We start from the raw sequence: 72,089 nt of genomic DNA, 5'->3' as shown, positions 1-72,089 counted from the left end.
AAACACCAAGTCAAGATATCTTCATATTATTGCTGAATTATAGCAAAAAGACTTTCCTCCTATTGTGAAAAATTTAAATAATGAAAATGTTATGTTTATTAGTGCCCTGAGTGCAAAACTGGTAGAGACCGCAGGGCTATAGAGAATTCACACACTCAAGTCAATATGTAGGTAGAAAGTATCTTATTGTATCTTAAAAATGTAAAGCCATGTATGCACACGCCATCTGAGCTGCCTTCAGTTCCACACGACCCTCCGGGTGCAGGATTTATTAGCAGTGCTTCTCAAAGTTTGCTGTGGGCCTGACCTGCATTTAGAATCACCTGCGTGACAGTCACTGAGCACTTGTTAAACATGCAAGGTTCCTGAGCCCCAGAAAAAAAAATATTAAATTGGAGCCTCTAGGGATAGGACCTTGGAATTCTCTGTTTAACAAATATCCCCCAATGACGCCTAACTCATGCCAAAGTCTAAAAACCATTAACGTATACCATAGTGTGATTTGTAGAGCAGAGCCTTGGAGTTAGACTCTGAGCTAAACCTCGGTTGTCCAGGCTATCAAGCAATGAGAATCATACCCACTCCCTTAATCTCTCAGAGAGAGAGAGAGAGAGGGAGAGAGAGAGAGAGAGAGAGAGAGAGAGAGAGAGAGAGAGAGAGAGAATATTAAGGTGTAAGCATGTAGAGCCTCTTCTCTCTACCTCTGGACAGGACGCATTATGCTTCTACTCAGCTTCTGGCTCCACCCAGGGGACTGCTAAGCACAGGAAGTTGTGTTAAGATGGAAAGATAAAGTAAGGCAGGGGGAGGTGAAATAAAGTGGACCAGTAGATACTGGGAGTTAGGGAGAGGAGGTGGTGTGGGTTCACGGTGATGGCAACAGCCTGAGTCAAAATGTAGGACTTTAAGGAGAGGGATAAATAGAGACTTTTTGGAACTCATTCTGTGTGTTGTGCTAAAACTCCCTTTTTGCAGCTCTCTCAGAGAACTTTTCTAATTAAAAGACATTCCTCAAATCACTTAGGCGTCAGAGCTGAATTTCTTTGAGAAGCAATTACCATTGAGAATTCACCTCTACTTCTAGAAAGTCCATATTAGAGGCTAGAAATAGTTTGGCAGATGATAAATGGCATACAGATGATATATAGGTGATAGGTAGATAGATAGATGACAGATAGATGATATTTATTATTTATTGTATATGAGCATTTTTATCTGCAGAAGAGGGCATCAGATCACACTACAGATGGTTGTGAGCCACCATGTGGTTGCTGGGAATTGAACTCAGGACCTCCAGAAGAGCAGGTGGTGCTCTAAACCACTGAGCCATCTTTCCAGCCCCGACAGATAGATGATAAATAGAGATAGTTAGATAGACAATAGAGATATATGATTGATAGGTGATATAGATAGATGTTAGATAGATAACAGAGACAGATAGACAGATAAAGATAGTTGATAAAGAGAGATTGATTGAGAGATAAATGATATGGATAGAGAGTAGATCAAACTTGATTCAAGACTTAACAACTAAGCGCTAGCTTACCAAGCAACTCACTTATCACTCAGCGATCCAGTTACCTCTCCACTCCCTCACCCCACCAATTCCTACTCCTATTCTTTAAAACCTGTTCGACTCTCAGCTTACCTTCAGCTCTACTGCTGTGTGTGTGTATTCTACTGTATCTCCCCTTGCTTGTTTCTCCTTCCCCTTTTCCCATGGCTCTTCCTGTTATTAGTGTTTCATTTGCCCTTCCATGCTTCTGCCCTCAGTACAACCACCTCTGGAGCAGCCTCTGATGAGCTCCCAGAATCCACACAGAAAGCAGAACACCTACAGCCTGGCTTTCTGACTCTAGTGACTCCAGCCCTGGTGTTGAGATCATGTCTAAGTCTGATGTTTCTGTTTTTCTCCTTGGAAACCATGACCCTTGTCTCTGAAGACTCACAGGCATGAGCTGGGGCTCCTGGATTCTGGGGTAAAATCTAATTGCAGCTTTGATCTCCAAAGACCTTTTCTTTTTTTCTTTCTTTCTTTCTTTTTTTTTTTTTTTAATTTGGCTTCAATGAGACCTCTGTAGGTTATTTTTATTCTTCCTGAAATCATTGATTTCTTTTTCTCTGCCAGGTACCTCTTTTTGTACTGGACAAGTAACAGTTCTTTTCCCATCCCATGTGACTAAAGTGGAGCTGTCAATCATATCTTTAATAAAGCATATTGAGGCCTAGCCTAGCCTGGAGTCTTTGCCCACACTGATTGGTTGAAGGGTAGTCATGTGGCTAGAATAATATGAGTGTCTAATGAATTTTAATATTTGTACATTGTCATTTGGGATAGAGTATTGAGAGAATAAAGAAATTAGATCCACTTGAAGCTCTGTTTTCAAAGTCTGTGGAGACAGGTGTGCCTGATGAAGCAGTTAATACCCCTGGAGCAACCCTGAAATAGTAAACAACTGATTGCTCACCCCTTAGCCAGTTTGATGAGCCCTCTCAATGGCCCCCTTTAGAGTGAGCCCCGACTCTCCATGACAATAATTTGTTCATGAGTGCATCCTTTATTTGCTTCCACACTTCCTCATCTCACTGTCTTAATTCCTCACATTGCTTCTTGCAATTGTTTCTTAAATAAAATTCGCCTACATTTCTGTGTACTGTGAAAAGAATGAGTTCCCCTTGAGGGCTGCAGGGAGAGACATATCCAAATCTTTGGAACATGGCAAACGTGGGTCAAGATTGTTAATCAGATGACCTCAAATGTAAGGACACCTTCCAAATCACTGGGCAGAACCAAATGTTAGCATACTGCCCCAGTCTGCCTAGCAACGTATGATGTCATTACCTACCTGCCACTAGGTGTGCCCCTCCCCAGGAGTATATAAAAAGACAAACCCATCCAATCTTTCTCTCTTCTTCCTCTCTTCCTCTATTGCTCCTCTTCCACCCTCCTTTTCTGTTCCTCTCTTCCTGTTTCTATGTCCCTCTCTTTTTCTCTAGGGTGCCCCCCCCACTTGCCTGCTCTCCCGTGCTCCTTATCATATCTGTTGTGTGGCACACATTTCATACTTCATTGGTGGCCCATATGGGGCCTTGTGAAGTCACAAGGATCCTCGAAAGTGGAAGATGAGCTTGAAGAGACAGCCTGACAGATGGTAATGTGCAAAGAAAGGTCTTGCTCACATCCTGCTACCTCTGAAGGTGAAGTATGAGGCTCATGGATCTTGGAGTGTGAGAATCTTCTAGAAGCAGAAGAACAAACAACAGCAAAAACCAAGGAGATGATTTCCTCCTAAAGCCTTGAGAAAACAATCCATCCCAGAAAAGCTCTGGGGTTAGACCAGTGAGAGCATACAACACTTCTGATCTATACAACTGGTAGATAATAAACTTCTGTTGTTTCAAGTCCCTCAATTGGTAATAATACACCATAGTAGCAGTAGTATACACTTTCAGAAAAATCCTAAGCAAGAGAATTGATTTTCTTTTGTTATTGTTCTTGAGATTGCTTGGTCATATTTTCCCAAATATGCGCTGGGCAAATGCTTTCTGGGTATGGTTTGCCAAAACAATGTAGGAAACTGCACTAATTTGCAATGATGTCTGACTAATTAAATCAAACCTCTGTCTCTTTGGCAGAGGAGGCCTTACCTTGGAGTGCCAGAGAAGTCTCACCAGGGCACCCATTTTAATTAGCCGAGCTCTGTCTCATATGCCTGGTTCTGCATCTGTGGATTTTGTTTGTTTGTTTAAAATGTGAAATAATCTAAAGATTCTAGTATTGAGAAATCATTATTGTTTGAGACACTGGTGAACTCAGCTATTATCTGAATGCAAATGGTTTCATAATTTACTGTAGAGGGAATTCTTCTTAGCTTTAGAAATAGCATAAGATCTCTTTAAATCTCTTAGGGCTATAGTCCCTTAAAGTGGAAGTTCTGCAAATAAACGACCATGTGCTTCTTATTTATTTATTTTAAAAATCCTCAAAGTATTGGCCCATCTCATTTTCTTAGTCAGAGCTTGCCTCCCAGTTTTGCCCTGCTAATGACCTCGATTCTCTCTTGATGCTTTAGGACCAAGCTCTCTTTGATTAATCATTCTCTGTGTTAATATCAAACGGCCCTCGCATTCTTCAAACAGATCGCTGCTTCTGTTAAATAATGCCCTAAATATACAAAGCAGATAAATGACTCCGGCCATTGAGGCAACAGGAACGGAGCTCGGCTCTAAGATGCCAGTGCAATTATAATGAGAAGACACATAACTGATGAGCCCCAGATCTGAATGTAAAATGATCTGTGAAGCATAAGATCAGAGAAGTACAGTGTGAGGGCTCAAGTCAGAGTCACTGGACTGGAGCATAAACTGGAGTAGAAGGCATTGCCGTGTGTGTGTGTGTGTGTGTGTGTGTGTGTGTGTGTGTGTGTGTGTGTGTGCATTTTTCTTTGAAATGGTTAAATGCCTCAAGGAACAGATCTTCCTTCAGGGCAGAGGCACAGAATGATATGCATCAGGGTTTTATTTCATTTCAGTCTCTTGCTTATTTTAATTTATGAGGTGTAGAGAATATTAGTTTTTAGGATGATTTAATATTTTATGTTGTAAGTGATCTTCTGCAGTCAGCTTGTTAATTAGATACTGCAGACAGGCTGCTTAATATTATGTGTTGACTCTGCAGGAAGAAAGAAAGAGAGGATATCTCTGGTAGACAGAAAGAATCGAAGGCCCATGATCAAAGTTCTCGGAGAGACCATGTGTTGGAGGTGCGCTCCTGTAGAACAAATTGTATTTGGCCCTTCTAAAGGCTCCGCGAGTGGGCTGGGGATAATTGGAGCGCTCGCTTGCTTTGCTCTGTTAGAAGCTTTCTAGAATTAGAAGGACTGGAGATGGGGGAGCAGCCAGGAACCCGGGCTTTTCATTTAAATAAAAAAGCCATGACTGGGAAAAGTAGAATACTTTTGGAAGACTAGAATCTATTAAAATGGCTCTTCCTACCCTGATTTCCTTGGAGGACCCAGTTTGAAATGGCAGTTTTCTGTTATTTCCTGCTGGCCCTGTCCTCCATACCAACATCTCCCAAGTAAAAAAACGAAACGTGACTTCTCCAAGTACTATTTATGTATTTAGCTTTTAGTTGGAGAATCTGGGAGGAAGCAGGAAATGAAAAACGGAGAGTACATGTTTTCTTCTATCTGTGCCACAAAAGAAGGCTGTGCGGTGGGTGAGTGGCTTCTTTGGTTCCTGTGTGTTTATGTGGGTTGGATTTGCTGAGCAAAACTTCACAAGAGCTAAGGGAATTCACCAATGATTTATTCTGTCACACAACTCCATTATAGGTGCCTTATGTTGTATTTGTGAATATTCAGATTGCATCCTAAGGTAAAAAGAGATTAAATCAAATGGTTTGTTTTAGAGCATGAAATTAAAAATAAAGTAAATTGAGCTTCCTGGCCCATAGCGGTTGCTTTCTAAAGCAACTCTGCAAGAACAAATTATTCTGTGACATGATGTGAGGCTTTGAGAAGGCTTTCAAGCCACACTTTGTAAGAACAAAAATGGGGCATGCAATCCAAATTAAATAGTTAAAACGATCTGTCCAGTTTAGCAAAAAATTGTCTTCAGCCTTACAGCTATTGATGTTTATTCATTCCTTAGCATTTTGTACAGTTTATTCCCATCATAATCTAAGAATGTTTAATTTATTGCCTTGCCCGAAGTAAATGTTACCCATTTTAGCATATACTGATAAGAAACAATTTCTCCATCAAAATAGTATTTTTAAAAGAGAAGCAAACCAATATTTGCTATTTTTTTCACTCGAACTTTATAGCCCTCATAGCCCTTGATTAAGAAACAAGGGGAGCAAGATGCCAGACTTGGGGGGACGGTGTCCCCAGCTTCAGTCCTTCTCATAGAAATGCCAACTGGCAACTAGTAACAAACAAAAAGGCCTTTATTAATATCCCAGAACCTGGGGTGAGGCTGAAGCACCCACATTTTTAGAAAACAGAACAGAGTCAGGGGAGCACAGTCAACATGCTCGCTTTTCATTGTGATAAACACCATGACCAAAAGCGACTTGAGAGGAAAGGGTTTATGTTTATGGTGCGGGTCACAGTCCATCATACAGAGAAGCCAAGGCGGGAACACCAGGGAGGAGCTTGAAGCAGTACCAGCGAAGAATGCTTCTTATTGGCTTGCTTTCAGGCTCACCTCCAGCCACTTGTCTCATACAGCCTGGACCTACTTGCCTAGCATGATACTGTCCACCGTGTTCCGAGCCCCCCTTCCATCAATTAACAAGCAAGAAAGGGCTGCACTGGCAATTTTTCCATTGTTCTCTCTTCTCACCTCTGACAAGTTGACAACCAAGATTAACATCACAGAATCTCAAATAGATAGTCTCCCTCTGACCATGGTTCTCCTTCCTAAGAAACACACAATATCATGGGATAGAATTCCCTTTGGCCGGTAGTTTCTCCAGTGTGGGAATAGAGTCCAAGGCAGACATCAAAACTTTTCTGACATTCCGAGGCACTTCCTGTCAGTTTTCCATTGGGAGAATTGCTCCCTGGGATCATCTAGGAACAGCAACTAGACTCACAGTGACCAGCACGTGGGTCTCCGTGGTGGCACTGCCTTCAGGCTGGCAACCTTATTTGACAAGTCAGTCAAGTCAGCAGCACGTGCCAACCTCTTATAAGGAGTATAGTTTGCACTTCTGCCCATAGTCTGACTTGGCCGCAGACTCCCAAGGCAAAAATCCTGCTGATGTGTAACAATTTCATCTTGGAGGGAGGCCCATGAAGATACAGGCTGTTAAAAGGGAGATGTAACAGTGGGCTGTCTAAGGGAACATGAAACATTGTGTCCTGTAAGGGAAGCTGGTTAAGTAGGAATAAACAACTCAATAGTTTCAAGAAGCCACTGAAGCTGGCCAGATTCTTAGGACTTTTAGAGGGCTAGAGCTACCTAGAAGAGGCTGAGATCACAGAGCTACCTGCAAAAAGCAGAAACCAAAAGAGCTACCTAGAAGACTCTTAGACAAGCTGCTTGGAAGAAGGAGGGAGCAACTGAGAAGCCTACAAGAGGCTCTGAGTGTCTGGACTATCTGGAAAAGACACGTCTCCAACCTGTCGAGTTGCCTGTAAGTTGTAAGTGCACTTTAGGTTTTGAGCTTTAACAAGCTGTCACCCGTGTTAGGATGAACTTCTGGTGATTCGCCCATATTCCTGTAAGCAACCCCAGTAAAACTAACAGGTTCACTAGCTAGACTTTGGCATTAGTCTTACTTTAGTCTGTTGTCTGTTTGCTATCTGGAGTAGGTAGACATTTGTTCATGTTTCCTGGGAATAGTCACACGATACCTGCCTAGTGGATTCTGAAATCCTAATAGAGCAAGAGGTCAATGTAGCAGCACTCCTTAACCATGGGGCATGCATGCCCAGTGACACTAACCAATTGTAAGAAGACCAGCTATGACAGGTCCAGGGAAAATACCCTGGGCCTTCATATGAGCCATCCCATTTAAAACAACATGGCAGCCAGATGACAGGCTCACCTGGCTGTGGTGTACAGACTCACCCAACTTCATAGCATGGACAGTAGTCCTGCCTAACCTGTCATAAACACTCCAGTTGGCCAAATTAGAACTCCTGCTGCCTTGTGGAACTAATTCTTAAGCAAAGCATTTGTAAAATCAGAAGAACAGTTCTGCCCACATTAATGTCAGAATAGAAAGTCCGACACCACCAAAGAATGTCCACAAAGCTCACTGATTCTAAAGAAAGGGAGATATGTGAGCTGGCAGACAAAGACTTCTTCTTAAAATAATTCATATCTGAAAGAAAATAAAAATAGACAACTAGAAACCACAAAAATTCTAACATTGAAGATATGACTGAAAATCATACAGAAAGCTTCAACAGCTGACTTCATCAGTGGAAACAGTAGGATTTAAGAAAGGTCATTTGCAATTATCCAGCCAGAAAAGCAAAAGAAAAGAAATACAAAGTTCGAAGAAAGCCTACAGAACTCATGGGACACCATCATTTAGACATTCCCAGAAGGGGAAAAGAAAGGGGGGGAAAAAAGACGGATATTCTGTTTAAAGCAATAACGGCTGAAAATTTCAAATGACCATCCATATTCATTAGGTCCAAAAGTTCTCAAGCAGACTGAACCACAAAGGTCTGTATCAAGACACAGTATAATTAAATTATCAATAGTCAAAGACAAATGATTTTGAAAGGAACAAGAGAAAAGTAAGTTTCAAAGACATGGGAGCTCTGGTAAAACTATCAGTGGATTTCCTAGCAGACACACTGCAGCTCAAGAGAGAGGGGGAGTGACATTTCAAATGTTGAAAGGAAAAGACTCCCAACCAAGGACAGAATATTCGGCAAAGCTATCCCTAGAAATTAAGAAAGACTTCTACAAACAATGAAAAGTCGAAGTACCTCTTTGATAACAGACCTACCACATAAGAAATGTAAAGGGAATTCTTCAAGCTAAAATGGAAGCATGCTATTAACATACAACATATGGATGATTTAAGTTAACTTATTTTAGATTTGCCTATTTTATATGTCTGTATGTATGTATGTATGTATGTGCACAACATGTGTTCATGCCCTCAAAGATCAAAAGAGAGCATTCTATCTCCTGGAACCAGAGTTATGGATGGTTGTGAGCCACCGTGTGGGTCCTGGGAATCAAACATGGCTCATCTTGCAAGAGCAACAAGTGCTCTTAACCACTAAGCCATCTTCCTGCCCAAAATTCACTTCAAAAATTAAATACATAAGCCAGGCATGGTGGCGCATGCCTTTAATACCGGCACTCAGGAGGCAGAGGCAGGCAGGTCACTGTGAGTTCAAAGCCAGCCTGGTCTACAAAAGCGAATTCAGGACAGCCAGGATTGTTGCACAAAGAAACCCTGCCTCGAAAAACCAAAAATACATACATACATACATCATAGTCAAACTGAGAATTCTCCCATAGGATGCTATCCAAGCCATTTTCAACCTTTCATACAAGTTTTAAAAAACAAACAAAAAAAATGAGCTTTGAACAACTATAACTGCAGTAATATGTTAATAGACACAAAATGTCAAATATAAGAAATACTCTCAACGACCTGCTTGTAAGACTTAGTTCATTTGTGTGTATTGTTTTATAGGTTTATTTACTTAGTTGGTCTTATTTTTTGAGGTAGGGTTTCATATCTCCCAGGTGGCCACAAATTCTCTTCATAGTCACGGGTGACTCTGAGTTTCTGGTCCCCATGTAGAGTCCTGGAGTTACAAGTGTACACTGTCATACTAGCTGGGCAACGCTGAGGACTGAGCCCAGTGCTTTATTCATGTGAGACAAGCATTCTGCCAACTCATCCAGATCCCCAGCCCTTGTTTTCATACCAAGTAAGAATAAATAATTTTAATAATGCATAAGTGATAAAGGGTGCCATTATATAACGATAAGAGGGTCAATTAATCAAGACACTTATAAATATTCATACACCCAACATTGTATACCTAAAAACTTACAGCAAATATTAACAGAACTAACAGGAAAAATACAAATGAAACAGCAATAGTAGAAGATTCAAGTGCCCGTTCATTTTTATTTCACCTTTGGTTTTTTGTTTTGTTTTGTTTTTTGGGGTTTTTGTTTTGTTTGTTTGTTTTGTTTTGTTTTTTGAGACAGGGTATCTCTCTCTGTGTAGCTCTGCCTGTCCTGAAACTCACTTTGTAGACTGGCCTGATCTGAAACTCAGAGATCCGCCTGCCTCTGCCTCCCAAGTGCTGTGTGTGCCACCACTGCCAGGCTTTCAACATCTACTCTAAACAAGCTCATTTAGACAGAAAATAAGGAAATAACAAAGTTTAACTTTACAGGCCAGGTGGATCTGTCAGACACCCAGAGAATATTCTACCCTACAGAGAAGAATACTTATTCTCTCCTGGAACTTTCTTTCAGGTGTTAGCCCACAAAACAAGTCTGAACAAATTCAAGGAGCTTGAACTCAAGGCAAGTCCCACTTTTAACCACAGTGTAGTGAAACTAGAAATCACAAGTGCAAAGAAAACTGAAAACATTGATAAATTCAGAGAAGCCAAGTAACATGTTTCTGAATACCCATGGGTCAAAGAAGCCATAAATAAATTTTTAAAATGTTGTTTTTCAGGAGCTGGAAATAGGGGAACTAGAAAAAGGCTGGTCTGAGGTGTTAAGTTTCAGTTATAAACAAAATTAAGTTCCTAACCCCTACCATGCTGACTATACTTAATAATACATTTTAATTTTGATATTGTTTTTCTTTTGGTACTAGGGATGGAACCCAGGGCCTCATACAGAACCCAAGCCCTCTAACACCAAGCTGAACCCCACTTCATAGCCCTTACAATGAATAATACATTTTATACTTAAAGTTTAGAGAATAGACATGAAATGTTCCCCCTAAACACCATAAAGTAGTAATTGCATGAGTTAATTGATGTGCTAACTAACTTAATTGTGGCAATCACTTCACCATATGAATGCATATCAGATCTTTGCAATGCACACCTTAAAATATATGTAATTGGACAATTATACACCAATATAGCTGGAATCATGGCAGCACTACGGAACTGGTACGTTTCCAGTCGTATCTCATTTCATTCGGCTTCACTTTATTGCAAATCACAAATACTGCAAACTTGTTACAAGCTGAAGGCCTGTGACAACCACGTGTCCTGTGTGCTATCAGCACCATTTTCACAACATCGAGTGCACCTTCATGTCCTTGGGTTTCATTCTGATACTTCAAATCTTGCCATTATTACTATATCTTTATGGTAACATGCGATCATTATTCCTATATTTTATCAGTGCATTGTTTGGTGGCATCACAAATAACAACCATAAAGGAGAGAGGATGTGTCTGAGAAACATTGTCTATGTCTTGAGTACCCCCCTCCTCTGTTTCTTTCTCTCACTTCAGGCCCCTCTGAGATACAGCAATATTGGAAGTAGGCCACTTAATTACCCTTTAATGGCCTCTAAGTGTTCAAGTGAAAGAAGAATCCAAACATCTCTTTAAATTAAAAACCTAGAAATGATTCGGCTTAGTTAAAAAAAAAAAAAAAAAAAAAGCAAGTCAGAAGCCATAGTAAACCGAAAAAAATCCTCTTGTTACAAACAGTTGTCTAAATTGTTAAAAAAGAGTAAATTCTGGAAGAAAATTAAAAATGCTAATCCAATGAGCACACAAATGGTAAGGGAGTTAAACAAATCTGTGGTTGATGCAGGAAAAGGCTTAGTGGCTCGAATAGGTCATATCAGCTACATCCTCTTAAGCCAAGGCCCTGAGTCTCAGTTTCCAAAAGACACAGAGAGGAAGCCACAGAAGACGAGATGGAAAAAGTGGTTAATGGAATTTAAAGAAAGGCACTATGAAGGGCAAGGTGAAATAGCTAGTGCTGGTGGGAAACTGCAGCAAGTTCCTGAGATCTAGCTAAGACCTGAGGAAGGTGGCTGGTGAACCAGCCTGCCTCCATCTTAGGCTTGAAAGCCATCTTCCAGTAATGACAAACCAGGTTCGTTTCTGTTTATGACTAAATCTGTTTCTCAAGGATTGGACTGTGCCCCACTTGCAACCTTAGCTACAAATGGTTCTGCGCTATCTACTCCAGGAAATAGCAACTGTGTCTTTGGTACAAGAAGTTGTTATAACTGTCTTGCAACTGTGCCTCTGTTTCAAAAGACTGTTATCACTGCCTTATGCCCACTTTGCAGTATTGTCTTTGTTTCAGGAGGTTGCTATGACTAACATGTTCTGCTTATGTTCTGCTCCTATAACCCGGCCTATTTTGCCCACCTAATCCCCCATTTTGGAAGCCCCCCTAGCTCCTTATCTTCCTTATATCCAGTGCTGACCTCTTGAACCCCACCTTGGGATGAGGCAGCCCATGTACATGAATAAAAATTATGCTTTAATAAATTAATTTAATTACTGGTGTTTTGGGTCGATGGTCTTTCTCCTCACATCCTTGGGCCATACACTAAGCAACAGATTCTCAAGGGACTTGAAAAAGCCTCTTCTGAATATACCACACAGGACTTTCACAGCTAGAGAGAAGTCGACTCCTGATTTCAAAGGCCAGGCTAATGCAGCTGTTGGCTTTAAATTCCTTTAAGAATCATTCAGGTAGCAAACCGTCTCTGTCATCTTCTCATTTGGAAAGCTACTAACCTGCACTCCTGGCATACTCAGGTAATCAAGTTTATTCCTTCTTAAGTCTCTGATGGAGTTGAAGACCAGGTAGCTTAGTTTTACAATAAGCTTACCTGTTTAGGGATTACGATGTTTTTAAGTCTAGATAGATGTTCTAAGTTGATAATGACAAGATGTGATGGAGATTGATTTACAATCAGAATTTTAGATGCACCAAGATAGGAAAGATGCTTTCTTCAAGGCTGTCAAATACAAATAGCCAAAACACTAAGAATGTAACATTTATATAATTCCTGATTATGTCATGGTTCCTTTTGCTATAGGTAGTTTATTGTATGTATGTGTAATAATATAAGTGTATGTGTAAAAAATAAAAAATGTTTAATCAATAAAAAAAAAAAAAAAGAAAAGAAAAGAATCATAGTAAATTTGCTAGGCCCATGTAAGTTGAACAAGCCAGGATAAGTCTCTTTGCAATGTGGTTTACTGAATTTCATATATATATATATTCATTATTAGCTTACAAAGGAGCATGTTTTCCATCATTTTAATCCATGTCCGTCCAGTCCTGCAGTCTTCGTTGGCCTACACCACTGTTTCTCCCCATCTCCATGCTCCTATGCTTGCCTACAGTTTTTACCTTCAGTAGCCTCTACACTGTTTTCATATCACATGTACTCTACTACCTGCCCCACCCTGAAGGCCCCAATCATCCCTTCTCATGGGCCCCTTTCTAGGTTCTTCACGTACTCGCTCCCACATAAATACACACACACGAAAATTAGAAGCCACGATTATGTCAACTACTGAACCTTACTCCTCTGAAAAGTTCATTTCACAAATCCATAACTTCTGTAGTGATTTCTCTGGTGGATATGGTTGGAATAAATTGAAATTTGCTTCCAAAAGAATTCATTATTCCAGCTACTAGTAAGAAGAGTCACGGCTCACAAAAGGAGGGCAAAATATCGACTCCAAGAGGAGCTTGGGGGAAGTTGATTCCAGCCCTCACAGACTGCCTACTGTGACTGCATTTGAGAGCGCTGGGCAGAGGGAACTTCCGCTATGGTTGAAATAGGAAAAGAACAAAAATTAGATGTGGAGCTTGAAGACGGGACTAAGCGGTGCAATCTCGTGATAAAGCTGAAAGAAGAGGATTTGTTTCTTTCTTTCTTTCTTTCTTTTGGGGGGGGGCAGGTTATGGTTTTAAGTTGTGTCTTCTAGAGACAATCTACTCCTGCCCATGAGGCTGTAAACACTGTTGACCTAACAACAGAAGATTTAGACTATTGTACGAACCTAGCAGCAGGACTTGAAAGGATTGACTCCAGGTTTGAAAGAAGTTCTGCTGAGGGTAAAGCGCTGTCAATCAATATGCATGCTACAGAGAGATCTTCCCTGAAAGAAACAGTCAATCAATGCAATAAACTGCATTGTTGTCTTATTTTAAAGAATTTCCATGGCCACCCTAACTTACAGCAGCCGCCACCTGAACAGTCGACAGTCATATTGGCGTCAACAAAGACTCTCCACTCACCAAAGGATTAGAACTGGCTAAGGGCTTCAGTGATCATTAGCACTTTTCATGAAGTTGTGTACATTTGTTTTAGACATAATAGTAGGGCATGCTTAGCAGGCAATGGTGTGGTAGAAACATGATATATGCTCCTCAAAGTCCCAAATTTCATATACCTCACTTTGTTACAACAGTCACTTTGTTTCTGTTATCTGAAACCAAGCTTGCCATATCTCTGAGGTTTCCTGGTATTCTTTGTGTGTGTTTCTATGCATAGATATGTGGGTGTAGATATGCCTATGAGTGTATCCGTTTTTAAGTCCTCTTCTGCAAAGCAAAACCCCCTTATTGGCAGTAAAGGGAGAAATATAAAGAGCTAATTTGCAGAGCTCAGTGCTTGCACATGTAGCAACAAGAGTTTTTCAGCAAATGCTGGTGTGCAATGGCGCTACCAACCCCCACACAGTGCTGTTCACCTATACAACGCCAACTATACATTTAATAGAGAGTAATAACATGTGAATAAAAGGTTGTCTTGAGTCTTTGGAGAAAGCATTTTCTTTTCTTAATGAAGTGAGTCATTTTTTTGGATTGTTTTTGGTTTTCTTTTTGTTTTGGTTGGTTGATTGGTTTTGGTTTTTCAAGACAGGGTTTCTCTGTGTAGCTTTGGCTGTCCTAGACTTACTTTGTAGCCCAGGCTGGCTTCAAACTCACAACAATCTTTTTTTTGTTTTGTTTTAACCTGAAGAGTTTGTTTCAATTACTTACAATATACAGACCTAGTGCAACTCCACAGGCATATTTCATGGATTTAAAATATGCTTAATGTGGCGATGCCACCGACCAGCATTGCTCAAAAGAAGGCATCGAGTTTTTTTTCCCCTTCCTTTTTCTGTCTGCTGTTTAATTTCATTACGATTTCTAAAAATTCTCTGGTAGTGTACAGCTGTTCCACTGTTAATAGCCCTGAAATAGAAATGTGTTACTTTGCTTAGCGAGAGACATCTGCACACTGTAGAGAAACAAAACCATGTGATGTGATTAATACAGGAAGATGGTTATTGGTATTTTTAATGCACATTGTTTAAACTCAAATGTTTGCCTTCCAGCCATTTGTGGATATGTTGTTCTGATCTATGCTTTAAATCTGTGATGCTTTAAGAATCTACATAAAAAAAAAAAAAAAACCAAACAACAACAACAAAAAAAACCCGAATGTTTGCCAGTCGCTCCAACACCTCCCGCTGCTAGTTGGCTAGAGTGTTTTGTTTTTTTTTTTTAATGTTACAAGAAGAGCCTTTGATATGCTACCCCAGGGGGCTCTTTATCCAGGATGATGTAAATAACTACTCCCAAGATTTGGTCCTTCCACCATCTTTGATCTTGTCATCTTGAAATTTGCCCTGTTACAATGAGCATGAGCCTAACTTTCATACCCCATTTAAAAATGACAGAGCATTAAGCCTTCGGGGGTGGGGGTGGGGGCGATGGGACAGGTTCAAAAGTTTGCAGATAGATAACCACGGGCTTGGAAATCACAGTGAGACAGAACATGCACACCATCTCTCTTGAAAACCTCTTGCTATGTTATAAATCTTTGGGATCTGTGCCCTGTTCTCTAATAATTTCACAAATGGTCAGTCTCGGGACTCAGATTTACACTCAGGGCTCCAGCGCTGACCTCACCGGAGGACAGGATTTATGTAGTGGAGACTGACCAGGTATGGAATGCAATCTGGTCCTTGTGACAAGAGTCTAAAGCACTCTCATCAGAGTGCTTCCACTGACCATTCACGGGATATCGGTGTTTCATGTGTCCTTGGAGGAAACCTCCTTCAGGTCTCTCCTTTTGCTGATAGGATGAGAACCTGGCAAGCCAGTTTACCTGAGGGCTATGCATCAAAGAAAATCTCCTTTTTCTGCTTTTCTTAATCCCGATTGTGCTTTATAACACAATGCCTCAGACTGAGCAATGAATAAGAAGCAGGCATTTATTTTTGCTTGTGGTTCTGGGTGGGTGAGAAGTCTAAGGCAGAAGAAGCTGCATCTGTCAAGGACTCCCCTGCTCGGGTCATCCCACCGCAGGAGGTGAAGGGAGGCAGGCTAGATACATGTTTTGTAAGGAATTCACTCCCGTGTAAGTGGCACGAATCCATGGGTGAGCACAGTCTGATAGGTCCCACCTCTTAACAGTGCTGCAGCAAGGATTAAGCTTCCAAGACATAAAGTTTGGGATGGGGGCATGTGTTTTAACCATCACCGTACTCATCTGCAACCTGTGCCTTTATGAAGGTACAGCCTCTGCTCCCCACCTCAATCTGGAGCCCAAGGAGCACTGACTCCAGAGACCTTATTCCCTGCCGCTCTCACACGGAAGAACCACTGCCTTTCTTGCTCACGCCTATTGGAGACATAGAGGGACTGTTTCTTTGAGATCTTTGGCCAAGCTAGAAGACTCAGAAGATCTACTCTGGCCCACAATCAGCCCCAGGAAGTTTTAAAAACAACCAAAATAAAATGCTCATCAGACTCTATTCAGGAATATGAATCTCTGAAAGCCACACATGCTAAAATGAGCCCTTCAAGCCAGAGGAGGAGAGCAGAGCTATTTGACAAATGGCGCTGGGACAAAAGGGTAGACATGTGGGGAGGGGGGGGAATAAATTGGCTCTATACCTACCTCCCATCCCATGCAATGACCGATTCTAAATGGACAGAAAGTACAGATAATAGAAATATAAACATTAAAGTGTGAAAAGATCCTAACACAGTTTTTAATCTTTGAAACATTTTTTAACCCTTGTTCAGAATTTAGGGGCCATCAAAGGAAATGTTAAGAAACATGAATTCGCAATAATCAAAGCTTTTATATGGCAGACTCATACACACATAACATGCACGTGCACACAAACAGGTGTGTACACACAGACACATATGCGTGCATGCAGCCTTACAAGCAAAACCAAAAGTAGGAAAGGGCACAAATTAAAAAGCACTGCAACTTAAATACATAATAAATAAGTGAGGTTTATCTCGCTGGTAAAAAGCAGCCATACATAGAGAAAGAGGAGCTCAACAAGCTAACAGGATTTTTTTTTTCAAGTGGACAAAGGATTTAAACACGCAATCCATACAAAATGAAACACAAAAGGCTCTTAAGCATTTGGAGAGATGCTCAGCTTCACTCATAATAAAAGAAATGCAAATTAGAACTATATTGAGATACCATTTTTCTCCTATCAGGTTGGCAAAAATCCAAAGCTCTGATAATACATTCCAGTGGAAAGGCTGTCGGAAAGGAGCCCTCTTATACATTGCTTGTGGGAGTGTATGTTAGCATAACCCCATATGGAGTGCAACTTAACAGAATCTATCAAAATTATAAATGCATATATCTTTTGCTCTGGCAGTTTTACTTTTGGAAATTTATGTTACAAATGTACTAGCAAATAAATGAAAGAGCATATGACACTGAAGGTATTCATAATTGTATTGTTGTAGGATATATATATATACGTATATATATATATATATATTTGAATTCAGTAAGGTGCTAAAACACACAGATTGAAATAATTTGATAACTTCAAACAACACAATACTATAACAGTTGAAAAATATAAACTGTAATCAGACTAGAGTAATACAGAAGAGTGTCCAAGAGATCTTGATAAATGAAGACAAAAAGAAAAAGAAAAAATGCAGAACAGCATGAAAGTAAGCTGCCTGCTTCATAAGGGGACAAATAACATCACACAGGAGCTCAGAGCAGCTGGAGGCCCTTCATGGATGGGAGGGGGCTGATGAGGCCCCATCCCCTCTTTAAGGAACTATTGGGAGTTAATGTTTGCTGGGGAAGGGTGTCATTTTCTTCAGTGGTGTTGCCACACTGGCCATGAAAGCATTGCAATCCTAATTAAACTCAGCGAGTCCCAGCAGAGAAAAAGAAAGTAGGAGGGAGACTAGCTGGGAAGGATTCAACAGGAGAAGGAGAGGGGTGAGGGCGGCAGGCTAAGAAAAGGTACTGAAAGAAGTAAAAATGACCATAGGTCGTTACATGCAGGGATGGGGAAAACCGGGAGGGAGAAATGAGATACAGTCTTATAGTCTCCTAATATCCACAAGAACTGAAGGAATTTACAAGGAACTAAATAACTACTAGCGAGAGCTGAGTAAGAGTGGAGATTGTTCAGTGGGTGAGAGTTCTTGCTTTATAATCGAAAAGACCTGACTTCAAATCCCCAACACCCAAATAAAAAGCCAGGCATAGCTGCGCATGTCTGTAACTCCAGCACAGAGGTTGTAAAGCGGGGTTTCCTGAGAGCTGGATAACGAGGCAATCTGGCTGAGGAGGTGCTTCCGGGTCAGTGAGAGTGAGAGACCGCGTCAAGGCAATAAGCTGGGGCGTGATAAAAGAACACACCCAGCATCCTGCTCTGGCTTCCACCTGCACCTACGTGTCCGCGTGCATGCACCACACACATGCACCACACACACGCATCACATCCACAAAGGAGCAGAGTAAGGGAACTCAGCACCAATTAACAAAGCTTTTCACTGTTTATACTGATGTTATAAGCGCGCGCGCGCACACACACACACACACACACACACATACACACACACTCAATGGAATATATGTGAATATATAGAGACGTATACAAATATGTGAACTTTAAAATTACATTTTAAAATAAAAATTAATGAATTCTCCGCTTAACTTCGAGGAGGTCAACAGGTTTATCTCAGCATAAAGATGAAGAGTCTAGGTTAGCATGTTACTGCCCACAGTCTTGATGCATTCATTTGTTTTTTTTTTTTTTCATTCCTTCATTCAATAAATATTCATTTAAAAATTTCTGCATAGTATGTACTATACTAAGTTCTTGAGGTACATGGAGAGAAAGGCCGACTAGAACTGTGCTTCCCAGCATCTGCACTCCAGCCCCAGGCCTTTTCTGTATGAAGTGTGCGGTTTCCCATCAGGATGCAAGGTCTTTAGGTTCCATATTAACTATTCTTATTTTATTACATTAGCATTTTAAGAGTGTGTGTGTGTGTGTGTGTGTGTGTCTTAAATCTGCTTTGGCAAAGAGTTCAAGAATTCAATATCCTTGGTTTTTGTGAGCAAAGGTGTCTACAGACTGGATGCATTTTTAGTCTTTCTCAATGATATCTTTGTAGACGTCCACGACATCTATTACTGTGCATAATCCGATGTAATGTGAAAAGCTCTTCCAATTATGGCCCTTGCTTATGCTTATTCAGGGGTGCAATAATTTCTTGTGGTTTATTCTGATGCCTTTCATTAATGCTGTAGGTTTATGCAGCACACTGCTTTCTTTTCCTTTCTGTTTTCTCCTAGTTTTATTAGTTTATATTCCATGGTTGTGAATTCTTCAAATCAAATATGGATTCCATGGTCATCCCAGCATATTTTTAAAAAATATTTCTTTACTTATTATATACACAGTGTTTTGACTGCATGTACACCTGCACACCAGAAGAGGGCACCAGATATCATTATAGATGGTTGGGAGCCACCATGTGGTTGCTGGGAATTGAACTCAGGACCTTTGGAAGAGCAGCCAGTGCTCTTAACCTCTGAGCCATCTCTCCAGCCCCATCCCAGCATCTCGAATAGCATTCCCTTTCTCCTTTCTTCTTCCTGGTACCAGGCATATGGGTCTCTATGGAGAAACCATATCAGCTCACTCTGCATTTGTGATGGACACGTGTCTGTCTGTAACCAAGGCTGCATCCATCTTTTTTCCTTCCTTCCTTTCACTCTTTCTCAAGGCAGGGTTTCTCCGGGTAGCCCTGCCTGTCCTGGGAACTCAATTTGTAGACCAAGCTGTCCTTAGACTCAGAGATCTGCCTACCTCTGCCTCCAAAATGTTAAGATCAAAGGCACATGCCACCACCACCCAGCAAAGGCAGCACATTTCAAGGCTTAACCCATTTTTTTTTAAAGCAATACTTTCAGGGTTATCCTATAGAACCTTCCACAATGATTGAAATGTCTGCAGCTGTGTTGACCAATAAGGCATCTGTTAACACTTGTAGCTACTGAGCACATCAGTGCAGCCTGTGGAACTGCAGAATTGTATTTTCACGTTGTTTAAATAAATTTAAAATTTAAAAGCTAACAGAAAGAGGAGACTGTGTTGAAGTAAAGTATATAACATTGAAGAGAGTAACTTGCTCCTGACAGGGCAGGCTCCAAGAGGGGGAAGAGCAGTCTTTACAATCTCAGAGCCTTGTGTACCATAGATAATGGAAGGCTCCATACTTGGGGATGTGGAGTCCACAGAGACCGGACAGTTTTCAGCTAGCTTCTGAACCCAGTCAGAGCACAATGCATCCCTCTCTCACACCATCCTGGAAGTGTCAGTAAGCATGGAGAACCTTTTCTCTAAGCAGGCACTTGGGGGTCAAGGCTAAGTCCTTTCCCATCCTTGAGCACACAACAAGAACGTAGGAGAAAGCACCATCTCATGGACTGAGAGCAAGTCCTGGACGTCGTGGATGCAAGGCTTAGGAAGACAATCCTAATCTTAGACCTCACTCAAAGGTGGAAGTGAAACCCTCTGCACAGACCTCCTAGGCCCTCCAGGTTGCCTCATGACCTGCTTACAGTAGCGCTCAGGAGCGCAGTCTTTACTACCAGTAAATAGAAAGGCTCAGATAGAAAGGAGCTGGTAAGCTCCATGTCGGACTGTTTCACAGTCCTTAATTTATCATTTCTTAAATTACCAGGTGCACAAACCCCCTACGATGATGCCATTCAGGGTTTCCCACAACCTGAAGCCCACTGCTGTGCTCAGCCTTTGCAACTGCCACAGTCACCTAATGACCCCCACCAAACTTATTTGAGTACCTTCCTTAATCATGTCCCAGCTACTTCCACATCCAGAACCTTCCTCAGGCTATCGCCAGAAATGCCCCAACTGTAGCATCCTTCTCAGTCAAAACCCTTGCACTTGTGGCTTTGGGATGCATGCTCTCCGAAGCCATCTCTCCTGAAACCCACAGCTACATGTATGTTCCCTCTTCCTCAGTGCCCTGTGAAACTTGGTTCCGGTGTCTGTTTTGTCACTTACATCATCTGTCTCCTTTATGTTGTAGCATCAGTGTATACTTCTCTGATCCTGCCTCCTAGCTTGTGACAAGCTCAAGGATGGGACCTGTGCCACTCACGTTCTGCACCCCTGACTATGTGGGCACACTGTAGGACTCCGAGAATTTTCACTCCTGGAATGAATGAAAAATAGCTGTATCCACAGAAGAATTGTACTAATGATTCAGGAGAAGGGGATGCTCTCAGCAATGGTATGAAATATGCATACATGTTTTGTTCGACACACGGTATCGGTTTTCAGCAGACACTAATATTTAAGTTTAACGCAGATCATATCACGATTTCTGTCTCCAGGTTTTTCTTGAAAAGAAAAAAACATCAGATACAAGATACAACCTACTGGCTTTTTATTCCTCTCAGGAGATTTGCCAGCACTCCACAGTTCCTGCTTTGTTCTCTGTAAGGGCTGACTTTAGTTTCCCGTACTCAGATCAGGTGTGCGTAAAGCCTGTGTACCTTGAACAATGATAATGATTTATCCATGCCACTTATGAAGCTTGTGGTGCCTGCCTTCAAATCATACTGATTCTGATTACTTTAGTGGTTATGGTTTTGGCCTGCTTTTTTTTTTTTTTTTTTTTCTGTACCATTCATCAAAATCCTAAGAGTACAGCCCATGTCCAGATATAAATAAGATTTAAATCCTGTTAAAGGAGTGTGATAGCAGATCCAGGCCCATCGTCACTATCTGCAAGTGTGATTTTTTTTTTTTCTTTTTTTAGATATTAGGTTAGTCAAGGGGCTCCAGGTGGCAGGTCAAAAGGGTTACTTGTCGGAGGCAGAAGAGGCACACACTTGACAAATAAGAGGGAGTGAGGCCTGCATGATATTGGACGTTAACAGTTCATTTCACATCCCTTGCACCTTCTCTGTGAAGACTGTCAAATAGATGTCAAGCGGTGATTGAGTTTCACAGGATTTGGTGAGAATGGAGACAGTTTTCCTCATTGTCTGAAGGAGGAAACTGAGGCATTATCTCCTCGTGCTGGTAAGGACCTCTCTGTGAGAGACTTGGTAGTTAAATTTAATTATCCTCCTTTCGACCTTTCCTTCCCTCCCTCCCTCTTCCTCTTTGGTTTCAAGGGTAATTTATGTTAGATCAATTTAAACTCACTCCCAGCACTGAATCAATAGCACCTGTTAACTCCCAAGTCTCCTTAGCAAAACCTTAAGCTTCAGAAAAATACAAGCACTAAAGAACGCGAACAGGCAAAACGTAAAATCAGATAAGCCACTCTGACTTGTAGACAAACACCTGAATTTATTTATTTGCTTTTAATTTTTTGGTTGTTTGTTTTGTTTTGTTTTGTGTTTTTAAATAAGGTTTTTGCTATGTAGCCCTGCCTGTCGTGGAGCTCGCTATGTCGACCAGGCTGGCCTTGAACTCAGAGATCCGCCTGTCTCTGCCTCTGAAATACTGTGATTAAAGGTATGTGCCACCATGCCCTACCTGCAACTGAATTTCAAAATACTCACACTCCATTGTCAGCAGTCTCTCCCTGTCCTCTCTCCTTGCCTCTGCCCACCTCCCCCACCATTTAATAGTAGCATTAAGGGAGCTTCTGTGTTCAGGGTTCTTAATTCCTTTGGCCCATGGAGAGTTCAACCTTCTAAAAAGTAGATCTTTTAGCTAAGTCAAGGCTTCAAGTGCCCAACAGGTGCTTTTAGTTTAGGAAAGGCCAATACTTTGTCTTCTACTGTTAAGCCCATTAACCTAATCTTACTACAAATGAAGCGTTCCAGGGCACCCATTAAGCATGCTGTCCTCAGGAACAGGGGATTTCTCGAGTGTTCGCCTTCTTGGTATTTTGAGTAGGATCTGGCTGCCACGTCGTCTTTGAAATAATCAATCTCACCTCCCATGACATCTCCCTGACCAGGTAATTGAAAACAAGCAGCAAAGGCAAGAGGTACATACTCACTCACAAGTGACCTCAGTGACCTTTCACCCCTGGAAGGGTGAGATTAAAGGTCAGCAGGCAAAGGGAATTTAGAGATCTCTAGGCTATGCAATTGGGGAACCAAGAAAAGAAAAAGAAAGTGATTATTCAGCCCCACCTAGACATCATGTTTGTAGGGGGAAAAAAAAACACAGAACCTTTAGTTCGTGTTTCCTGATTCTTGTAGGGCCTTCATATCCTCAAAGGACAACATTTATCTAGTTCAACATGGAATTTGGATGCTCCCAGGGAACAACAGCCTTAGCTGCCATTTCCCCCTGGGGCATGTATCCCATATACCCCCAGCCAAAGCTCTCTCTGCCTCGCCCTACGGTACCCACAGGCTCTCTGTTGTCAGCTCCTCCCCCAGCATCCGCCATCATTAGATCATGCCCCTGGATCATCAGCTAGTTCCGCCTGTCATCTCTTCTTGTACAGGTGACCCCTCCTGGATCATTTCATGGTCTGTATTTTTCTAAATTACATTGTTCTCTGGAGTCTGTTGCCCAACTGAAAGAGTTGCATTTTCTTTCTCTGCTGGTTACTCGAGGTATCAATCATGTTGTAACCACCTGTACTAGCGTTAACCTCCTTCCTGTCTTCCAAATCAAAACCCATTTCTCACTTCCATATGTCAACACGAGCCACATGCATTGATTAAATGTCTTGCATTTGAAAGCACACAGTCCTGCCATCCCTGCCTGGGTCTGAATGCCTCCCATATGCTCCGCATGCAAGCCTAATTCTCATGTTCCTTTCCTCTGGAAAGTCATTCTTCATTGTAATAAGTCGCCCAAAGTAAATGTATTCATCATCTTTTTCTCTGACAACCATGTTTCTCCACTACGGGAAATTAAACACTGCAACATATGGCCCGAGCAGCAAACTTTAGTGCTCGCTCACTCAATTGTTTTAACACATTGCCGCCTTCCCATAATATTCTGTTTGCCACTCGCATGTCAGGCTTCTATTTGACATATGCATTGGACATGTTAATGGCAAGAGACAAACCAACTGAAGCTGACAATATGACGAAAGAAGGGCAAGTGCCTATTAATTACAAAATTCACTTTCCCCACTATTTAGCAGAGGGAAGAAAAATGAATGCCTTCAGAACATGCCATCACATTAGCTTGCCGTGGTGCCATCTGACAAAAAAAAAAAAAAAAAAAAAAAAAAAAAATTTAAACCCTAATCACAATGGAAACCCTTTGTAGATTTTGGAAAGATGGTGTAAATGACACTAGGGCTCTCCCTACTGTCATGGAGCCTATTGGCTCTGCTTTGTTTGCTTCCTCGTGTGCTGGTTACAAAATCAGTATGCTACCATGGCTGGCTTCCTTATGTGCCTACACACACACACACACACACACACACACACACACACACACACACACGAGCATATTATCCCCGAACTCTCTTTCCTGTTGGTAAGCAAAGCTGCTGTGGAAACCCACTCCAAGTGCTACACAGTCCAGAAAACAACAGAACACTGTTTCCTTCCGTGTCACTGTCACTGGGATTAAATCATTTGATTGATTATGAATCTTTGGGTTTCTAGTGTGAATCCACTCACCCTGAACTCATCTTTCAGTTAAGTCATTCTGACCTCAGCATTTGCTTAAAGACTTTAGTCATTTACTTGCAAAGCATTTTTTAGGCTTTTTTTTTTTTTTTTTTAATTAATCTATTTTTCAAAAAAAAAAATTTTTTTTTATTCTTTGGGAATTTGACATCATACATGTCCATCACACTCACTTCCCAGTCTTTCTATGTCAGCACCCTACCCCATCCTGTGACACTTCCCCAGCAAAATGATAACAATAATAATAATAATAATAATAATAATAGTAATAATAGTAATAACACATCCAATTTGTGTTGTTCTTACATTCACTGAAGCATGGTCAAACTCCCACTGGCCCCACCCACTAAGGAAAATCGAGTCCTTCCCCACCTACACCCATGTCAGGCGCCATCACTTGTGCAGAGCTACATTTTGGCATCTTTATCACAGTTATAAGACTTCTTCTTGATGGTTTCCTTTTTAGGGTATTGCTTTTGAGGGGACGGTTGTGGATAGGGTTTTTCATTGAAGTCTTTTATGTCCCTTCTTTCTTAGTTGAGTGTCTGCTGCCATCGATATCAAGGCCAAAATAGGTAGGGTCTTTGCTCTTTACAGTCAGCAGGAGCTCAGATCACGCACTTCCTCATGGCCCCTGGCTGCTGTAGGACCATGGGCATCCGAATGGCCTTTGATGGTAACACAAGGTAGAGGCGTCAACATACATCCCGGATGCAGTAGACCTTGATCCAGATACAGCCCCCAGTGGCAGCACAGGCCCATACATTTCCATGGCCTCAGGGGCCGCAGGCCACTCTGATGGATATGCCCCCGTCCCCCACCAGGGACATCAAGGTCCACGGTCATCAGCCTGATGCCTGGCCATATTATTACCACTGGCCCACACATGGCAGTCCTTCGAGAAGGTCCAATCCAGGAAGTGAACTATTCCTCATCTCAGGCCTCCACCATTGCCCGGAGCCAGGGCGATCCTGCAGCAGGTTGCTGGGGTAGGGGGTTGAGTCTGGATCTGTGTAAGCTCAAGGCTGCTGCACACCACCCATCGACTCCGCTGGACAATGACCTGTTTCTCATACCTTTCACCACCATTGTGTCTCCAGTTCCACCCCTCTCCACAGCACACGCACCACTCTGCTCTTCTGTCTTTCTTTCCCCCTTCTCTATCACACTTTCATCCATCAGCTTCCACTGGCCTATGGCATATGTTTTTAACATTAATCTATCAGTGCTTTAATTATAATTTTTAGTACACATGCATATCTTCAAACAGTAAATAGTTGTAAAGATTTTTTGTTGTTGTTGTTGTTTTTTGGTTTTTTTTGTTTTTGTTTTTTGAGACAGGGTTTCTCTGTGTAGCCTTGGCCATCCTGGACTCACTTTGTAGACCAGGCTGGCCTCGAACTCACAGCGATCCTCTTGCCTCTGCCTCCCGAGTGCTGGGATTAAAGGCGTGCATGGGCATGCTATTAAAGTTTCTTCTGTGTGTTGAATTTTCTTTATGCAGCTAGAATTATATGGTCTAAGTCGTGTGTTATATTTGACAGCAGAGAATATCCAACTGCCAGTATGTTTCCTTGACTCTCCCAGTCTGAGACTTCTGCATTCTTTACATTTCCAGAGATCTCAAAGATGATGGCCCCTGAGGGTATTCTTCATATCAATGATAGTCTTGAACTCGGTGTCACGTGACAGCTATCCAATGCCTAGCTGAAAGGGATAATTTACGGGAGGTATCCTAATGTCTGCCATGCCTCTGACTCTCTAAAAATCTTTTTTTTTTTTTGAGATTAAGATAGATGGTTGAGTTATGTCTCTATGACCTCATCACATTGCTCCTGTTGAATCGCTTTTACATTGAGTTCAGTGTCATCAGCAGACACTGAGGGACACTCTCAGAAGCAGCCTTTTCTAGAGATAGACTTCAAAGTTTACCCACTACATTACAAAGTGACTTGGCTATGAGGACCTATGGGACAAATTTCCCCTAGGTTGATATAACAGAAGGGCTGGGCCACTTCTGAGCTTAAGTTTTACCTTAAAAGTAGTAGGAACCTTGAATTCTGCCTTAAGCATTGCCTATTAGAGAACTTGGAGCACATACGTAAGCCCCCAGGACTTCAATTTTTGTATCCCAACCTCTATACTGCTTTTATCCCCATCCCACTCCAAATAGCCTCTACTTTCTTGCTGCTCTTACTTTCTCAACTCTTCATTTTTAACTGCACTATGTATCATAACACAAATGAACTTGTACAATGGCCTAATAATCTTTCTAGAAATGAATTAGCTATTAGGAAGTGAGTATGCGCACAGGACTAGTTGTTAGAATGTACTCACGTATTCATTTTTGCAGATTTATCTGTTCCATTTCAGGAAAAAAAAATCATATACTGGATGCCTGTGCTTGCTGTGTTTGAAGCCATGCAGTAGTAATGTGAATTTTTTTATCCATTTTATAAAGAAATACAGCTAGCCTCTTCAGAAGAGTGCTATAAAAGAGACATAGGAATGCACAAATACTATGATTTACAGTGTCACACAAACAACTGCATGTAAAAGTACATAAACATTAAGAGGCTACTGAGAACCGAGCTACCGAGAACAAGGAAAGCAATTTCAGATGATCTACCAGCCTGAATGTGACAGTAATAGTTTTGTTAATAATCCCCAAATAAATAGACTTGCCATGTTGAGAAGTTTGATATCATCAAAATCTGTATTCATTCATTGGTTTTATAAGCATGAACTAAACAATGTGTTAGGAAAGATGTCTTGGGAGCAACGGGACCCAGCTCACTGTGATAGGAGAAAGGAGCTTTATAGTCTGTATGCCAGAAGATGCACCCTGCAGGGTTTGATGTGTCTGTGGAAGATCTAGGCATCTGTGGAAGATACAGAGGCATCCCAGAATAGTCTAAACATCACAGCTCAACCTAACCATTGAAGGGTTCTAAATAAATGTCAAGAGGGCCAGGTGAGCACTTCTTGCTGGATGAGAGACATGTTCCTGGGGTGAAGGCTGGACACTGGAAATTGTTCCTTTTCCAGGCAGCACTGAGCAAGCGAGTGACTGAAATAACCCACTCAATGGCATCCCCATGACCACAAATACTCATGGTCCCCACACGGCAGCTGATAATCCCGAAACCATCACTGCAGTTATCTTCTTCTCTTTTTACCCACTAAGATCTAGGATCCTTTTTTTTTTTTTTTTTTTTTAAAGATTGACAAGAATCCATTTGGTTTATCTTTTAAGTATTTCTAAAGTTCAGTCAAATTATTTTTTTTTTTCTGATGTTTTCATTGTGTGAGTTTAGCAACACAGAGAAACTTCACACATGGCCTTGCAGAAAGTCAGAAAACCATCAACTTCTTTTCAGAATTTGTTACTCCAAGCCTTATCTTTAGATGAAAGGGTTGAGGGTTAACACTGATAGCCAAAGGGTCTTTTGTTTATTTCAATATCTAACTATAAACGGAGGGAGAAAGCAACCCATGAAATGGCTTGAGTGAGCTGGAAGATCAAAGTTGTTGAGCTGAACCGTGTCTGGAACAAGATGAGAATAAGTTTAGTCTTCGAGCACAGACGTAACAACCTCTGTATGGCACACTGATCAGATGACTGCTCAGCCGCACCTGGTGTTACCAAGCGGTGGATCAAGGGTGACTCTGACTACAAACACCTCAGGGATTCCTTTCCATGGCCACTAAAGTCTTAAACTACTTTTGAGTAGACAGACAAGAGTCCATTTGGGTTTTGTTGTTGTTTGTTTGCTTTTTATATACGATGCACCTTATTTGGAAAGCTTTGAGCATTAAGCCTATGCATACAAAGTGGGTCTCTAGTTCTGGGGACTTCAAATATGTTCCCTCACGAAGGCTGACTTGAAGGCTGTCTCAGGAGGGCTGAGCATTTACAGTCTGCGTGACTTAACAGCCCTTGCCACAAGACTATTAAAAGTAAGCAGGAAGTGTACAGGATGACTACTGTCAAATCTGATGTCTCCAGAAGATTCTTGGTTCTGTCCAGTGTATCTGGTTCCACAAGTACAGTTTAAGAACTCTATCTCAGATAGTGACCAGAAGTGGGGACGTCACCACATTCATAAACTAAAAATGTTCCGAGTTCCTCTTTCCCTGTCTCATTTTGACTGAAACCTTTTGTAGCAGATCCTCGTACTTGCTCGAGAGGATTTATTATTCCTTTCTCTCTTCTATGAATCATGTGGCTTGTTTTGGCTAGTGGATATGAACAAAAATATCTAAAGGATTGCCGTTCAACTGTCTGCCTTCTCCCTGTGACCACGTTGACATAGCATGACCTACAGAGCTGTGTAATTTGCAATGCTGAACTCATATGAAGTAAGACAATTTTGGAGTTTCCCAGTGCCACAGCAGTCATTGTATGAACAGGAAGTAAATGCTTGCTTGTGTTGAGTGCTACAGTTGCTTGCTATCCCAGCATGAGCTACAGTGCTTTGATTAATGCACCCTAAACTTTTGTTTATTGTGCTCCATACTAAATCCAACCCATGATCTCGTATTTTCCTAAGTACAAAGAAAACACAGAAGCCAGATTTGAATGTCAGGTTTTTGCCTTGCTTTTCCCGTACACACAGGACACAAGCCCTGTTACTACTGTGTCAGTTACAAATCTCGAATGTTCCAAAGGCTGCTGGGCAAAGCTATCTTTCTGAATAACGCGTTTAATCATTCAAATGATCAGATAGTCAGCAAGGGTTTAATAAGAAACCACTTTAGGACAGGAACCATTCTACACACGGACAGTACCTGAATAAGAAAGAAAAAAAGGATTATTCTTATATCAATATTTTGATCTATCAGGAAAAAAATTATATACCAAACAAACAAATAAATAAACTTAGTAACATACAAAAAAACAAATTGGAAAATCTGACAGTGAATGAAGAGGTGGGGTACACTGTTTTACCTAAGAAGAAATGACATTCGGGTTGATACCTGAAGGCTCAGGAGGCAGCAGCAGGAAGAGGCTTCCCGCAAAAGGGGCAACAGATGCCAAAGCTCTGAGATAGGAATTATCTTGGCGTGTCAGAGATCCCATGTAGGAGCCTGGAATGGCTGCAGTGCAGACCGGATGTAAAAGGCTTGAAGAGAAGCAATGAAAAGGAGCAAGGAAATTATGGCAACAGAATCATGAAGGCTTGATAAAAGAAGCTGGCTTTACTCGATGCAACAAAACACCACTGAAGCGTTCTACACCAGAGGGCAGCTTGCTATGACCGGCATTTGGAATAGATCGCTTTATCAACTATGTAGAAAACGGATGATGGAGGGAAAGAGTGAAAGAAAAAAAAAGTCATCCCAGCAGGGGTGATGGAGAGGCATGGCGTTCGTGACTCAAGACATATGTCAATGGTTCTCAAACGCGCCTGCAGCTACAAGCACCTGGGACGAGGCATCTTAAAATTCAGACCAATTAGATCATAATCACTGAGGATAGGATACAGCATCAATTAAAAAAAATTTTTTTTTCCCTGGGGTGATTGATTTCAATGTGAATTAAGCCTGGGGAACACTGATGTGAAATGTTTTGAAGGTATCTCACAGGCTTACCAACAGACTGCATGGAGAGGTGGGGGAGGGGGAGGTACAGAAAAAGAAGTAATGATGCTGCCTGAACTTATGACATGCGCAATTGTATGGACATTAATGCTAGTTACTGAAACTGGGAGGATCTGGATGGAGTGGGGAGGTTGAGGTGGAAGGTGTTAGAATTGATGGTTCAGTTTTGCATGTGGAAATTTTGACCTGTTTGCTGGACATTTTGTATGATGTACTTTATGGAAATTGACATCATTATGGGCAAAAGAACAATCAGGCATTGTAGAGATACCATTAAAATTCTGGAGGCAAAAAGAAGCCAGCAGGCAAGTGAGGGTATCCTGAGCAAAAAAGAATGTCCAGGGGCTGGAGAGATGGCTCAGAGGTTAGGAGCATTGGCTGCTCTTCCAGAGGTCCTGAGTTCAATTCCCAGCAACCCAACCATAGGGTGGCTTACAACCATCTGTAATGAGATCTGGTGCCCTCTTCTGGCCTGCAGGCATACGTGCAGACAAAACACTGCATACATAATAAATAAATAAATAAATAAATAAATAAATAAATAAATAGTCTCAATTATCTTTTAAAAATGTCCAAAGGACTTAGCATTTGGAAGCACCTGTCATCTAGGTATGAAGATCATCTTACTTATCTTGCCTTGATCCCTTGGTAAGAAATCAACGAAGGATAATTTTCTTTCTAAAACATTAATGTGGGCACAACTCTGCTGTGTACTCTGGCCACTGGTTCCAAATCCCAAGATATTCCTTTTCAAATTATATTACAAAGCCCTCTAGTCAGAGTCTTGAGAGCTCTTGGATTCTGGCTCAGTTTCTTCCTAACTATAGATCTCAAAATGTCTGTTCCCCAGAGTCATGCATATAGAAAGGGTTGCTGAGGCTACACCAATGCCAGGCACCAAAACCAGCCAATAGAATGCACCTGGCTTTGGCTCCTAGCGCCTCATGGAGCATCTTTCACACAGATGTGTGAAACAAGTAATTCTAAGATACTTAGATACAGCTGCCTTTTTTTTTTTTTTTTTTTTTTTTTTTTGTTTATTTTATGGCCCTCTGTAGAATTTATTTCTTGATAGAATGTATTTCCTTCTTATGTTCAAGTTAGTACTGTTCTTCTGCCGTTTTTACTCAACCATTCTTTCATACAAAGAAAGCCCTAAAATCAGCTAATCTGTACTTGAATCAACTGTGCTGTGGCAGTTCTTCACTTTGTGACTTTGGATTAGTGTTCTGGATCTTCCCCGAGCCTCAGCTTCCATGCCCAGAACAAAGGGCTACTGGCTAACTGGATCTACCTGAGAGTTATTAAACAGGCTGGGGCAAAACACTCAAGGAAAAGACCTTATGTAGAACTAAACCCTCCAGTGTACCCCACCAGTCCATGGTCTCTGTCCTCTCTGGGTCCTGGAGCCCCGATTCAAATCGGGTCTCAAAGTGTTGATAGCGTCTGCTAATGGCCCCAGGCCCATTTCTAAGACATTGATGCTTTCTGGTTTTCCCACAGAAGCTGCTGCAAGTCACTCTGCCCCTAGGCTCAGTTACAAATGAGGGTCTTGCCTTGGAAAACGACAGCTGCCCAAGTGACTAGCGTTGCCATTTTCTACTTCTTGGCTTCATCCCAGCAGCTGCATACAATTCCTATGTCGAAGCTAATGAATCCATCACCTATGGTTTTCCCCCAGGGTGACTTGCCAAAGTTACCTTATTATAAGATGGTATCTTTAATCATATTTAATCATACATTAAGATAGAATACAAACAGCTCCCAGCTGACCACGAAGGGGGTCTCTTTCCATATTATGTGTAGCTGTTTATGGTCTAATCAAAAACCAACACACAAAGAGTCTCTAGCAAATTGAATGGTAAAGGAGTTACAGGACCTGAGTGTCTAGGACCCTGAGAGTTATTGACTTTCCTGAACTCGTTAAATTATCTAATAATCTACGTCCTTGAAACCTTGTTGAGAATACCCCCCTTTTTTTCTGCAAAAGGCCGTGCTTATTTACTTGCACTTTTCTGAGAGATGGAGAAGGGGGTGAGAAAAAAAATGTTTTAACAACCTAACCAGAGGGGAAGGTTAATGAATGTGTTTTATGGTTTCCTTTTGGAAACTGAACCTCTCAGAACTGAGTTAGTACAAGAGGCTTTTTGAGGACATCTAAAGTCTTCTGGCCAAAAGTCTCTTATGATCTTCATCATTTATAGAGTAAATCTTGGTGTGGGCCAAATAATCTAAAACTGATTTGTGCAGTTCCACATCCACCATGGGTGTGGAAAGCTTAGAAGTCCTGCCGGCACACAGGTTTCCCAAGCCCAGCCGTGGAGCAGAGCCTGGGAGCTTGGCTGCACATGTTCTCCATCAACACAATCACGCTGGTGAGATGCCTGCATGTCATCATAGGCGAGCTGCTTAATAAAAACTGGTGTGATAAAAATAAACAGTAAAGTGATAGTTTGCTTTTTGATCCAACTTTTCAATCTGTGTTTGGGAGAGAGCATTCCCAGTGCCCCGTCTCCCCATAACATGCATGCATAACTTTCATTAGCCGCAGTGAGAGTAACATGTGTATGTGGAGGGGAACGCCAGGCCCTGAGGTAAGGCATAAGTGGACTCCATGAGAGCATTGAGGAACTTTTGTTACTCTGCTTACAGGAAATGACAGGAAGATTGTTTTGTAGGGAGACACACACACACATATTTATATATGTGCATAGGTGTGTGCACGGCTTATATGCTTACATGATAAATGCCAAAGGAGACCTGAATGAAAACAGAGAATACAATATGATTGTAAAGAGAGGAAAGGAAGACTGTGTGAGCACATGAGTGTGTGTGTGTGTGTGTGTGTGTGTGTGAATGTGTATGTTGAAAGTAACGCAGAACTGTGTGTTTTTGTAAAAGGCAAAGACAGAAATTAGTGTATTCTAACCTTAAATATCCTGGACTTACCGAACAAAGACAATACTTGGAAATCCCTCTTATCTATTCCAGAAAGAATATATTGGGTTCCAGGATGCTCTTAAGATTCCATTGAAGCTGGGCCCATGGGTCCTCTGGGCATAATTTGACCCAGTGGGTACCAGCCCGCTGTAATCTCTGCAGCACCCCTCCCTTCTTGCATATGACGTGGCAAGCACTACGAAGTAACATTCTCTTCTGTGTCTTCTCTACGTGAGTCTGTCAGATGAGGCTACTGACACCTAGGAGACCTTGCTATTAGTTTCAAATTAGAAAACAGTTCACGAGCAGTCTTGACAGCCAAGCTCTGTCAAGAAAAGGGGAAATACAACTCCTGCTTTGCCGAGGGCAGCCTGCTATTACCAGAGGCTCTGGCATGTGGCAGCGAGAGGCTACTTAACTAATGACAGAATCTTTACTGTCTGCAGCTCCGAGTTCTAGAATTAGTGCACCCTAGAACAGAAGCACTCGGAAGCACTGAGGGACGTCAGTAACCTTCAGACATGTTTCTGAACCTGAGATCAATGATCATTTTCGACACAACTTAAGAAATTTAAAAAAAAAATCAACTACAAAAAAAAAAAAAATGTGCCCATCAATGACTTATTTCCATGTAGGGCGTTGATGTGTTTCTGATACAGACACTCCACGCCTGCCTCTTAATGGTGAAGTTCCCTAATTTGATGGTATGAGAGATTATTTGAAGCAAAGCATCTTATCTGCTTTCCTCTGTGGTAGTTTGAGGAGGAGGAAAGAGAAGTATTACACCCGATAACAGTGTCTTTGATTTGCACTCTGCTATTATCAAAGCTGTTATCTCATCAACCTTTAGAACAAACCTCAGTGGTAGTGGTGCCCTTTATTAACTTAAGAGGGCGGTGTTCAACCTGCCCGAAACCACACAGATAGGGAGTGGCAGATTGAGATGAGCCATAAAACTCAGGGCCTCTCCACTGGTCTCGGCTTCTCGCTTCTCTAATACAAAAAGGCGTCTTTCTCGTTGCTTAACAAGGGAGGACTCACTGAGGCCCCTGTGAGATACTAATAGGATGTGAAATGCCCGAACCAAGGAGAAATTCTTTCACCAGGCCCACATTAGTCAGCTTGCCAGGTGCTGTCCACCCCGGCAAAGCCCCTCGGGTCTCTTTCCATTTTTAAGCATACCAGCTCACAAATTGCCCCACACCTGCATCTCTCTGTCAGAGGGCAGTCCTGAGGCTACAAGAGCCTGTTCTGTGCGAATGGACAGCTTAGAGTGCTTGGGAATTTATGGCCCCCTGGAGGCAGTAACGGACAGCTCTGGAAGCATAAATAAGGGCTAGTTTTCCCTTGTATAGGGCTCACTTGGTATGACCCGCTTGGACTCTAGAGCCCCACCTGCTGGGCAGAGTCAAGATTACCCCGTGGGATACTTCGATAGTGTACCCTTATTGATTGTTATTGGCTTCCATTTAATAGTCACAGTGTCCTCTGAATATAAAAGTGAATTATTAGGCATAATCTTAGGGGTTAAGAAGGAGGACGGACAGTTCACATCATTGAAAATCCTGGCTATGCTCAGAAACACTAAGTTTTCTCCTTCTGATCTCTGTGGTGTACCAAGCAAAACAGACAAGCCATGCAGGGTAAAAACCACAACAAACCATAAGAAATACCAGGAAATTTTATTATAATTTATAAAGTTCTAAATCTATCAACAGTTTCTAAAACTGAAACTGCCTCTTGAATCCTTAGAGATGTTCAAAGGGAAATAGACAGCTACCCTCGTTGCTACCATTGAAATAACAAGGTTTGTTTGCTTATACAACTCATAACGAGTTCAGGTTTTGCCCGGTAGTGCCTCTACCTCAGTTTCCTACTCTGTAAAACCAGAGTCAAGTGAAACCAACACGATATGCAATACACCTAGTTTTTCTAACACAGAGCAAGGACTCCATCAATGGTGGCCTTAGTGTTGACTTGCATAGCGTGGACCCTTGAGGTCCTTTTCAGGTCTGTAACTGTATGTCCCTTCCTACCTCAACCGAAGGACTGATACTGGAAACAGCATCCCCTGTGCCTTGCTACCAAGCATACAAATACCAGGAAGAAGCAGTCAGGAAGTACCACCATCAAACCCGAGGAGGAGGAAAAGTTTGTGAATGTGTGTGTAGCTAAAAGCAATCGCTGTGTACTGGTTCCAGAGAATATTAGTCTCTCAACGATATGTCACATAATCATGTCACTTAATTGAGTTTCTCTTATGTGCCAAACACTGTCCTAAGTACCCTATAAGCCCCGCCCCAACATATTTAATCCTTACAGCAATCATTTGAAGTAGCCATTATCCTAATTTATAGAGGACACTGAAGTCTCAGAGAAGGCAACCGGTTCCAGATCAAGTAACCGAGACACGATCTGGACCAAAGTCTTCGCGTCTCCAATTATTCCCACCACTGCCCCTCCCGCTGCTGCTGCCACTGCATCCACCGCCACCTCTGCTGCCACAGCTATACTCCGTTCCATGCAGAGAATACGCCTTTCAGGAAGATTGACTCCTACACAGTAGGAGTTTGTTCTGGGGAGAGAAAGTACGTGCATGGGTCTTGTACTCAACCTAAGGAGCCTCAGTTATTCGCAGGAGAAGTGAGAAGTCCAAGGTGGTTATTAAAATAAAGACATCGTTTCTTCCCAAATGTAAGCGTCTAAAATCGTGACAACACCTTAGCTTAGTATCTTGCTCCTTTGGGAGATAAGTAAACTTAGCCTGATAAGGAAACGCTGTCCAGTATTTCCAAACAACCGTTTAAAACCTGTAAATTGTCTGAAGTGCCCACTAGCAATGAGCCGATGGGTGGCCTCCGAGTCCTTTAATTTCTGCAGACTGCTGGGGGAGGGGGATGCTACGAAATACAGTTGTGGGGAGGATCAGGATCAGGAGGCCTTTCCTATTTTCCTAGCAAGCCCCCAAGCCACGGAGCCCTAAAGGCAATCCTGAAAGACCCACAAGAAGATCTCTACTCTCCACCTCCCACCCTCAAAAGACAGTGCACATGCCAGGGCTTGTTAGCGGCATGAGGGGACGGCCGGATGCCTCTGGCAGAGAGACTGGTACTTCCATTGATCCAGCTCCTGCCTCCTGCTGAAATCCTGGAGAAAGAATATAAAGGCGGCTGCTCGCTCTGATTCAGTTCAGAGGCCAAGTGTTCCTTGGTGACTTCTTTAGACCAGCGGTTCCCATAGGGCCCACGTGAACCTAATGCAATTGTCGATAAAGAAATGATTCTTGTGAAAGAAGCTATGTTCTATTCAAACAGTCAAGCATTTGGGTAGTAATGGTGGGGTTTGGTATGAAGCCTGAATTTGTACTAAAATGAGTAAGGGAGGGGGGAGATTTGCTTCTCACTTCCTTCCTTTCTTTCTTTCTTTCTTTCTTTCTTTCTTTCTTTCTTTCTTTCTTTCTCTCTCTTACAAGTATTTCAGTTAAGACAAAGAATTAGTATTAAGATAAGTACAGTCCAACTCCCTGCCCTGTGCTCTCCTGTCAGGAATCCATTCTTTTTTTATGATGCCATCTGCATAGCTGGAGGTGATATTGGAATGCATAAATCTCTTGTGAGCCACAAAACGTTAAGCTGCCGTTGTCCTCATAATTTCATTATCTCAGTTTCTGCCCTAAAACGTTTAACACTAATTGAACACCCGAGGTTTTCCTGTGAGTTTATTTTCTGAACATTATTGAAGTGCTGTTGATAAAAGTCAGAATTTATGGAGTCAGCACTCCTTAAACTGCCATGATAGATTTGAGCATATATATATATATAAAAGCAGGAATATTTTTTTATGATTGTGCCTGGAATTTCAAAGTCTTTCAATCATTCTACATTATAAAGCTGTCGATTTCAAAGTGCACCACCGAGCTCAACCTTTGCATGCACGGGTCCAAGTTGGACACATGGGGCTATCAGATTCAGCTACATTGCAGACTGACTCTCTGTGTTTATTTGTTCTTGATTAAAAATACGTGACTTCTCCCACCCACCCTCTCTTCCAGGCTACCCAGAATAATGTCCATATTCGCAGTGGTTTCACCAATGACAACCCATTCTTCTTCTCTGAAAGAAGTGCATTTGCATGAGTCAGAGCCATCAAATGTCCTTTAGTCCTTTAAGGAAAGAATGGTTTCCTGTAAGTTTTTTGGTAGATTTTTTTGTGTTTGTTTGGGTTTTTTTTTTTGGGGGGGGGAGCTTGCTTGTTGTTCGTTTTTGTTTTTTATCATGGTAAAGAGTAGCCATGTGCTAAGTCTATCTCTTGGATATTGTTTGCAATTCCATTAATTTCACATGTCTCTGTCAGAAAGCAATTTAGTTCAAAAAGGAGCTATGATCGGTGTCTCTTATGGATTTGTATTAATATTTATGCATCCATACACATGCAAAAATTACCCACACTCACAGACACACAGTTTATGATGTGCAATTCATAGGCAGAGTCTTCACAAAACATAGGACTGTATCCTGGCTTCCAAAAATGAAGCAAAAAACTTAGAGTTAAGTGTCCATCTTCCAGTTAAAAGAAGTTGCTCCTGGTTACTATGGTAACTGCCAACAGACTGGCATTTTTATGTTATTATTGTAATTGGGAAAGCAAAGAATCTATTTTTAAATTATAAAGCATGGAGGGAACTGTGAATCCCATGTGGATCCCTTACCTGGCTGAGAAGCAACACAGCAGATATTTGTCCCACCTGCAGTTCTGACTTCATTCTCCTAGACCAAAAGATGGCCTCTGAAGGGCTAAGCTAGGGTAAATTGTCCCCATCCTGAAACTACAGCTACAGGAAAGAAAAAGGCAGTACAGAGATTCCAACTAGGCCTGAATATAAGTTTTTAAAATAAAATCCAAAGCTGGTTTCACGAGGTGAAACATGACTAAAATCTATGGGTATTGCTTTGTTTTTGTCCTGTGGAAGTGGAGATTGTGTCTCAAGCTGCCTCCAGTCTGTACCCTTTCCTACCATTTACCATCATCTACAAGGAATCCTTAACTTGGGGGAGAGACTTCCTCTCACCACTCACCTCTCTCTACTCTCACTAGTTTCCCCTTTACATTTTTTTTTTTCTTTCTGTGCAAGAGGAAAGCTGAAAAGAAAACGTCCAAATTGCTGACAACAGGCAACACCAAGTGAAATTAACTTTTAGGTTCCAATGTAAAATATTAATTTTCTGCCATAAATGCACACTCCTTTCACAATATGAAAAGCAGACATTATTTTTTTTTAATATAATTTAACTCCCTGTGGATTTAAATGACTTTCTCCCAGAAATAAAAATCTCTACATAGCCCAGATAGAATCAGAACACTACATATCAGAATTTACATGATAAAACTGGCATGGTTTTTTAAAGGGATAATTCTCACCTTAATCACTATATCAGAATATAAAAAGTGGAAAGGAATAACCTAGGGATTTTTTTTTCTTAAAGGATGAGTTATGGATGAAAGACATTGAAAGGATATTATTTCTTTAAAAGATGTCTCTCTTGATATTTCCTGTGTACAGCAAGTAGACCGCCGGCTACAAAAGTTTTCTCTACAGTGGAGTTCCCATATGTGCCTTACTACAGCTCCAGGGGGAGTGGCTTGGCCACTCATCACATTACACCATTCAAGAAACGGGCAATAGCGGGGAAAGCCAAGAAGGGAGGTGTGACCAGTATGTGTTGGAAGGATGAACAGATAAAGGGATCCAGTTGCCCTAAGTCCATCTTTACAGTACTGACAGCTTAGTGTTTAAGAAAAGGTAGGAATGGAGTGGGGCTGGGTTGGGGAGCAAGAGGCAGCCCTAACTAAACAGCCCTGGTCAAGGTGTGGTCTGGTCCATCATCGCCTCATCTAGGTTCTGCACCTCGGTCTGGGGCAGTCCCTTCTGCTTGAGGGGACCACGTGCTTTTCCGGAGCTAATTATTCCCAATCCTGTGTGCCCTCTTTTGTCCTACTGTCCTATTGGTTCTGCAGGTTTAAGACAACTGCTAGAGACCTTTCAACACGTTTTGGGAGTCTGGAACAGCATATTGTAAGAAGATGCATCTGTTACTCTTTTGTTCGAGTCTTTAGTTCTTACGGGAAATGAGCCAGGTCAGGTACCACTGCTTTCTAGATGGGTGGTCCTAGAGTGACTAAGGCGCCTATGTGCACAGATAGCAGGGGCTCAGAGTAAAGGAGACAGGTGTACAATGAAAGCAGAAAAGCTAGATTTTAGCATGAGTTTAGTTGCTTTGTAATCCTTAGTGAGGAGTCAATACTTTTTTTTTTTTTTTCCTAAAGCAGTTCCTACGTGATTTTTATGCAAGAGACAATTTCTATGTTTTTCATATGCTTGGGGTCTTTCCATAGCCTGAGTTCTTATATGTTACCTAATATTTTACAAGGGCAGATGGACAGATAGACTCAAATTCTCTTCATCCACGTGGTTCATCCACATTGGGGTATCAATGTGTACAATAAGATGGAAGGGCTAGGGAAGGCCTCCCCATCGTATGAGATCTCCCTGTCTTCAGGGAGATAGGTCACGTGACATCTGAGTATGCTCCTTAGAGTCTGATGGCTTATCGCTAATGTATATGAATCTTGAAAAGTCATTACATTTTCCCTTCAGTTTTCACATTCACCACTGTGAGTCTTTTCGCGACTATTGAGACACTAACGTACTAGTTATCAGTTACCGACAGGTGACCACAGCGTACTGGCTTAAAACAAGGTGCCTTTACTGTTCCTCAGCTTCTGTGGGTCAGGGTTCTGGGTGAGGTTTACTGTGTCCTTTGCCTCAAGTTTCTCTCCTGGGCTCTTACCTAGACATTACAAGGCTGGAGTTTCCTCTACCGATTCAAGAGCAGGACCCCCGTACAGAATCATGCAGTGGCTGCTGGCTTTCAGTGTCTAGCAGCTGCCCTTTCTTCTCCAAGAGCTGAGTGAGTAAAGGAGCCCCTATCCTTTACCCAATGGGACTCTTTTAATATGTAAGTTTTAGTTAAAGCCAGTAGAGCCGACTAGCAGAAATCAAAGCTCAATATCACAAGGCCAATTGTGGAAATGATTACTCTGTCATGTTTGCTGCATTTTGTTTCCTAGAAGCCAGTCATGACTTTGACATGAACTCTGGTGCTCCATATCTGACCACCTCCCCTTGGTGGGGAGACCGGGTGGCACTCAAAGAAAGAATAAGCAGGCTACCAAGATGAGACTTGATAGCCTATGACCATGTAGTCAGGGAGGAGGTCCCCCTCAGTCATAGCCCTAGGGGAGGGGAATAGGGTGAAAGCTGGAGGGAGGGAGGAATGGGAGGATACAAGTGATGCGATGGCAATTGAGTTGTAATCTGAATAAATTAATAAAATTTTAAAAAAAACAAGAAAATAATAAATAATGCATTAATCATTAAAAAAAGAAAAAGAAGCCAGTCATTAAGTCAGCCCAAACTCAAAGAACTGAATTATCCAATGGTATGTGTTCCAGGAAGTAAGGATTTTTGCTGCATCCTTGAAGAAGTGTTTTCCCTTCCCCCTGTAAGAACAGTCGTAGGATGAATGTGGTCCCCTAGGATACACAGAAGTCTTTCGTGCCTACATAAAATCTCCTGGAGTGCACACCGTTTGTCCTGAATGGTGGACAGGAGCAAAGCCCTCTGAAGAAGGAGGTGTAGTTCAGCAGCAATCATGGTTGCAATGTTCCTTAAAGCCAGAGAGAGGTTTCTTTGCAGGGATGAGGGAGTATTCAAAGCAGCTGGGCTGCCATGATGACAGAGCAGCTGTTTGCCAAAGCAGAGGCTACTCGGCTGACAGCTGCCACTCAAAAAAAAAAAAAAAAAAAAAGTCTGTCAGCTGTCATTCAAAGGGCCCAACACCCACGCTAGACAGCTAGACAGTTTAACTCACTCACAGAAGAAGAAGAAAAAAAAAAAAAAATCAAAGGATACAATAAAGACCTAGGAAATTAACATTCTTAACAAAGGTTTAACAGTGTTTAGCCCCTAGGCAAATACAGCTTAGTGAGCACTGGGTCCCTCTGATCTGTCACATAAAAATTACTAAAGACCTCTCTACGTTCTTTATTCATATATGTGTTAAGTTTTCCCCATGTGACCTCTGACATGTACCCTAAGGATGTGGAACAAGAGGAGACTTTCCCACATTCCTTGCATTTACAGCATTTCTCTCTATTGTGTCTACTTCCAGAACTCTTTAAGTACCAGGAACAATAGTAAGCCGGCCACATTCCTTACACTCCAGAAATGTGTGTTTAGGTTAGGATCTGCCAGGAGTCTTAAGGAATGAATGACCCATAAAGGCTTTTCCTCATGCTGCAGCAACGGAATTTTACAGCAGGGGGGTGGGGGCGGGGCAGGGGGGGGCGCTGAGGAGTGGGGGGCAGGGGGGAGGGCAGGGGTTCTTAGCACAGTGAAATTTGGGAACTCACTGGTTACAGTCATTTCTTTTACAGAGCCGCTCCAAATCAAGACTGCCTAAATGTCTCTCTTTGTTTCGTGCCAAACTTTAATGATATGTTATTCCCAATTTTCTCCTAAAAGGGAGAACAACCAAGAGTCATTCCTTAATGCTCTATTTTCCGTTCACTGAAAAAAAAAAATTTTTTTTTTCTATGACTGTTCTGCTGAGCAACTGACTCTGTGGGTTTTTAAAATCGAACTCCATCATCTATGTAACCAGGCCCCTGCGGCATTTTCCCTATCACTGCGTTGCTCCGTGAGCGCTCCTTTGAGAAGAACCTGGCGAATAGTGTTCCTTCTAAGTCGCTTGCAAAATCACGTCCTCAAAGCCCATCAAGCCCACTTCCTGGCTCAGCTATTTGTTAGCGTCTTTGGGTGTCAGCCCTAAAGTCCAAAAGGAGAGAGGAAAGCTGGCAGAGTCAGGGCCACCTGGGGCTAATGTTAGGGAGCGTGTGGCACTCAGGCTGGCAGAGAAGCTGTGGTTTCCACGTTGCAACGATGTTCCTGTGCTCACTTTTTAAATCTTCTATTACAACTCAGCTTCTTTTTTTTTTCTTTTTTCTTTTACTTACATATGTGTTTATGACCCCTATTTATTTTGTTTTATCAATATATTTCTTAATTCTTGTCATCACTCTTGGAAGTCCATTATAGTTGAAGAACTCAGGCAAGGTATACTGTCCTCCTTAGTAAGAATCCTCGCTAACATCTTCAGACATAGTCCAGGAAGCAAAACTCCAATCTCCACCAGCAAGTCACCCCACACAAGCAGAACTGGCCAATAGTTGCCAGATTCTCTATTTTTTGTCTCCTTTCCCTCAACTCAGGACCGACAGAGACAGCCAAAAGTTTGGCCTAAATCAAGTGAAATGATACACACTTTAAATTAAACTTCCCCGTGCCAGTAGCATTAACCTAGACCGGCCTGTAGGAACAAAGGAGTGTCTTTTCTTCCCATAGGCTAAGTATCTGGCTGAGGCACCCAATAAAGATAAAAATGAACAAGAGAAAATTGTACCATCTGTATGGCAGGGGAACCTTCGTAAAGAGATGAAGACTCAAAGTCAAAGGCATAGGAAAATGTATATTCGTATTCTTGGGTACCCTGAAGAGGTGGAGGTCTAAAGAAGTAATATTGGACCAAGTAGATATGACCTAATGGTAGGAAATGCGACAGAGAGGCCACAGCAAGCGGTGTCTATTCAGATTGGTTTCGGTATCCATGTGTCTTCAGACAAAAGACGATTCTTTCCTCCAGGCACAGGAAGTCCAGCTTTAGAATGAATGAGCTGTTACCCGCTTCTGGGGGAGAAAGGCAAAAAAGGGAAGTGGCTTCTTCCCTTCTACCAGTTTCCCAAACATTTAGATACTATATATGGAGGTAGCTTATCCCGAAGCTCATAGATACCTAAAGTCTTGCCTGAGGTCCTGGTCCCCTGCCACCTTTTGAGATTCTGCCAACATGCAAGAGATAATGGCTAACTCCCTCATTCTGAGCTCTAAATTGGTGTTAGAAATAAGTGTTCCTCTCCCCTTCACTCCTTTCTTCTCTTATTCCACAGTTTACCTATTTAGTTACACATTTTATGCCTAATTTATTCCATGTATGTGTGTGTGTGTACATATGTGCATGCCATAACAGATATGAAAAGGTCAGAAGACAACTCACAGGAATCATTCTCTCCTTCGGTTATTGTCAGGCATGGAGGAAAGTGTCTTTATCAACTGAACCATCTCACTCTCTTATTTATCTGTTTACTTGCTTGTTTGTTTATCTCTACAAATAAAAATACTGGTGATTCAAAATACTTTAATCTTGGGTAGCTCTCACAGCTGAAGGAAATAATAAACTTCAGATTTAGAAAACTTGCATCTGTTTTACAAAGTAACAAAACTGCAATGTTTTACTTTTTTCATATTAGACAATGAAGAAAACTCAATAGAAACAAGTAAAGCTCTTTATCACCTGGTTTTTTCTTTCCAGAATATTTGATACTTTATAGAGAAATAGAGATACAGAGATATAGAGGTATATGTTGTTGTTGTTTCAAATTTCAGGACACACAGGGTTTTATCCATCCCTGACTGACGTAATTACAAAAGCAAGCATTTCTGGAGTGCTTAGTATATGTAGGCAGCCTGCTGCTGTTCCCTCAGAACCACAGCAGTTCTACGCAAGTGCTGTATTCTCACCTCCCTTTCCAGTGGGGAGACAGAACAACAGAGCAGAATCTTGTATCTGACACTCTAGGAACCAAGGCCTGGGGCTCCAGCCATCTTGCATTAGAGCTTTTCCCTGCCCATTGCACTTCTCAGGCCACTTGAATTTTGCCACATTTTGTTTTTATTAGTCCACTGTACTTTAATACGGCACTGAGGACATTTTCAGTAAAGAGCAGGATTCCTAGGTTTTTACCTCCTCACTTATAGATGCATTGATGAACCAGCCTACTTCCATCTTAGGCTGAAAAACCATTTTATAGTAAAGACAAACTAAGTTTATTCCTGTTTATGACTAAACCTGTTTATCAAGAATTGGGCTATTTCCTACCTGTAACCTTAACCACAAATGGTTCTGTACTGCCCTATTCCAAGAAACAGCAACCATGTCTTTGTTTCACAAAGTTGTTGTAACCATTTTGTAATCGTGCCTCTGTTTCAAAAGGTCATTATGACTACCTTGTTATGACGGCCTTATGCTCGCCTTGCAGTCCTGTCTGTGTTTCAGGAGATTGTTATGACTAACGTGTTATGCTTATGTTCTGCTCCTGTAACCCAGCCTAGTTTGCCCACCAAATCCCCCATTTTGAAACCCCCTACCCCTGAGCTATAAAAACATTGTCTTCATGTCCAGTGCTGAGCTCTTGAATACTGCCTTTGTGGGAGACAGACAGCCTGTACTCAGGAATTTAAAGAAAAAAAACTTGCTTTAATTAATTGCCTGCTTTAATTAATTTGGCCACAGTGATTTGGGTCTGTGGTCTTTCTCTTTGCATCCTTGGGATTAACAGTAACCCCTCATCCCTCCTCAATCATTTGAGCTCTATAGAGTATCTGATATTTTCACAGATGATGTAAATTTCTCCTATCAGTTGCTACATGAGTGAGCTATATTTGCCTCTCCTCATTTTGAGACGGAATTCTGCACCCCTTTAATTATCAGTGCCTCTCTCTTCCCGCCCTCCTCCCTCCCTCTTCCTCTTCCCCTCTTACTCAGGAGTTAAATCTCCTACTTTTCTTTTATCCTGTGTTCTTCACATGCTCACCATTTGTCTGAATACTTCCAAATAGTGCTTTCATTGCAGCTGGTGAATCTCTTCTCATGAAGAAGTGGGGTGTAGGTTAGTTAGGGTAGAAGAAAATAGCCACCATCAGACCCTATGCGGGAAGTCATCATCTACTTCCCAAACTACAGCCTGACTTCCACAGCAGAAGTTTGGATGAATAGAATCAAATGTTTCCAGCAAATTAAGAGTTTGTTTTGTATGGAGCTCAGAAGGGAGTGCCCCAGAAGTAGTGGCTGAGCCTCCATGAAGGAATCCTGCTGGCTGCTGATTGGCCTCTGTGCTGTGCTTGTCAGGAGTCCCAGAGTACTAATCTTACAGGAGTTTTAGGCTGGTTGTTAGCAACTGAATAGCAGTTAGGCTCTGAAGATTCCCTCTTCTGATTTAGCCAAATTTAGCTGCTAAACTAGTGGCTGAGATTGGCCCTGTGCACTGTGAGATTTGTTCAAATAAGAGGCCAAGAACTCCCAGATTCCCTGCGTGCTCTGGACAAATCGTGGAGAAGCAGCCATGCTCACCAGGCACAAGAGGCAGTGAGTAACTGGAAATGTCACCTTCCTGGTCCCCTCAGTCACTCTGCAGGAGAGGAAGCCTTACCATCAACCCCTCCTGTGAGCCAGAGGCACTAATCTTGCTGATGGAGCTTTGGTGCTAGGCAAGGCTGTGCAGGCAGTTAATTATACCCAGAGTTAATTGAGTGGTCAGATTAACAGTCTGGTCTCAGGAGGTCTCAAAGAGGATTCCAGAAATTTAGGTATAGAACACGCTCACAACAATGTCAAATGAGACATCATGTTCTTTTTGACCCTCCCTTTCAATTTGGGATGATGATTTCATTAATCAGGAGTCCTTTCTCTACTGTCATTCTAATTGACAGGTGCTAATTAAAATAGCAAATGGGATCCTTGAAGGCAGTTCCTTCTGTGTTTCTTAGATGACCATTGAGTTTTTGACTGATTTAGCATGGCTCTTTCCCCTCCATTAACAGACAAGTTAAACTTTATATTCCCTTAAATTTTATTACTCATAATTAGGAAGTGGAAAAAATCAGTTTGCATTTTACAGCTTTAAAATGTAAAAGTAAATTGGATACTCAGATAATGTGGGACAGATTGCTATTACCAGGTAAGTCAGAGTGGGGTGGTACATCCCTAGACCCTGGATCCCCAGATCGTTCATCTCAGCAACCCCGCCCAAGCCTATCTACAATGGAGGCTCCTTGTAGGAGATTTGATTCTTTTTTAACTTTAAATTCAAACATAATATAATTTTTGAAATTCCCTAATTGTAAAATATAAATGTAAAAAAAGACACAATAAGTTGGCTTTCTGGGCTTCGGATATAGCTCAGGGATACAGTACTTGCTGTAGAAACATGGAGGCCTGCGTCCCTAGTTCCTGCACACACACCCCTAGTTCCTGCACACACACCGGAAGCTGGGTGTGCTGGCACACAACTGTAACACTACCACAGGCAGATCGAGCAGAAGCTCTCAACCTGTGGGTCTCGACCCCTTTGAGGGTTTCCATATCAGATATCCTGTATATCAGGTATTTACATTAGCAAACAGCAAAATTACAGTTATGAAGAAGCAACAAAATAATTTTATGGTTGGGGAGCCATGTCACCATAACATGAGGAACTGTATTAAGGGGTTGCAGCATTAGGAAGGTTGAAAACCATGAGAACCACTTTCCTAGTAGATAAAGGCTTATGAGCCAGCCAGCCTAGTGAACGGGCGGGCTCTACGCCCAGCAAAAGACCCTATTTCAAACACTAGAGTGGAGAGAAATTTAAAAAGACATCTGACATCAGCGGTTGATGTCCACATGGGTGCACACACACACACACACACACACACACACACACACACACACACACGCACGCACGCACGCACACATACATACACACACACACACACCTCCTCCCCTCACAAAACAAGCTGCTTTTGTTCTATAGCCAAGGTGGTGCTTTATTTCTGTACAGTCTCATATATTGTACAGTCATATTCAATATATAAATGTGGAGGGACACACATTGGTCTACACTCCGTAATCCTGAACAGTATGCCAAACCGTGTGAATACTCAGTAACTTATTAAAGTGAATGGCTCTATTGTATCCCCCTCTGCGTCACACATTCCTCACGCATTTACATCTGTTTTTAAGATCCAGATACACCCATAATGAGAAACTGGAGCACAGAGAACCAGACAGTAGACACTTGAATGGCCTCCCCTGAAAGTGCCGCCTTAGTCTAGTCCCACAGCAAAAAGAGTATTAAATACTGATTATACCTTATGTCCAAAACAAGAAAAAGGAAATTAGCCATGAATGAAATAATTTACAGTAAATCAAAATATGCTCAGTAATTACCTTTAATGATATTAATTTTCTTTGACATAATTTTTTTTATTAAAATGCAATTTTAAGTTCTTGGCCAATTCATAGTTCTTTCTCTGTACAGATTATATTAGATTTCAGTAGTTTGCATTTTGACTCTGAGATGAAATCATACTCTTTGTCTCAGAAGTCACTCTCTCTCTCTCTCTCTCTCTCTCTCTCTCTCTCTCTCTCTCTCTCTCTCTCATACACACACACACACACACACACATGCACACATGCACATGAAACTTAATGGACATTATTTTGAAAGGAAAGGAATGCAGAATGGTAGGGAGAAAAGGTGAATTTCTGGTTCTTCATTCATCCCTGGTAAATGTCTTACCATTAAGCCTCAATAGAAGCTTCCATGGTACGTCAGGAAGAGACAGACCGCTGATACAGTCCCCTGCAGTGCCAGTGCAGCCAAGGATGTTCACCACTGCCTCGGAACTGCAAGTGAGATACGAGCTGCAGTTACACAAGCGTATCCGGGAGAACCAGATGGCCACCTACATGTCTCCAGAGATGAGAGGACAGATTTTCTTGAAAAGTAGCCCAACTTCAAACTAGCAGAAAGGCCCCTCCCTCCCTTAACTCACAACTAGTCTCAGGGTAGCCCAACCCTTACAGCCTTTCTGGAACTGGAGAAAGTTCCAGTGAGCATTTACAGAAAGACTTGGAAATGACGTTTCAAAATATGTAACTGCAAGTCTCCTTCAATGTTATAGGATCCAACAATACAATGAGGGATATGAGTGTCACAGGCCAACACCAGCCTCACTCTAGGACCAAGGTAGTCCTAGAATTGCGAATTTCAAAACTGACAGTGTCCAGTGAACTGAGACAATTGCTCACTCTACATTTGACAAGAGTTGTTTATTTCTACTTGTAAGTGTTTGGGGCTTCCTGGAGTTATTCATTCTTTTATAGAAAATAAGGGTAGTCCAGGATCTTTGATTTGGTGTTTGTGGTAAAAAATTAGTCAAAATAATACTCTGGTATGAGAAGGAAATTGGCCAGATGAAATGTTTAGGAGGATACAAAGATGCTACTTAAATATATAAATAATCATATTTAAATACACTCATCTCAAACTGTCCCGGGAGACTGCTCACCCTCTTGCCTCTCCTTATCCCTCCACGCCCCCCCCCCCAAAGGAGCAGTTTCCTTACTCTTTCTTTTGGCATCAGGGTATACTTTTCCTCCATAAACCGGGCTTCATAACCCATTTAAATTTCCACATATAGATGGTGGTAGTGGTACCCTACAGTGGCTCAGGCGCTTTGTCCTACAGGGCTCCTGGCATACAGTCATCTGATACTGGCCAGGGAACAGATAGGCAGAGGGATGGGGTCAGAGCTCTTGGGTTAAGATTTCCTTCCATTCTGTATCCTTTACCAGACAATGACTCTGCCCAACATCATCTTATGGTTCCACGTGTAGCAAATAGCACAGTAAAGATGTCTTTGTGACACAGTGTTAGTGGGAGTCAGGGTTCATCTAAAATCTCTTCAAGGCTCTGGGTAGATGCTATGTGCTGCTTACTGGAACTAATGACTCTGAAAACTAATATAACTTGAAACCCTAGAGACTGAATTTGTCCTTATGAATGTCCCCATATCCAATAATGTGGAGGGGGTTTGAAACTACCATTGAAAAGGAATTTCCCATGTAAGCTTTGATCTCTCTGTCTCTATTGGAAAGTGTTTGGCAACATCTGTAGCTTCTATGATGGCATATTTAAAAAAAATCTCAATGGCATATTAGTATCTTCTTAATGTTCTTGCCCAGACTTAAAGGATATACAGGGGTCAGTGTGTGGCAGCTTTAAAGCTGGACATTTGTGTTCGTTTCTGAAGGTGTTTGCAGTGCAGGGGTCAGTGTGTGGTAGCTTTAAAGCTGGACATTTGTGTTCATTTCTGGAGGTGTAACCCTTCGGCAGCTTGCTCAACTCTATATTGTCATCTATAAGACAATGATGGTTGCAGTAACTACCAGCTCTCTTGAGAGATTTAAGAAGAGAATTTGCATGGAGTAGACTACATTGAACAAAGCCCAGAGTGTTTTGTATTTCATTAGTTCCCTTTTGGAGGGCTGTTAACGAAGGTGCAGGCACAGACGTATGTTCAGGACCTAGGCCAGCATCCCTAAAACCTAGGACGCATTTAAAAACATGCTAAGAACTGCATTGCCCTCCAAACCAGTTAAATGGGAATTTCTGGAGAGAGGGACCTAAACCTTGATCTATGCTTTTAAAGCTCTGCAGGTGACTGTCAAAGGCAATCAAGACAGAGAGCAACTGATTTGTGAACCTTGATGCTTGTGGCTTAAGAACTAATGACAAGCAGCTGCTGTCTGACTGCCAACCATCGGGCGGGTTCCCAGGTGACTCCGCTTAGGCTGCCTGGTTCTACAGTTGGTGGCTAGAGTCCGGTACAATTGCATGACCTCGATCCTCACTTTGGGCTGGTAAGTTCTCAGTGACATATCATGAGGAAGCAAGGTAGCAAAGGCTCCTAAGAGTTGAGAGACCAGGATGGTCGCAAATTGAAGGGAACCCTGGGCTCCTAACGTGCGTCCTAAAGGGCTCCTTATGTCTGAATGAGAGATGGGCAATCATGGAGCTAAGAGTTTGGAGTCCGAGTGACAACACCGGGTGAATCATAGCTGAGCAATAGAGAAACTGAACCCGAAGGTGAAATCATCATATCCAGCTGTGAAAAGCAATGGTATGCGTTTCTCATCCATGGTCTAAGTTCTGGGTCTCCTGTAACTTAGAACTCAACCTCTTTGCCATCAGATGGCTTTTGAGGGCTGCTTTAGCTTTTTCAGGCTGACGGTGGATATTTGAACTTGCATTTAGTTATCACTCTCATGTTAGAACAATAGAACCCACTGGGCATTGCCAAAGTTTCCATTTCCCTGATGTTACTACAGGAATCGTATTCTTTGTCTTTGGGATTCCACGATGATAAAGAGAAACAGCAGCCCACAGAAAGCCTAGTTTGAGCTCCTAGAAAGAAAAGGGCCTAACTTAAGTCATCATAATACAATTGCCAGGGAGGAAGATGCTGGAAGAAGGTAATACTCTTTTTCTTATAAAGGTCCCATCGTTCTGGAAAAATCACAATGTTTTCCTAGGAGAGATTTCAACCCAAGAATTATCCAGTAAATCATAGCATTCCATTCATCCCAATGAGCCACATGTTGAAACTTTCTGCCAAGGCCCATGAAGCACCCAAGTGTAACACAGTGATTAAAGAAAAAGTTTGTTAATCCGCAAATGACACCCACTCTAGACCCTGCCATGCTCCATAATGTTCTGTTTCCTCCAGCACCACCACTGCCCCACTGAGGTGGGCGTATGGCCTAAACAACTGCCCCACTGAGGTAGGCAGTGGGTGCATAGCCTCCATGACTGCCCCACTGAGGTGAGCAGTGGGCACATGGCCACCATGATTTCCCCATTGAGGTGGGCAGTGGGCACATGGCCACCATGACTGCCCCACTAAGGCGGGCAGCAGGCACGTGGTCACCATGGCATCATGACTGCTCCCACTGAGGTGGGAAGTGAATTCCTATTTCTGCATGATTCATATTTATTTTTGGATTTTATTTTCCAAGCCAATGCCACTTTTCTATGAGGTTAGTTTAACAGCCCTATGAGGGTTTTGATTGCAGGTAATAATGTTGACTCTAGCTTCTACTGAATCTTAAATGCTTCTCTTTCTGCAGTGGACAAACCCAACTAACCCAGCATTATTGAACAGTAAATTTTTTTTTGAGCACACTTCAAAATTTGTGTGCTTTTCCCCCCACTTAAGCTCATGATATCTTTTTAACTAACTATTCATCTCATAAGCTCTTATTAGCATTTCAAACCTGATAATATATTACAGCTTTCAGGCATATCAGATCTTTTGTGCAGCCTGTCTCCAAAAGTGTTCTCAAGAATTAAAATATGAGCACAAACAATGCACTCTAATTTGTTGACAATTCTACTTTGTAAAACTTAGGTATGCAGCATGAAGCTAGAGGGAAAGGAAGAGATGTTTGTGTGGGAGAAAGTATAAGATGGGACTTTTTCTTTAAGAAATGAGAAGTCAAGAAAGTGGCAGATAGCAGGTAAAAAAAATTACATATGTGGGCGCTATACTGGGCACAGTGACTGAAGAGTGCCTTGATGGTTTTTTTTTTTTTTAGAATGATAAGACACTCAGAAATTATCATGACCTTTGCTACATGTCCACGTTGAGAAATATCCTATCAGAAATTGGCAATCTACTGACTAATCTGAATGCTGTTCAGCCCCAGGACTCCAATTTTCCTCTTCAGTTTCCTAGGAGAAGGGCAGTGGACTAATGTCTTCTCCAAGGAGAAGAGCATGCTGGTAGCCAATGTCCACTCACCACCCAAAGGTGCACCAATTTCCTTTTAAAGAACTGCTTGTTCCTGTACGTCCCATGTTGGTTGGGTGGCATGGGAAGGAAGCCAACCAAAGACTTGCATAAGCCACAGTAAGCATGTGACCCAATGGCGACCAGCATGGTTTGATCGTGAACTGTATCACGTAGGCTCAAATGATAGAGCATTTAGTCCCCAGCTGGTGGCAGGGTTTTGTCACAAGGTGAGTGAGGAGTGGGATACAAGGGGGCAGCACTGAGGTTTGTCGCCCAGCACTACTTCCTGGTCCCTGCTTCCTGTGTCACCAGGATGTGAGGTGAGACATCGCAGCTGCAGGATCCTGCCAACAGAGAGCTTCTTGTCACCTTGCATCCTCCATGATGAACCGTACCCCGAACTATAAGCAGAAATAAACCCTTCCTCCTTTAAATTATTTGTTGTCCAGTATTCGGCCATAACAACAAGAAAAGTAGCTAATACAATAGCCAATGAGATTGCATGAAATGCTGTACATTTGCCCATGGGCTGTGCTGCATCTTTGGTAAGCAGCTTACATATCATTATCCCTCCATCCGTGTTCTTCTTCCTTTCTCTCTCTCTCTTTTCCCACAGTGCTGGCCCTAGAAGTTGAGATATGGTGCTTATCAGCCAAGCACTCCACCCCAAGCTGGATCCCTAAAGTAGTTACTATTTGCATCGCTGGTACAGAGTAACTGAAAACCGAATCTTAAGGAAGGATGGGCTTATTTTGGCTCACGGTTCCAAGGTACCGTCCATCATGTAAGGGAAATCATTGTGGCAGATGTTCGAAGCAACTGGTCACATCGCATGTGCAGTCTGGTAACAGAGAAACTGGAGCTCAACTCAGCTAGCTTTCTCCTATTTGTTCAGTGCAGGACCGACCCCAAGCCTATGGAGTGATAGGGTGGCTCTTCCCATCGTTAGCAGCAAAACCTAATGAATCCCTCATACCTGTGTCCAGAGGGTTGTTTTCTAGATGATTCTAGACCTTGAGGTGGCAACTAATATTAACCACCATAGTCACCAGTCCCACTCCTTTTAAAAGAGTCAACAGAATAAAAGGTGTGGAAGAGAGAGGCTGGGACCCGGTGCCATCATCTGAACGCTATTAAGCAATACCCTAAACTTCAAGTTATGTGAACTACTAAATGTCACTTTCTGCTTAAGCCTGTTTGCAGTGGATTGTAGACTATTTGTGACTGAGTCTATCTAGTGTGGACAAAGTCCATGTTGTACTAGCTTACTTTCATCCTTCGGCATGTCTATACATGCACATAATGACCTTAGCCACCCCTCCTTGCTCTTCCTCGTCCCCTTCTCTCCCACTTCATATTTTATTTCCATAGAGCCTAGTTTAGTAATCAGTATGTAATAGGCACTGAGTAAACACACATGAAATTGGATTGATGTTTAAACATCCCTGTCCACAACAATATTGTTTTTTCTCATCTCCACTTCATTTGTAGAATTTCCAACTTTCTCGGCCACTAAAGGACTCTATGTCAAGACACTGAGGAAAATGAAAAATGTATGTCCTCACATGAAATTGAAGACGCTCATGACTCTTGTTTCTGTGTGTATAAACATTGCCCTGGACAACAGAAAAATAGCTATGTAAGGTCTTCGATTTCCTTTTAATGTGGTCACATGGCTTTCATCACCAGTGGACGTAATCCTCTGCTTGGCACACTTCCTGCCAACATATCCCCAAATAAATTTCCAGTCATTCCTGAAGGTATTACTCTGCCATCTTCACATTTGGAGTTTAAAACCTGGAGTCCTCTAACACCAAATTGCCAGATACATCAAGAAATAACTTTTCAAATTTTTTATTTTTTTAATTTTTAATTTTTTTGTTGGCAGAATATGGTAACTGGGAATTGAAAATTAACAGATTCAGGAAGCTTGGTCTTTCTTCTCAGCTTCCAGAGACTTCCAGGCAACCTTGGGAAAGCATTCAGGTCACTGGTTTTGATTTTTTTTTTCCCTGCTTCTCTTTAAAGACCTACAAATAGCTCAGAATAGAGTGGTCACAGTGATTCAGCAATGAGAAGGGAGGCTTAAATATTAGGATTCTTGCTGTAGATAGATGAAGGTAGATACATTGAACACCAATTTAATCACTAAATCCCAGGGAACTAGGAGACACACAGAATTTTCAAGGGGCACATTGAGGAATAAAAAGAGTATTGCACTTCATATAGTAAGAATAGAGTCTTTTTTAAACACCACATGAATAAGAGATCCATAAATGGATTAAGAGAAACCATTGGTGATTTATAGTATATTACACACACACACCAAGAGAGAGAATGCTGGACTTTATTAATCTGTGTCTGACCCATAAAAATCTTGTATTTATGTTCTTTCTCTGACTGTAAAATAAATCCAAAAATTCTCATAAGGCTTTTGTTGCTGAGGGTCTGAAAATGCTCAGCAGCAGGAAGAAATAAATAGAAATGCTTTTATTTCGGTGCACACATGTTCATAAATACAGGCTCCTGGAAGTTGTGCCCTCATCTCTCACCCATTTCCTTGTCCAATTTGGTTCAGAGTGGTACTAAAGTACAGAGCCAGGTGCCCTGAAAATTAATCCCCAGTCTTCTAATAAATAGTACGGAATTTGTGTGTCTTTGTTTGTGGGTGTTGTATGCATGTGGACGCACATGTGCTTGCTGGTATACCCACTCATGCTGACACGTGTGGAAGCCAGATGTCAATATTGGTTTTTGACACAGGGTATCCCCCTGAACATGGAGTTTGCTATCTGAACGAGGCAGGGCTAGTCAGTGAACACAGCCCTGGGGCTCCCAATGCACACTTCTGCATCTGACTTTTACATGGGTAGTGGGGAACTGAACTCAGGTCTGTGGGCGTGTGTAGCACGCATGCTCACTGGTCATCTCCCTAGCCTGCCCCCTCCCAGTTCAGCAATCTTGAACACATCATTTTTACCAACTTGGCTTGAGAATCCTCATCTGTTAAAAAAAAAAAAGTTTAGATTTAACTATAAGGACTCCACTATCTCTATAATCCTTTAAACCTAGCAAGCAAACCCCACAGGACAGGCAGTAGAATTTCCTCCCTGTCAAGGAGTTGGCGAATGCGAGGGTTCTCAGCCATCTTTAACCCTGAGGTGATTTGTGTGTGGTAACACACTATGGACAAAGGATCATCATGTGGGGAAAATGGAGCAAGGAACCAACTAAGTGGAAAGTAAGCCAGCACCCACTCTTCCTCTCAGCTCTCAGAGAAGCTATGGGCTGCAAAGATTGGGAAAATAAGAGTTAACATGGCTCCTGTGTGATTGACAGTGCTGCAGGCTATAACAAGCAATCTTTCATTGCTCAAGCAGATAACAATGGAAATAAGACATCTTCTACTTTTTATCAAATACAATATTTGCCATCTCCTGTTAGGGAACATGATACAGTTAAACCACCAATCTTATGCTCTGTCTGCCTCGCCCCCGACTCACAATATATCCAAACAGTGTTGGTTGATCCTTTGGAAATCTCTTAGGCGATGTTCAACATTGAAAATGTTTGCCTCATTCTGTCTTCTGTCCAATTTCCAAATTAAAAAAAAAAATGAAGGAGAAAGAGGGTTTTCCTTGATTGCGAATTCATCAGGGAGGTTGTAGGGTTTTTTTTTTTTTTTTTCCCCAGACAAATTGCTTGAGGTATATAGACTTTGTAATTTGTGTGTGGCTAATTGGATTGCCTGATTAAAGGACATAGCCGGCATTTCAAGGTAGCAGTTGCCGGACTGGCGTGCTTTGGTGGCTGAAAAGGCCTCTGGTGTGTGAAACCCTACACTTCTGACTTGATGAGATTAGTGGTGTGCAAACTACAGGAGAATCATGAGACCTCTCAAAGCAGGGTACTGGTAAAGAATCCACAGGCTTCCACAGCCTTCGGGATCCTCTAAAGCCCGCCCGAGGCACTATACTGAGTCTTAGCCTTGATTCAGGGTCTGCATCCCAGGAGCAAGATCCCACACTATGCCAACATGAGCAGCACGTTAGCTTTGAACTCTGACTATGTTCTACATTCAGTCCCTCAATCAGGTCCCAGTAATGGACATGTGCCTATCTCTATTAAACCATCTGCACTGACGAATAATGATTATCAGCAGCGCAGAATGTAGAGTCATCTAGGGAACAAGCCTCTGGGCATACTGAATGTGAGAGGTTATCTAAATTAAGTTAATTAAGATGGAAAGACCCACCCTGAATGTGGGTGGTACTGTTCCACGGGTTTGGGGTCCCCGAATGGGGCAAACAGGAGAAAATGTGCTGAGCGCCAGCTTCCATCTCTTTCTGCTTCTTGAGTGTAGATAGAGTGTGAGCAGCCAGCATGGTGCTTCTGTTGCCTTCTTCTGCAGCTGTAGCTTCCCAGCCATGATGGAATGATCTTCTAGAACTATAAGAAAGCATAGACTTGCCTCCCCTGACATGGCTTCTCGTCGGGTTTTTGGTCACAACGATGAAAAAAGCAACTGTTACACCATTCTTTCTGAACCTTAGCAATGTTGATATGCTAAACCAACAGGGCTAGATCAGTTTTTGCTTGAACTCTTACCTCTAATGCTTTGATGATGTAATGTCACATAATCCTTGATCCACTCCAAGTCTGCCATCTGACACCCGTATGTAAGAAACGGTGTGTCCAATTTTGAACTTATTTCTTTTTCTTTTATCCTAATTTCTAGGGTCTCCAAATAAGTGTCAAGGGAATACAAAATATTACCTAAAGCAAAGCTAAAATTGCCCGTTTTAAATTTTTATGTCAGGAAATGCAAAATTAATACTCTCCCTGAGATATTGCTCATTAATACTGTACTTACAGTAAGCTATAGTTTTAATGGCCTAATTCAAAAGAGTGAAAATTTTATTTTACTTCATTTAAATCATTTAGATGTATGAGCTATTTTATTTCCACTGGCACTTCTTCTTTTTTTTTTTTTTTTTAACAATAAGTATAACAGGGAAGAAAGTGATCTGAAACTCTCTCATAGAACATAAACTCTTGCTGGATTGGAATAGAGTTGAGCCTCTATAAATACTTATGACATAATGAATCAATGGATTGGGAGAGGGGGCCATCTGAACAGTCCCAGGAATGGGGCAGTCAAGTCCACATGGTCAGATCAGAGAGAAAACTGCAAGTGGTATGGAGCTTTTTGCGTCTCTGTATGAATTACTCATTTGGAACAGAGCGAAAATGGTCAGCAGCTTGTGAGAGCTACACAATTTCAGAAGCGTGAAGGTGGCGATGACACTCAGAAGGGCCATTAAAGAGGCAGGTGGGACAGGGGTTGACAGAGGAATCATTAAAAGAAGACACTTTTTCAAGGCCCAGCTTTTAATCAAAAGACAGTCCCCATATGCCCTCAGCATTTTGGGGCTGTGGGTTTAGGGAGTATGAATGGATTGCTGGCCAATCCTGTCAATGCCTGGCCTCAGTTTCCTCATCTGTGACAAGAATATGTTCTGGGATGAAAGGACACTGTGGTTCCCGCCAGCTTTGTTTTCTATTCCAAGGTAACATAGCTCCAGGGAAATAGGGTGTCAATCATGGTTAGATGAAAACATAAGAAACAGTCACCCACGTGTTCGCTATCTTCTGGATGGATAGCTCTGTACTAGTAACCTCTTGTGGGGTTGATCTGTACTTCAGGATATGTATAAACAAAAGCAAACACTATGCAATTCACTGTTTTCAGAATTTCTTATGAATACTGTTGTCCACTTTTCCACTCATTTCTGCTCCAGATAAAACAACCATAAAAGAATAAAAGCACACAGGGTTTAAGATAATACAGAACAGGTGCCCGTGCCAGCCAGTGACTTCCTTAGAGCATCCATTGTTTCCTCATCATAGTCAGAGCAAACGTACCAATTGGATCCAGAGGCCAAGAGTAAGAGTTGACACTCCCTCACTTTCCTACGGTGGTTTTCCTTCCCAACACTTAGCCACCATTAGACCACCATGCTCCTGCTTAGAAGATAAGCTGATCTCAATGGCAATATGCAGTGAGAAGGGGGAAACTAAGACCGGCATAGCTACGGCGAAGAAGTTAGCTGTAGAACTGACTTAGAAGAAACGCACCCACCAACACAGAAACACCGTGTGAAGGGAAGTGTTGGGATTCTGAGTCAAGATGTGGTTTGGAGTTAAGAGTAAGGCCATGAGATCTAGACCCTCTAAACACGAACCTCAGCCTCCCGCTTCTAGCTGCCTGACTTTGGGTAAATTACTAAGGCCTTCTATGTCTCAATTCCGGGCTTAAATATTCAATTGCCTGTTCAACCATTCTACTTACATGTCAGAATTAACATGCCCCGAATCAAGTGCCTTATATCCACATGCCCACCCAAGTTTGATCTTCTCAGTTATCTACTTCCCCATGGAAGGAAATTGCTTTGGCATCATCTTTGATTAGTCCATTTTTCTCATAAACCACAGTCAAAACATTACCAAAATTATACTGGCTCTTCTAAGTAACGTAGAACGCACTTATGTTCCCAGGACTCCAGAATTTAAACTCAGAAGATCAAGGCCAGGCTTGACTACAGAGTGAAAACCCTTTCCCAAAAGACAAACAAACAAACAAACAAATGAACAAACAAAACTAATAACAACAATACAACTTCAATCTTCCAATCTAACTACTTTCCACTATCTCAATATTCACCATCTTAGTTTATTATCATCTACTCTGTTTATTCACTCATGTTGCCCCACCAATCTTTTTCCTAGAATATCTTGAATATTCTCATCCAAAATCATGATATGTCAAATTTCTATTCAGACAGTTTCAGTAACTTCCTAACACAGAGAAAAGATCAAATCCTTGGTGTGACCCACAGACCTCATCGGATTAGCCTTAATTCTACCATCTGCCTGTTGGTCACTCTACTCTAGCCAAACTCGCCTCCCTGGTATTCCTAGATGTCTTAGTTACTTTTTCTAGTGCTGTGAAGAGACACTATGACCAAAGCAACTTACAAAAGGAAGAGTTTGCTGGGGGCTTGCTTACAGCTTCAAAGAGTTAGTCCATGCCTCTTATGACAGGGAGCACAGTGCTGCATCAGTAGCTGAGAGCTTACAGAGGTCCAATAGGAATAGTGTAGGCTCTTGAAGCATCAGAGCCCATTCCTAGTGACACACCTCTTCCAACAAGGCCACACCTGTTAATCCTTTCAAACAGCTCCACCCAATGGGAACTAAGCATTCAAACATATAAGCCTTTAGGAGGGGGGGCATTCTCATTCAAACCACCACGCTAGGATGAGCCAAGGCAGCCTATTCCATCTGTCTTACCTGAGAGAGGCATAGGCCTGACTGTGTCTTCCTTGAGGTTTTGTCCAAATGCCACACACTAAGAGCAGCTTTCCCAGTGCTCCTCTGTGAAACATCACCTCCTTCCCTGTGTCATCTATGCTTATTTATTTATTAACTCTCTATATCCTCTCACCAGATGGTAATCTGAATGTTAACAGAAACTTTATCTGAATAGTTCTCTGATGTTCCCCGTTGCCTGAAAAGTGCATGTTCATTAACTATTTGTAATGTAATTGATACATTAATATGAAATATTGGAATAATAGTTGTAAAAACATTAAATAATTGGCATAATACTAGACTTACCATAAGATGATATAGATTTTAGAAGCATTTGTAAACATTTTTTTTTTTTTTTAGGTTTAAATAAGCTTTAAGGCACCATAACTGGGCAGATGTCAACCCTCTAAGCTATTTTGCTACTTCCCAGCTACACACTCCAAGTTACTTGCCATAACTTGCCCTGCCTGGGCTGCTTCTGTTCCATCAGGCCAGCCCTCGCGGCCATGTACTCAGGGTCCATACTGCCCCATGGTGACTCCCTTCTCTCTGGCTTCCTCTCCTGCTTCTCTCTCTCTCACCAGTCAGAAAATTCTTAAGCTCTAAATTCAGTGAACACTAACTAGTAATGTTAACATCAGTCAAACTTGTTTTGCTGAGACGTTGACTTAGCAATAAAGCAAATCTTAGGAGGGTGGAACAATCAAAGGCAGTGAGATTGCAGTACATTAACTTAGTGTAGATGCATCAATGTGAAAAGAGCAGGAAGGATAAATAACACCAAGAGACAAAAACCAATGTTGTTTGATAAGCCTCCAGGAATCTTATTTTGTATCTAGCTAATATATATATGAAGTTATTCCACTGGGCATATGCTCTCCACAAGAATCATAAATTAACAAAAACCCCGGTACCATGATGAGAAATCTCCTTTAGAATGGTTGGTCAGGGTAGTTCAAAAGACTCCCCAAACAATATAGACGGTTGCTGTTGCCCTTGGTTGCTTCTCGGAAGTTGAAGGTGGGTAACTCCCGGTCCTGAAGACCCCACACACTTAGGACAGGGGGCTCACATTTAATAATCTGGCAGGAAAGCCTCCTTCTTCCTGTGCTCTAGCTTGCTCGGTACCGTAAGATACTATGGAAACTTCCAAGGGAGGGAAGCAATTCATAGCCTTCCCAGCCAAGACACCTGTGAACCATAGCAATGGCCAGCATGGCAAGATAGCCGTAAAAGTGTTATAAGTGGAACGCCAATCTTGGTGGCAGCCAACAGCTATTTAATTGGGCTTAAAGTTCACTCAACATAAAGGAAAGCAGGTCTGGTACCAGAGGCCTAGCCAGCTTCCTAAGGTGTGTGAGGTCATGGATCTTACAAAAGAATCTACTACCATCGTTTTGGTAGAGAAGTATAACTGCTTACTACATCTTAAATCTTATACTTCTTCTAGCCACAAATAGGAGTAACTATCACTCCTCATCAAAGGGGCTTTCTGTACAGAGAATGGAGACCATCACAGAAAACCACCACTGGGCACAATGCTGAGATCAGTAGATTGTGGGAAACCCAGCCCTGGTGGGATACATTACAACTCATGCATCTATGGCTCAGAAAACATCACGGAAGACGGGGTGGAAAGACTGTAAGAGGTAGAACACCAGGAAGTCTTCTGTGAAACAGTCTTTCATATCAATGGCTGTGTCAAATGGAAACTGGGACAGAGGGGAAGGCATCCTATTGGGACTCTAAATGAGAGACGCATGGGAGAATAGCAAAATAAAAGGATACAGAGGGTCCTAGAAACCTACAAGTAGAACAATATGATAGGCAGATTTGGGCCCAGGGGTCCCGCTCAAACTAAGGCACCAGCCAAGGACAATACAGGAGGTAAACTTTAAACCCCTTCCCAGATCTAGCCAATGGTCAGAATAGTCTCCACAGTTGAGTGGAGAGTGTGATATGACTTTCTCACGTACTATGGTGCCTCACATTTGACCATGTCTTCTGGAGGGGGAGACCTGGTGGCACTCAGAGGAAGGACAGCAGGTAGCCAAGAAGAGACTTGATACCCTATGAGAATATATAGGGGGAGGTGATCCCCCTCAGGAACAGTCATAGGGGAGGGGAATAATGGGAAAATGGGGGGCGGGGGGGGGAGGAATGGGAGGATACAAGGGATGGGATAAACATTGAGATGTAACAAGAATAAATTAATAAAAAAGAAAAAAAAAAGATCTCAACAACGGCAATATCAATAGACATGTTTACGTGGATGGGGGAAACTCTCACAGGGTCACACCCCTAAACAGGAACTATAGGCAACTGATTACTACTGAGAGATGTAGTCCTCTAATTTGTTATTTCATACAAAGTAGTCCACTCTGAAACTATATACAAACAACAAAAAAATGACTCAGCATGTTATATTTATGTATGTGTGTCTGTATATATTTATATGTTCAACAATAATAATCAGGAAAGAGGAGGCTATTAATCTCAGAGTGGTGGGAGACCAGGGAAGAACTGAGAGGGTTTGAATGGAGGAAAGGGAAGGGAGAAAGTGATGTAATTATATTTTAATATAAAATATATAAAAAATTAAAAATAAATATTAAAAAGGAAATGATAATATTACATTTTCAATGAATAAAAGTACAGGAAGTGATTTAAGTATTAAAATTGAATCCAAGTCAAGAGAAATGAGGTCTATTAAGGTAGTTGGTAGTCAGAGCCCAGGCAAAGCTAATCAGAGGTCAGATAGAGTCCCAGGTCCACCAACTGAAAGAGTATGATGGGAGAACAATACCTGCTGTCCACTCTGCTGAGCGCTTAGCATTTTCTCTCTGGTGTCATCCTCTCTGCTAGCCTCTGGGATAGAAAGACAAGAGCCACATGAAGAGATCCATTTCAGGGTGCCAGCTTTTTATTGCCCTGTGAGCAGGTAGTATGGCAACCAGAGAGAGCCTTGCAGAGAAGAGTCAGAGGCTCATGGACTTGAAGGAACCTCTAAACTACAGCATGTGTGCCAAGGAAACGGTGGGCAAGCAGAGCTGGATATCACAACTCCTTTATAGTAAATCTGCAAGGATCTCCATCCACATGTGTAGCCCCTGCCTACACTCTGCCTCAGATGACGTTAACAGAACCCCATGTAACCTTCCATGAAGCAATGGCTAATGACAGAGTTACTTGTGCTATTAATGTTTTCATAAAGGGTAGTGTTTTTAAAACATAGGACCAGTGTTTGAGTGGAGAAGAGGAGATGAAATATGGTTGTTGTGTTTCTGCATAGCTTATCTGACATATTTGGAGTAACTCAAGAATAAGAAGGCAGACCTTGGACTCACTGAGGACCCTGGAGTGTGATATTAGGGATCACTGGCCTTTGACTTGCCAAGCCTAGTTTGACCACTTTACAAATACTTTGGTTTTGTGAAAGTAGCATAAACAATTTTTTTTTTTAAAAAATCAGCATGGTGGTGCCCATCTCATGTGGTCCCTCGGCATGATCCAACAGAAGGGAGCAAGTAGAGTGGCTTTCGCTGTTCTTAGAGCATCATGAGTGTTCAGGCAGATGATAGGGAAGTTTCCCAAGGGATGATTATCTAATGTAGCACTTTCTCCAGAGCTAAGTGGTCCCCAGGGCATCTGCAAGAAGAGGCATCCCAAGGAAGCAGGCCACTCAGAGAGACAGGTGTGCAGAAGCCAGTCAGGCCTCCACCATGCCTGTCTTACTTCCACAGATTCATTTCCGGAAGCCTTCCTCTTTTTAGCATTCAGCTTCCCATTAAACCAAAGACTATTTTCATATTCTCGCTCACTGATCACGCATTCTCCTCACCCTTGAAAACTTCCTTTTACCCTTCTCCATCCTTGACAGTGGAAAGCAGCTCTACTTGGCATGGGACTAAAGTGTATTCTTAATTCTGAATTAAAAACAAACAGAAACATATCACATTTTATAACAATAGAAGCAGTTAATGGTTGGGATTTTTCCCTCCCCTTTGAAAGTATACAAAACCTTTTCCTTTTCCCTTTGAATTTTTAAATTTTGTTTTTTGTTTTTTGTTTTTTTTTTCCATGTTAGGCAGGGAGTCCCCTGAGTTCCTGTTCTCCTGGTGCGTGTGTGTAAAATTTAGAAAGTGATTAGGGTTTTTTTTTTTTTACTATGAAAAGCAATCAGAACTAATACTCATAAGGACTAATTACTGTGAAGATAGATGATGTGTTTTGGTATCTAATCATATTTTATTTGCTAAGGGTGATGCATTCTAAGTGGCTCTATCCTGCCTTCATTTAAATAGAAGATGGAAGAAATCATCACTGGGCAGAAAAACCCTGTGAAGATCATCCTAGGAATCTTGTGAATGGTCAAACCCGGGTTTCCAGGGAGATTGGCTCTGCTTGGGTTCTTGGTTAAACTTTAAGCCTCTGGGAACCTGTGGTGTGGGAGAAGATACGCGTGCATGTCACGTTCATGTGTCTCCTTTTCCTCTTCACTCACCAGTGTGAAGTTCCTAAGCAGAAACTGCTTGTGGAAGTTTAGAACAAACAACAACCTAAACCACGTTCAACTGCAACCCTTCACAATGCAGTTACAAGACCTGCTTTTCCTCCTCCCGCTTTGCCCTCACCCCCACCTCCACCCCCACTCCCACCCCCACTCCCATCCCCACCTCCATCTGTCCCAGGAGGCTTCTCTCCCTGAGACTGCAGGTAACTGTCCCCAAACTCACCTTTTAGTCTTTCTGTTGAGGACCACCCCAGGAGCACGTCACTCTAACTATCCTCTCCTTTTCAAAGCTTTCCCGTGGCCTCGGTGGCTTTTCCCTCCTCATTGTCAGTCAGACTTTGCTCTTCTTTTCCACTTGATTTTTGTAAAAGTTGTGTGATGAAGAGTTTTAACAGATAGTTGCCAAATGCTTATGACGAAAAGTACACCCTCTGATTCTACTTCCTGTTTCCTGTCCTCACTCTTAAAGGTGTTAGTTGCAATGCTCACTTCCATGTTTCTAGCTAGTTTGCTGATTGTGCGTATTTCCATTTTTGATGTAGCTAGTGATTTCCAGCATAATAGAAGCAAGGAAAGCTCTGTATTTTCTCCTCCTGCAAAATGCATTACCTCGTCTCTTTCTCCTCCTCCTCCTCCTCCTCCTCCTCCTCCTCCTCCTCCTTCTTCTTCTTCTTCTTCTTCTCCCTCTCTCTCTCTCTCTCTCTCTCTCTCTCTCTCTCTCTCTCTCTCTCTCTCTCTCCTGACTCTCTCTCTTTCCAACTTCATTCTTTATCTATTTTCCTCATCATATTAACCTTTTAACAATTAGCATAAATATTATTCAGGAGCTGAGAGTGGTGGTTCATGTCTGTAATCATAGCCCTTAGGCGACTAAGGCAGCAGAATTATGGTGAGTTTGAGGCCATCCTGGACTACAGAGTAAGTTCCAGTCTAGCCTGGATACCTAATAAGATCCTCTTTCAACATAAATAAATACAAAAAGTACTCTTAATGACTAAATTGTATAACATACCACATCACAATTCCTTTCTTACCAAACTATGTTTGATAATAATGGCTGCTATAACAAAGACACTTTCAAATCTAAGTGGCTTAACACAGTACCAGTTCATTTCTTACACACAGAGACTTGAATGCAGATGTCCCTAGGCCTTGTAAGGATCTCTATAGAATGATTCAGAGGCCAAGCCCCTCCCATATTAATTCCTACCTTCTGGTACCTTAGGATCCCCTCTTGAATTATTCATATCTTCAAGGAAGCCAGGGTGATGCATCTCTGAGATAGATTGGGAGTGGCACATTTAATATTCAAAGCAGTCTCACTGGTCAGACTCAAAGAATGAAGCACAGCCAAACAGCCAGAAAGGTTAGCAACAGAGTATCTTTTCACAGGAATAAAACAAATGGGGCTTAGTGCTGTCCCTGCCATTCAGCCAACACACATGCTCTCCACTCTCCCTGCCACCAATACACAGCCCGGCCTTCCACTAGAGCAGTAACCCCTAGGCCTGCTGCTTCTACATCAAAGATAAAGACCCTTAGGCGATTCCAGAACTCCATCTGTGACTATTCAAGCTCAACAACCTATAAGCCAAACACACAAATAATCTTCTGGTCCCTCTCTCCAGTACATCTACACAGACTGAATAGCCACTGGGGGAAAGCAGAGGATGTGAAGATGAAAATAGAAAACACTCAGAAGTTGTTAGCACACTGCAATTATGGAATCCCTGCCCACAGGCAGGGCTCTGGTCCCTAGGCACTGGCAAATTCCTTGCCTGGACCCTGATTCTTTTTTCTGGGACAGCATCCTCATCCACTGTCTTTCACGGCTCCTGAATTTACATTATGGGCAACTGTGCCTTATTCATTATTTTCCTTTGACACATAAAAACTAGGGGTTGGTGTGCCTGCCTTTTTGAGAACTATGTGGGTTTAAAATAACATTTTTCAACTGGGGAATTGCTCAAATATTTACCAAAAAATTTTCAGAATGTTTTCTAACTTTATGGTGCATTTGATACAAGTCCCTCATTCATTAAACTTCTGCTTTACTGGCTGCCAATGATACCACATCCACTCAAGGTTCATTCCCAGATATCGTTGTCAACCCTGATGTCATTTTTTTTAAACCTCCATTTCCATCTCGTAACTCTCTGGAAGTCTCTGGAAGCCAAGTGAAACTGCTCCTCAAGTAGGAAGGTCATGTCTTTAATGGAGTCTTTGCTGTAGCTGCAGGAAGGTCAAGTCTTCAGCAAGGTCTTTGCTATAGCAGAATTGTTCTGGGTAAGTGAGAATTCTTCAAGTTACTTCATCTTCAGATTCTCCATCCGAAATGTAAACAGTCTTCACATTTAAGCACATTGTTCTCCTTTCTGTGTTTTTCTTAAAGAAATTGTTCCTGGCTCCACAGTCTCCTGTCTCCTTGTTGCACTCTAGGACTCTTGCACTTAAAAGCCCCTCTATCCTGTATCTCATTGTCACAGATTCTATTTTACTCAACACACAAACTAATACATTTGTCTGATTTCGTGCTGTGGATGGTAGAAGACAGAGAGAGACCTCTAGGCCACAGCAGGCTTTAATAATCACAACACAGCAAGCATCCCCTGTCCCCCTTGGACTCCCAAGTCCCAAGAGAGTGACACGGAGAGGCTCAGGTCGCCGCTGCACCTCCTATGAGCTACAGTAAGAGAATGCTGAACTGGCATTTTATGGCTGCGATTTTATTAGGGAGCGGTGAGGAAGCTTGCTCTTCGTCCCAGAGGGAGATGTTCCTTCATCCATGAAGCCTGTCTGCTGTAGCCAGAGCCTTTCGAAATGGACCTTGTAAAGATGGATCAGGGCCCGGCATTCTCTGCATACTTAGTTGTGCAGGGATGCTCACAGTCCCTGAAGGCTGTCTTTCTCAAGACCTGTTCAAGCTACACCCAGCTCCTGAACGCCTCAGATTCACCCCATTGTGTTTTTCTGTCAGAGAGAGTTCTAAGAAAAAAAAAAAAAAAAAAAACAAGAACAAGAACAAGATCTGCTACCTACCAATGGATGCCAAAGGCTGTGAATGGCACATGGTTGTCAGCCAGTCCATAAGCAAAATAAATGATGACTTAAGTGATTTATCCAATGAATGGTATGTGCTAGGGCCTAGGTAACATTTCATATGTCTATTCTTTGGAGACACTTTTTAAAATTCACCTATTTCCTGTATATTGAATGTATTTTTAAAAAAATATCCTCTTTCCCTTTTCAACTGCCTCGTATTCCACAGCCCTTAGAGCCTCTAATTTGACAAACCCCGTGACTTAGACTAAACGATCTTAGCTTAGAATTCACATTTGTTTAGCCTTCAGTTTTGTGCCCTGCTATGTGCTCACTGTATTTTTCTTGAGGTATTTTATAACTGTCTAATTGCTGAACATCCAGACTCCCTCAGTGATTGCTTAGGTGCGGTGGTTCTTGACTCAGGATATTTTTGTGATGTCTAGAGGCATTCAAGGCGGTGTGGGAGGTGATTTGTGGGCAGAAGTCATGGACTTCGCATATGTCACATGTGGGCTAAGAAGGGTCTGCTCCAGAGTGGGCAGAGTGTAGAGGCTAAAAGGGACTTAGCTTTGGCATGAATGAGTGACACTTCTTCACATGTGTCATTCTGCTAATTGCTCTTGTGTCAAATAAACAAGAACTCTGTCTCCAATTCTTATGCCTTTAGCATTTCAGACACCTAAATTTCCCTTTCCTTTAGTTCTATAGTCTTTGATTATTCTACCAGATTCCTCTCTTTTATCCTTTCTTAGAGCACCTTTGTCTTTGTGAAGTAAATAGGCTCCAAAAAAGAGTCTCAGTTAAACAACGTGAACATAGGGGTCACTTCTCCCTGCCTCCCAGCCATAAATACTGCCGTGTGGTCTAATTTATGGCATGCTACTGTTTGGTTAACAAGGGCACAGTAGACATTTCATATCTTTATATCTTGCCCTCAGCAGTAAAACTGAGTTTAAGATTATTTCAAAAGAGATCTATCTACATAACCAATCTGACCCTTTCTTCAAATATTGGCCTCACTTAAACCCCAAAGACCTGCAAGTTTAGAAGAGCTAATCCCAACAACTTAGCTAAGTATTTCTGCACTTGTATTTAGGCTGGGTCAGGAAACAATGTAAACACTGATAATCCCCCACTAGGTAAGTCATGTTTGCATGGCCACCTAACCCGACCTAAATCAGGATAAACAGGTAACTCAACACATGGAAGTTTGGCGTGTGGGCTTAGTTTCCAGACCTAAGAGATTAGATGTGAGTTTGGAAAGTCACATAAGCACAGACCTACAAATGTATACAAATCACTCTCAGCCCATCCCACATGTAGAATTCCTTTGCCTTATCTGTACATTTGCCTGCCTGACAACTCAGTTTGCCTTATCCCTTGGCAGGTGTTAAAACCTTGGCATTTTCCCACTCATCAATAATACTGGGAATTAAATGGTTGCATAGAAGACTGAAGCCTTACCCAGAATGCTCTGAGTTTCTCCTGCTCTCTTGAAGTTCTTCATGTACCACAATTGTTCTTCATTTGTTTCTACTGCAGTTCTGCTTTCCTTAAACACTGCCCTGGCACTCATTCCTAGCGATTCTCTCCCTTCTGGCTGCCAGCTTCTCTCTCCTGCTACTATCCAGGCTTCTGGCTCCAAAGAAATGTACTCAGCAATGATCCAGACTCATAATTCAAGGGTGTAACTTCACAAACAAGAGGAAGGAGCCATTTTTCCATGAAAAAAAAACCCAAGTCATTATTAAAGTCTTGTCTTCTATTACATGGAATTCTATTAAGCAGTCATTTAACTTACAAAATTTCCAATGTTTTTAAGGTAGAAAGGAAAAGAAAGATGTAAGAAGAGAAAACGGATCTATATATATATTGGTCTTGAAACATACCAGAAATGGAAGTTTATATGCCAGCAGAAGGTTCCAAATACCATTTTTAATGCTTTTCCGTGAATGTAAAGTGTAATCCCAGCGCATGGTTTATTACTGGAACTGGCATCCATCTGATACGATAGCTGAAGGGCTGCAACCGTTCCCTATAACTCAAGTGACTGAAGTCTAGATGGATGGAATTGGGAAATGGTGACTGACTGGAGGAATGGGTTTTGCAAGGCAGCAAAACATTTCCAAAAATCTCTGAGACAGACAGGAAGTGGAGACAGATGAAAGATTGAACCAGAACATAAAACATGCACATCCTCTGAGGAAAGAAGAGGTAGTTTTAATACATTCGCTTTCCAAGGAAAGAGGTGGGGAATAGCAAAAATTGAACATTCGAGTTAAGAGCTCCCTAGCAGCTTGTTCTCATTTGCTTTAACTTAATCGAACAGATAAAGTTCTGTGTCCAATTCTCATCCAAAATGGTCATGAGATTTGACAACACTGAATCCACATTCCCTTCTTCCTTTCTTTCAAACTATGCACAGCCCTTTCAGCTTTTCTTGAATACCATGCTCGCAACACCAGGGGCTGGACTGCTACAAAGTCTAAAATGAAAAGCCCACGCCGTTCTAGTGGAAGATGGTGGAATAATTACATGTGAAATCATCCCCAGGGCCCCACAATTTTAAGAGCTGTCTCTTCCCCACCTCCTCCACTCCCGTCTCCATCCTCAAGGCATTAACAATTAAGTAAGCACTAAAGTCTATTTGATGACAACATTTGACAAATGAACTCCCGGAGCTTAGGGGAAGGGACCAGGATTTGACTAAGCTGAGGGGTAATAGAATGTGTACGGGTTGGCCTACGGAGATTCCCACAATGTTTGGCACGTCTCTTATTGTACAGAGTAATTGGCAATGGGGCAGCCATAACTCTTTCCTTTGGAACATTTCCCGTGGGCCTTGACAACCCAAGATGGGGTAGTCTTCCTTGTACTTTGATTAGTGAGAGGGAAAAACATAAGAAAAGGAGAGAAGGAAATCACTTTTCATCTGAAGATATAATATCAGAAAAGCACTCTTAAAAGGTTGAAAGCAGTTGAACAAGCAATTGCTATCTTGTGCGTGTGAGCCTCCCTAAAACATCTTGGAGGCAAAGATCATACAGAGGATATATGTTCATGAAAGAAGGAATAGAAGAATCAGCCCCCCTGACATCTAGAAACAGACCCGGGGAGTAACTGCAAGGTACCCTTGGCTGCTCATTCCCCTCAGCTGCCCTCACACTCTCTTGGCTTAAACCTCCTTTAGCGCTGTTCACATATGAATGTAATTAACTATTAATATATCTCTTCTTCCACAGCCCTCAGCTTTTTTGCCTTTTTCAGCCTGGTGGCTCTTGACACAGTCGGGATTTTTAAATGTTGAATGAGTGAAGGTATAAATGAATGAATGAACGTTCTGCGTGATGGTTCCCTCTTTTGAAAAATTCCCCCCACTGAAGAGCCATTGTGCACATAAAAATGAATGGATGTGAGTAAAAGTGTCATTAAAAGGCAATGCATCATCAGTAATCACTTAAGGAACAATGACACCAAGATAAATATGGAACCCGAGCAGACAAAGGTAAGAGAGACTTAAAAGAACATTCAGCTGACAGCTCCCAGGCCACAGTCAACCTACACAGGCCTAATAACATCTGAGGAAGGCCCAGTCTGGAGCTACCTGAGGAAAGTCCATCCATGGTTATTATTCATTGCATCGGGTCTCCCAGTTGTCCAATTTATGAAACCAAGCTTATGTTGTTTTTGGAAGAGTCTCCCCACCCTGATGGGTTCAGTAAAGGCACAGGAGCCAGTACCTCTCTTCCTGGCTTCATTTGAGTGATCTAATCCAGATGGAAAATTTCTCATAGACATTGTAAAGTACTTCATCTGTGAAGCAAACAAAAGAAAGAGACAGATAATGAACTATCCGAAAGCTGAATTACCCATTAGAAGGTTACGCCAAGGTCTGATAATGAATTAACTTGCTGCAGTGTGAATGCTGCCGATAATGCCGAGGAAAACACTTTCTTCCTCTGCTTGCCCTTTTGAGGGTCACTGAAATTATGAATGTCTCTCCCAGTTGGTGGAAAATGTAACTTCCTAATTACTTATTTAACTCGAGTTAAATACGATTTTCAGCTGCCCTTTAATCCCTTTTCTCTTTGTGATTTAGGCACACCTTTTGGTAGCAGTGTGACCTTGGGCAATTAAAAAAAAAAAACATCCTGAGCTTCTGTTTCATTATTTCTAACAGAAGACACTGCACTTATTTCACAAGACTGTTGCTGGGAATAAAGAACAAAGCCTCCAACGAACAAGTATAGATTAGATTGTGCAGAATATGCTCTGGGTGATGATGGCGAATGTTGTTAACAGCCTGCTTTGCTCTGTTTACAGTCATCATTTTAGTACTGAGAAGTGAGAAAGAGAAGGCATGGCCCAAAAACCAGGAGCCACTGCTCCTCTGAGTTGATAGAAGATAGCTAGAAACTGTGAGCACCAGTGGCTCTGAAAGGTATGTGTTAAAATATGCTGAAGTCTAAGCCCAGCAGGACATCTAAAATGACAAATAATAACAAATATTGGCAAGGTGGTAGCAGACCTATTCTCTGCCAGTGAGACTGCAAAATGATAAGACCATTTTGAAAAATGATATGACAGTTTCTTGTAAGATGAAACGCACACCTTTCCTGAGACCCAACAAGGACACTCAGGTATTCATCGAAAAGAAATGAAAATATATATGTGCAAAATGCAGGATGAAGACATTCTTAGCAATTTTACTAAAGGTGAGCAACGAGTAAACAGCCCAGGTATCCATCCATAGGAAAATGGATCGACTGTGGTATGAAATAATCAGTGCATTAACAATAATAATTACCTTTAAAAAAGGGGGGGGGGGAGCTGGTGGTGGGTGTACCTCAAAAACATGTTGGGTGGAAGAAGTTTTACTCAGAAGAGATGGTAGCATATGAGTCTTTTCATATGACACTTTACAAAAGGGATAAAACATGGGGCCTGCGACAGAGCCTGAGGCAATTGTGGGAGTGACGATGATAACGGCTTTCAATTTTTTAAATTGTATTTGTCTGGATGTTTTGCCTGCATGTATGTCTGTGTACCATGTGCACACAGGTCAGAAAGGGTATTGTACTCCCCTGGGACTGAAGTTGTAGACTGTTGTAAGCTGCAAGGTCCTGGGAATCTAACCCAGGTCTTCTGGAGGAGCAGCCAGTGCTCTTAACTGCCGAGCTCTCTCTCTCTCCAGCCCCAGATGATAATAAGCTTCTATGCCTTGGTAAAAGAGGAGGCTAGACAGACATAAGCATCTGAAATGTTTTATGTATAATTAAGACCTCTGTGTTTCACTGGATGTAAACTTCGTCTTGAACATAAAACTGTAAGTCGATGTCACACTCTACTTAATTAGCTACAAGAAAAATATTTAAGGGGAAATATACTGATATCAGCGATTTATTTTGAAAGGTATTAAAAATATGATGGGTTAGCAATGGAGAGAACCTTAAATAGATGTGTGATAAAGTAAATGCTAGCAGTAAAATGACAGTGGCTGTAGAGCTGTTTGTTGTAAGGTTCTTTCAACATTATGATATGTTGGATACTTCTTTTAATAAACTGTCAGAGGAAATACAATGGTGGCAAAAATGCTCCCTGGTCTATAGGAATAGTTCAGAAGCATCCCTTGGTCACGGGAGC

Source organism: Acomys russatus, chromosome 12 (assembly GCF_903995435.1).
Source record: "Acomys russatus chromosome 12, mAcoRus1.1, whole genome shotgun sequence".
Classification (NCBI taxonomy): domain Eukaryota; kingdom Metazoa; phylum Chordata; class Mammalia; order Rodentia; family Muridae; genus Acomys; species Acomys russatus.
This window is presented reverse-complemented; position numbering follows the sequence as displayed.